Genomic DNA, 60,948 nt, shown 5'->3' with positions numbered 1-60,948 from the left:
CAGTATTTACGCTTAACTCTAGTTTAACTAATAATCAGTCATTAAATTAGATCAGGTGCTGCTGATGGAATTTAACAAATTCATGCAATGACTGAAGTTAGGCGAGAGGGCAGAAACCAAACCTGTGTTCTAATTGTATTCTTCTAACCACTAGGAACCAGAGCAATGGAGCAAGTGAAACATGTGCACCCACACTTTTATTAGAGGGGGAGTAAACCATAGATTTACACACCCAGATGCTGCACTGGGCTCAGTCAGGCACATCAACAGCGCCACTGGACTGCACATTACTGTTCCAGAGCAGCAATTTTAAAAAGCTACCATCAAAAATTATACTATTTAAAGAACACCGAACTCAGAAGGCTGGAAATTATTATGTAAAGAGGAGAACAAAGTGATGTTTATGTAAAAATATGGCTATGTGGTTGGTGAAACACAGAGCTTGGTGTCATTGTTTTTCCTCCGTGTTGGTATTAAGCTTGTTTCATTTTATAACTCATACAAAAAGTATCCTAACCTGATGTGAACTTCAGTGATACTATTTTATTTAAACTACTGTTAGTATTGAGCAAATGTGCATTGTAACTCCAGCCATACCTTAATCTATACTGAAAATTCATATTAGATAAGCACCTTCTTGCTGTTTTGAGGGCTTTATTTAGCTTCTTCTGGAGCTCTCGCTAAACTCAGTGCTGTTAACACCAAACAAATAAGTTTCCTGCTGTTGCTCCAGACAGCTAGTTAATTGGCACACTCTCATTCCTGAAATATAAATGAAGGCAAGCATCAGCATGTCAGAAATCAGTGCAACTCATCTATCTATGTACTCTTTAATTTATTGTAGGACTCCAGTATGCATGTGGACACAAATAGACTATAAGACATCTGCTTGGCACTTTGTGGCCATTTCTACAGACTCAGACTGAGCTCTAACATTTGGACTTACATTTTTCATGTAATCTAATGAACCTCCTATAAAACAAATTCTCACTTGTAATTGAGATCAGTGAAAATGCCTTATGTTATGCAGCATTATTTATTTACGCAGGAATAAGGCATGCCTCAACGCAGAGGTGAACATGCATTTAGAAGCCCATTCATACCAGACAGAGGAGAAAAATATCTCCTGTTGTCTCCCCTCTCATTTATGGTGCCAGTGTTTTGCCATAAGCATATTCTGCAAAAAATATTTGCACCTGAACTGTGAGGAATCTGCTTGTGACTCTTTTGCAAAGAGGAGAAGCAGCAGATCTTTATGGTCGGGAAATTCAACCCCACTTTACACATCACACTAATGGATAGACTATCAATATGGGCCAATTTTATCAGTCAAACCATATCCACTGGCCCCAAAATTATTCTGACGCGTTAACGATTTAACAGTCGATAAACTAGTACTGTAAAGCACATAGGCAGAAACTAGTAGTAGGTGGTATGGCCAAAAATTTCTATCACAGTATAATTTCTCTTCCTGAGAGTTACACATTTTTGTAGATAATTAGTGGCTTATTATTCTGGGATGCCTCTTCACTTTTTAAATAGAACCATTTTAAACAACCAAAATAAATCTGAAATATTTAACAAAACCAAGCAATATATAAATAAACTTATGTCAACACTGCTTTCTGGCAACAATGATTCTAATTATTGAGTCACGTCTAAATTTCTACAAAACTCAAATTTTCCATTCCACCTTAAACAGAGCAACAGTCGGGCATTCGTATAGGTGCTAGAAGGGAACTACTGTATAATTTAGGGTGGAACAGGAAATTCAAATAAGAAACCAACTTCAGCTTTATCAAATTTCTCTAGTCATTTGTCTCGTAGGTGTGTATATACTCAGATACTCTTCTATATGTGTCTCCGACTGTCTGATACTGACAGAGTTTGAAAAATATTGTAGATATTACTGCTATCAGCACCAGCTGTTCCACAGCTTGTTGCACAGACAAGGCCGAGCGGCTCCTCAGCCAGGCCTCATCATTCTGATATCCACGTTAGGCTAATTCTACCTCTAATTTCAAAAGGTTGTCAGGTCCATTATGTATGCTGCCTCAAAAACAAAAGGGCCTACTTCAGGTGCAAAAGACCACACAACTGCAAAGCTGGAGGAGAATGAGGATCTGCTGCATTTTCATTTTCATTTGAAATGTGATTCATGACTCAGCCATGTAGCTAAAGGACTAATGGTAGCATGGTTTGCACTGTTTGTATGTTGCATTATCTGCACTTATTTCTGGCATATTGGTACAATGGTTCTGTCAAAACTGTTACTTGGGGAAGACTTTTGAACCGACCACTACTAGTAGAAACGTCAAAGTCTGGGGCTCTTCTTACCATGGTGTTGGTGAGCTTGAGTCCATTGATGGAGTTATCAGCTCAGAAGTGTACAAAGGCATTTTGATTGCATATCCTGCAAAAGTCTGCATAGAAATAATGATGTAAAACACCTCAGCCTCCTTTTCAAAGTCTTTGTCAAGAAGAAAAATGGCACTATTGGAGTGGTTTAAAATAAATACCACTTGTTTTGCCATTTTGATTCTTAATGACTTTACAGTCATTCACGGTATCAGTACCAGTACCAGTAGCTATTCCATGGCTTGTTGTGCAGACAAGGTTGGCCGGCTCCTCGGCCAGGCACCATCCTTCTGGTATCCATGCTGGGCTATGGCTACCTCGAACCTCAAAAAAGGTTGGCAGTTCCATTATATATGCTGCCTTGAAAACAAAGTGGGCTACTTCAGATGCAACAGCCTGGACAGCTGGAGGCGACTGAGGATCTGCTGCGTCTTCGTTTCCATTTTTCATTCAGTGAGCAGCCTAATACACAAACAACCACACATACACATTGTGAACAAAATAATGGAAACACCATGAGAAAAAAAAAACCACATAAGTAACTAATTCCAGTAACAGCTGTGTAAGTCTGAAACACACTGTGAGGAACCTGATAAGGCTGTTTTGTGTTCATATTCAGCTACTCTGCTGATGGCACTGAGGGAAGGTCAAAGCTAGACCTGTAAAGTCTCTATAGGGGAATTAATAGCTGTAGGGTTGAAAAGGGTTGAAACATTATGGTGCTGGGGGCGTTTTATTAGGATTCCAGCTCATGTGAGGACAGAAGAGAAAGAGCTGACAGATAAGGCAGTTAAATCAGCATTAAGCAGGCAGAAGAGATTTGCAGTAGGAAGAATAGAATATTAAAATATAACAGATGAGGTGACCTGTCAGTGGCAGAGGGAACCGAAAAATGAGAGCAGAAGTAGACTTCGTTATTTGGCACTGCTTTGATTTGGAAAAACTTCATTTATTCTATGTAATGGGACTTTTTCTTCCATGTTAAGTTCCATGTTAAATCTTGGCATTAATGCTTAACAACTGATGGTGGAATCTAATACAGGTGATACATAAACTACTATCAAAGTAAAAGTACCATACTGTTGTGTTTTTTGTCTCAACACTGAGAGTTCTAGCTTGATTTACGCTAATTTTCATTTGAAGTTAATGTAATGTAATAACTTCCTTGACAGGAATATGCCATGCAGCAAGAATAATGCATAGTTTTAAGAGCAAACAGATCCCAGTTCTTAATGTTTATGGGCAGACTGTTTACAAAACATCATATTTATCAGCTGCTGTGTAGTTAGGAAAAGGATCTGAGAACACTTCATACAGCATAATTACAGCTGAGAGCACTTTATCTTCTGTCAGGATGCTCTTAAACCTTCTTTAATATGAAGTGCCAACACTTGTGCATCAAAGTGCACCTGATATCAAAATGGACCTTTTTTACTTACTTAGTTCACATTCCTGATTCTGTTTAGCATATAGTTTAAAAAACATTTATTTGTTTTTATTTTTTGTTCCATAACCTTCCATCAAAGAATCATGACATTTGCCCCACCTCTACAACGTCTTCAGTTTTTCGATTCCGTCACCGTGCAACTATTAATATCATGTTTCAGCTCCTCTTTCACCCCCAGCTATCATTGGGAGAAAATATTTAGCTGGCTCAGAGACCATCCCTGATCCCAAACACAAAATATCACAAAGGACAGAAAGAGAATACATGGGGGTTTTTGGTTCACACTAAATTTAAAGCTGCACTATGTAGGTTTGGGGGATTTGGAGACCTCTCTGGTGGGAGAGGAATTGCACGTTTTGTTCATCTTGTTAATGAAAATAACCTCTACAGGTAACAAACTTAAATACATTTTCAGGCAAATTTTCTATTTATTTGCTGTGCTTTGAAAAATCAGAAAAAATAAAGCATAGAAGGTGCAGTAACTTTTGCACAGGCCACATTTTATGATTTTTTTTATGCCCAGTGTGTTGTGCATTGCAATATGTAGAAGTGTGTTCTCTATAGAGGATGTGTTCACTGATGTGTACTTAGAAGATCAACAAAACACAATTTCACCAGGGGCGCACAAACCTTTGCATTCTACTGTTGTGATGCTGGCAGCCTAGTCGCTATTATTTAGTTCACAGTTTTCCATTCTGGAAAACTGCTATGCTTGCTTATGCAGCCTAAAGGCGCATGAGTCAAAAGTGAAGGTTCGCAAACCTTAAGCAGTAAACAGGTGAAAAACAACAACACTGGAATGGCTTTTTTTAACTCTTTGAATTCACCTCCCATTCCTGCCTATCAGTACAAAGCACGTCCACGGAATCAGGCGGTGCCCAGCATCAGGTTCATTTAGATTTTGACAGCATGGCCAAGCATTTTCATGACTTCATTTTTTAGATATGAGGTATGTTTATTAAAGATACTGCCTTGCTTTGTTATTTAGATATAGATGGTAAAGGCATGGCATTATGCTAACGTTGCCTGAGATAATATCAATATACTCAATAATGTATAATATAGAATACAGAATGACTCAGTATGCATCTCTGTGGAGCACATTGAGTGTATTTCTTTTCATAGCTGAAACATCAATTTTGCAAGATGTTAAAAACAGTGTACACCATGGATAGAGGCTAATTTGTCTTAGGGTAGTTTGCTTGTTTTCAGGGAAACTAGCTTAGAGATATAAGCATCAAGAGAGTGCTACAGCGCCCCCTGGTGGAGTACTGATTTATTCTACTTAGTAAATTATGATATCACGCCATTAAATTTCACTTATTCAGAAAGACTTTTTGTGAAATCGTGCTTATTCAAGTACTCTCCAAATACTTCTTTGTATATCAGCGGTGTTTGGCCAGAGCGAGTGTCAAACTCTCATGTCTCTTTTGTTTTGGGGGGATTGTGAAGCTTATAAACACTTACCATTCAGTACATATTGTTTTGCTGCTCAAGAATGGTCAAGAGTGTCCAGTGTTTCTTTGTAATGAACTGTAATCAGACAAACGCAGCAGCATTTAAGGTGGAATGGAAAGGTTGAAACAGGAGCCAACTTTAGCCTCACTGGTTTGGCTCTGTTACCTGCACAGGAGTTTGAAACAGTTGACTAGTATTGCACACATTTCTATGAAGGTGGTCGATCCAAAACATTACTTTATATGACAAAATTATAAACATTTATCCACTTCATTTGTTACATAAAGCTGGTCATTCTTGTCATTGTGTTTTTGCCCTGCAGTACTAGAACCTAGTGCTGCAAGTCAGTAACTGAATCCCGCCATGTTTCTGAGCCATGCAGACACAGGTAGGGGTGGAGTTATGTGGTGTAGGGGAGGGTCTTATAAAATAAGACGTCATCTTAGGCACACAATAACCTTGAAATAATACCATTGCTAAAACAAGTCATTTATTTGTACTAGTAATAAATGAAATAATTCATGCACCTTAAATTCATCACTATAGGTTATCCTGTCATTCAGAGCTGCACTTATGGATAATGTATTTTTATATGTATGTTGTACTTACATAAGTATTCATCTTTGTTTTACTGGAAGTTATTCCAGTAAACTGTCAAGTGCACCTTTATCCAGTTTCACTATATTTATCTGAACCGTTTCTTTAGCAGACTGGGTACTTGAGAAAAGTTATTTTCAGAAGGCCTGTTGAGCAAAATCAATAAGAAGGTGATGGAATACTTACCCAACCAGGATATTAAGGAAAGTGGCAGGGGCGCCATCAATACACCACTGCACCTAGACTGAAAGAAAATAAAAGAAGAAGTAAGTCATTTTGGATTGAATCAAGATCCATAGAGTTGTTCGGTTGTTCTGTACTGATGATATACTCTAATGTCTATGATATACTCAGAAAAGTGAATTGCGGTGTAATTTATCATGATAACAAGAACATATACTCAAACAGCCCACCCCTTGAGATTTACAGTCAAGAAAAAACAGCTTAAAAACAGTACAGGTTTACAAACGGGTGCTTTGCATTGTAACTGAATGCTTAGAAAAACTATGAACTGTTAAAAAAAAATGAAAATAGGTACCAGAGGCCTGTCAATCAGCACTCTAACATATAACTTTATAAAGCAACTAAAAATCCAAAACGGACCAAATGGAGGATGAGTCCAAAGTCAGAAACCAACTAAACCTCTGTAAAATGTTTAATTATGTATTGGACCAATAACATACAGCATAGATACACTGGTAATGCAAATGAATGAGATCAATCTAATTTTAAGCTTCTTATAAATATTTGGTGGTTCTTGACTTTTAAACAACCCTTGGTACAGTTGGTATCCACATTTCATATCCATCAGAAAGAAAAGAAATATTCAGTGTGTCAAAGGAAAAAGCCTTCGAAATCCTGACCATGTGCCAACTATGGACAAACTGCATTAGCAAGGAGGAACAATGGCCTCAAACTGAAGCCTAGATGTGTCATCAAGGGCAAAGTTGCTAAACACAACAAAATTACAGCCTAAAGAATGTCTACAGAATTCAGCATCTCTATGAACAAATTCCAACAAACACTGTACATGAGGATCTGCTGTTTATGATAACAGCAGTATTCATAAACCACTTTAATACTTAATAAGGACAGCAAGACACATGCCATAAAAATGACAATAAAATTATATTGGCTAAATCATTTCTCATTTTTTTATGTTTGTAAAGAGCCAAGGTGTGTGTTAACTAGGGGTGGGAATCTTTAGGCACTTCATGATTCGATTCGATTACGACTCAGAGGGCTGCGATGCGATTATAAAATGATGCATCTTTTTTTCTATACAGGATTTTTTTCGTACTGTCTGAGGACTTAGTAGTTTTAAAGCAAAGTATTTGTAATCAATTTACTTCTAATATATTTTATTAATAAATCAAATGGAAGTGATCTAGAAGGCTCTCATTCACTGCTCTTGTTTGAGACGCTGCTGCCATTAATCTGCGATAAAATGCGCTGTTTACAGTGACATAAGATCCAGTGGTAATGGAGGTCCACGCAGCACGTTACAGCCGCCCTACCCGTTTAATTCAGTGATTTTATAACTTCATTTTGGTCTCGTTGTAGAGAGTCAGGGGTCACTGTGTCAGTAAAATATCTTCGAGACTGGACACTGAATCTCGACTCCAAATTGTGCAACATAGCGTGAAAGCCCTGCAGGTCACATAGCAATGAAGTCTCGCTTAGCCAGTCGCTACAAAAAGGCAACGAGATTTAAGACGAACATTTGGAGACGAATGGACTTCGCATTTATGAGCATGTTAGTTAGTTTCCTGGAATGTTAAATCTGCTGTCAATCACTAAAAAGTTGCGAAGATCAATTCTCTTTCGAATTTCCCCGTTTCACCTTAAATGGTGCCGCATTTATATTTGGTGCCTCAGTCTTTTTAAGGTGACTGAATTTAAGGTGGAATGGAAACATTCGAACAAGAAGCTGGAGAATGAGAAGCGACTTCAGCCTCATGAAACAGCCAAACGATGAGAGGCATTTTACAATAAGCTGCTCTACTTCTGAGGGAACATTTTCTGGCGGAGACGGGAGGAAAGTGGCTATAGCTGAGCTAAAACTTAAAGCAGAGCAAAGTGAGTCTGCGTTTTCGTTCATATTTTTAGCCTATACTAGGACATCAGCACACACTGAGACATACTGGACATTAAACGTTGTGGATCCCAAGGTGGTTTGATTTTTGTTGAAACGACAAAATGTCTCTTCTGAACATCTGGGTTGTGACTCCTGATCTAACCTGGCTTTAATGCAGAGCTACATACGGTTCAAGATTACACAGTTATACAACAGCATTCCACGCAGGACTGAAGCTGTTCTGAAGGCAAAGCCTGGTGCACTTTATCAGGAATGCAACATTAACATATCCCTAGGTGTTTCCATTATTAGGTCCAATGTACTTCAACAGTGCATCTATATTTCAACACGGTCACAGAGAACAGAGCTTGAAAACACAAGGGGGTGGCGTCATAATTTGTTGTTAGCAGAAACTAGTTTTGTGACTTCAATCTATATTTAAAAGGTTACTTCTATTGACAAAAATACTTTCTGCCTTTCCAACAGAAATACTGAAAAGCTTTTTCCTCTTCTCATACATTCCCACACCTCTTAGCAATAATGCAGCATTAAAATGGATAGAAATACACTATATTACTAAATATTTTCACTCACCCCTCCAAATCATTGAATTCAGGTGTTCCAATCACTTTCATGGCCACAGGTGTATAAACCCAAGCCCCTAGGCCTGCAGACTGCTTCTACAGACATTAGTGAAAGAATGGGTCGCTCTCAGGAGCTCAGTGAATTCCAGCGTGGTACCGTCCAGTCGTGAAATTTCCTCACTACTAAATATTCCACAGTCAACGGTCAGTGGTATTATAACAAAGTGGAAGTGATTGGGAACGACAGCAACTCAGCCACAAAGTGGTCGGCCACGTAAAATGACAGAGCAGGGTCAGCGGTTGCTGAGGCGCATAGCGAGCAGAGGTCACCAACTTTCTGCAGAGTCAATCACTACAGACCTCCAAACTTCATGATTCGTGATGAATCTCGCTTCTCTGTCTGGCAATCCGATGGATGAGTCTGGGTTCGGCGGTTGCCAGGAGACAGTACTTGGCTGACTGCATTGTGCTAAGTGTAAAGTTTGGTGGAGGGGGGATTCTTGTGTGGGGTTGTTTTTCAGGAGTTGGGCTCAGCGCCTTAGTTCCAGTGAAAGGAACTCTTAATGCTTCAGCACCAAGAGATTTTGGACAGTTTCATACTCCCAACTTTGTGGGAACAGTTTGGGGACGTTCCTTTTCCTGTTCCAACATGACTGCGCACCCGTACGCAAAGCACGGTCCATAAAGACACGGATGAGTGAGTTTGGTGTGGAAGAACTTGACTGGCCTGCACAGAGTCCTTTTGGAAATATAATGCAGTTTCATAAGAGCAAGAAACAAGCAGAGATAACCAGAACCAGCGGCCCTCATTTAAAAACATTTGTATGTGCAGATCTGATCTTAAATTATTGTGATTGTTTTACCCACAGACTACAGAAACTGTGTGCTCAAGTGATTTTAGTTATCACCCATATGCACATGGTGATAACTTATCAAATTTAGAATAAAATTCAGGCATGAGCTCAGGACAGGAGAATTTGGTTTATTACATGCAGGCCCCCCAGGAATTCTGAATTGAGCTGATTCGGTTAACAGAACTGTCTGTGTACCACACAGTCATCAGGGAGACTCACTGAACAGGTTGGAACATGCCTCTTGCCTCTGAATGAAAAGAAAGGGTCTGGTAACTAGAGGATTCTCCTAGTAACCCATGGACAAAGTCAACAACAAACGACAAAAGCACCTGCCACCAGCTGAGTACACAACACAGAGCCAACAGACTTTTCTCATACCAATCCGGTATTTCTTCAACTAGGTTTTTAGATTAGCTGTTTGTAAACGAAGTATCAAAAAGTGGTCTATCATGTTCAAACTACTCAAAACAACACAGAGAGAAATGCTGACACCCAGTATTGGATCAGAAGTGCCAGTGAAACAAAAAGCTAATCACTGCCTGTGGTCCAAAGTGGAGGGTGATGGCATTTGTCATGCAAATCAGTTAAAAACTAATTGACATAACAATAAACAATATATATATATATATATATATATATATATATATATATATATATATATATATATATAAAACCCATTTCTCCTTTCTCTCAACGTCGCAAGCAACTGGCGTAAAAACTTGTGGAAACATTCCATTTTGTTTGCATCCATTATGCCGGACTTTTGGCATAAACAACCTAACAACCTAATGTGCTGGCATTTTATTTCCACATAACATATTGCAGGGTAGGCACCCAAACATAGCTGTGCTGAAAATATTTTTAGGAGTTATGCTTTCCTGTTCGCCCTTCTTTTATGAGTTACTGATAATGACTTTGACGTGGAAAAGTTTAAGTACCCCTGCTTTAGCACAGAATGTCTTATAATCCTGACACAGGACAGACAGAAATCACATTTCCAGAAATTTTGTATTTTCAACTTTTTTTTTAAAACAATCTGAGGAACCTAATAAATGACATTTATTGCACTTACAGGTGCATCTCAATAAACTTTAATAATTAAATTTTAGAGCACTTCATGCTTCCCTCTGCTGACAAGCTTTATGGGGATACGGATTTCATTTTTCAGCAGGACTTGGCACCTGCCCACACTGCCACAGTATCACTGTGCTTGATCGGCCAACAAACTCACCTGACCTAAACCCCATAGAGAATCTATGGTGTATTGTCAAGAGGAAGACGAGAGACACCAGACCCAACAATACAGACGAGCTGAAGGCCACCATCAGAGCATCCTGGGCTTCCCAACAGCTCCACAGGCTGACTGCCTCCACGCTGCACTGATGCAGTAATTCATGTAAAAAGGTGCCCCGACCAAGTGTTGAGTGCATATACTATACATACTTTTTACGTATTAAAAATAATTTTTTTAATTGGTCTAATATTCGAATTTTCTGAGATACTGACTTTTGGGTTTTCATTGACTGTATGCCATAATCAACGTTAAAAGAAATAAACGCTTGAAATAGAGCACTCTGTGTGTAATGAATATAACATACAAGTATCACTTTTTGAACTGAATTACTGAAATAAGTTAACTTTTTGATATTCTAATTCATTGAGATGCACCTGTAACTAAGCTTTTATCTATCAATACCACTGAAACTAAAAAACAGTTTGACTGACATCAAAAAATCAGTAAACCAATACAATACTCAGTATAAGGGGAAATACTCCCTTTCCAATTGGAAGTACCAAACCTCTTAAGTACTTTGATAGAGTACTGATATCAAAACCACCAGTTCCATTATAATCACAGAGGATTATGCGCTTTTATTTGTAATTAATCTAAAGTGACTGAGCAGAAGCTGAGAAATCTCATCCCACTGATGAAACTCTACTGCACAAAAACGTGATTAATTCAATACTTTATAGTGATACAGCTAAGTAACATTTTTAGTGGTACTAAATCGATTCAGACTGCCAACTTCACTCTTGCATCTTCAAAGGTCAAAACCACCTTCAGATGACCAAGAACATCCTTTCACTGGACCAAAAAAAAAAAACAAACTAGGAAAGCCAAATAAAGCCACAGATGCATGGTTAATAATAAAATAAATACATCACAATCAAAAATTTATTATCCCAGTAAATTTGGTGAACTTAAGTAATGTATTCGGAGTGAGTATCAATCTGTGAAGCACAGTGCAATGCAAAAGAGAACTTCATATGCATTTCAAAAGGATCAAATATAAAACCTTCAGTCCAAGATTTTACAAGGAACATTCATTTGGAACATAATATAAATTACTTACGGTACAAAATTCACTGCACACTTCAAAATTATATTATACTGAAAGAGTTATACAAAGAAACTTTATATTTTACATGTTAACAGATGTGATGTGACATTAACTTCTTTTTAAATAAAGATATTTTAAATGGTATTATCCAGCTCAAACGACGGGTCTCTTTAGTCTTCTGAACTATTGCAGGTTAAAGATTTTAAAGTACTGCAGCTTGCGAATAATATGTTAACACAAAAACTCAGTGTATAATGCAGTGTTTTTTTTTTTATATTTTAAATTTCTAATTGAATTATCTGTGAGGGTGGGGGGGTTGAGGAATTTGAGGTAACTGATGACATTTATTTACGCAGTCCATCAGCTCACGTAGGTCAGCACAACTGACTGAATGGGCTCTCTGCAGACAGGACACAGCTTGTTGCGGTTTTTCAGCTTTTTGGCGCAGGTGTAACAGGCCATGAGATGTCCTGTGCGGCCATGGACGATGCAGCCATTCTTGGGCCTGCTCTGGCAGATGACGCAGGGCTCCAGACAGGTGGTGGGGAGAGAGGCCTCCAGACTGTTGAAGCGCTCCAGCTCGGGGGTTTCCTCTTGGCTGTGTGCCACTTGCAAAGAGGAAGTGGAGGGCTGAGAGGAGGAAAGGCTTGAACCCTGGGAATCTGAGATGGAAGTGGCTGCAGCATTGGCAGCCGTTAATTCGTCTCTGCTCGTGGCAGGTGATCGTGAACACTTGCCATCCGGTACATCCATACCTTCATCCGGATCATGGGTGGGGCTGGAAGGCTTTGATGGCAAGGGTTTGCATTCTGAGGCAGAGCTGAGGTTTGTACTGAGACAGGTGCCATCAGCAGCTGCGCTGGTTTCGGTGTCATTGCTGGGATGCTCAAGGCTAGAGTTTATCTCTGGCAGCCAGTCTGGTCGAACTTTCCAGCAGCTTTTGCAGTGTCGAGGGAGCGGAGGGTTCAGCTTATCGCACTCAGAGCACCTCCAGTAGTCCTGAGAGGCACAGAAAACACAGATCATTATATTGTGCTTTTACAGCTAAACAGGGGACATGTCTGGTAATGTAGTCCTCTCCAAAGTAATGAACAACAACAACAACAACGAATGAATGAAAAAAAATAAAACATTAAGGTCCATGACAAACCCTTTTGGTGCTACACAAAACAATTCTAAATGGTTCTTTATACAGGTATGTACAGCAGATTCTCCAACAAAATAACTAACCTTCATAACTTTGGGCTAGTAACATAATTGGAACAGCACACACTGCAAAAAGTACAATCTTTGTCATGGTTCTATGAACTACCTTTAATATAAATTATATATATAAATTATAAATGATCCTTTAATAAAGAACTAGAAGACTTTTTTATAGTGCATAGTCACTAAAGACAAACCAAACCACAGTACAGCTTCATGTCCATCATTATTTCACAAAGACAGCGTGGACAATATTTTAATTCATTACAGGTAAACTCATTGGATCCGATGAAAAAAAAGTAACTAGCAAACATACTTCCTCAGTAATCTCAGGATCTTCATCAAAGGAGTCTTCATCTTCTGCAAAGATTGTAACCTCATATACCTATGGAAAAAATATAAGAAATACATTTGTTACAGAAATGAAGGACAAAAATAGAAAAAAAGAAAGAAGCTGATGGCAGATTCCAGAACTGTCATGGCAACAGCTGATTCGAAAAGTAAAGCCACTGCATGAAACTGCAATTCATGACCACAAGAGGGAGCAGTGTGCTTTGCTGTACCCTTTGACCAAATTAAGTAACCACATTCACAATGAAAGGTAGGAATGTTTATAACATTTAATGAGCCTATAAATTTCAGGTAGCATTTGTTGTGACCCTCTAAGCATGAGAGGCTCTGTTCCATTTTAATGGCACCATAGAATTGAGCGCTTGAGACCTCATCTTCTCCTGGTACGGAGTCGTCATCATTCTCGCTGTATGCATCTGAATCAATGGACTCCACCTCAAACTCCACACTGAAGTTATCAGAGTCAGAATTCTCTTCACTCTCATCACTGTTCTCACTATGAGAAACACCTACATCCTGTGGAGCAGAAACAGAAACTCCAGTCAGACAAGAGAAACAGCATATTTATCTCATATCACAACACACTCCAGGCTCTAAAAGCAATATAATCCCAGGGAATTAAATATGTCAAAATCCAATATAGTATTTTCTTAGAAAGCTGTGTTCATATATTGTCACTCACTGTCACAATAAGACCTTGTATCTATGTAACAGTAACCTAAATTTAAGGAATAAATGTTCTAATCTTTAAAATCAGTTAATATAACAAAATTCCAAGTGATGTTGGGCACTACTAATAAATGAAAACTGACAGTGACAATATTCTCCAAGTTCGAACAGACAAACTACCTTGATTTCAGGGCATGGCATTAAGATATATACCTTCCAAAGAGACAAGTATTTTCAGACACAGTAAACACCTTAATGCAGGAAAAAGGATCCATACGTGTGTATGTATATATAGGGAGCACTAACCGAATTGCTACATGAGTCTGAAGAGTCGCTGCTCTCTCTCTCTCTGCGCAGGCCGCCAATCACACACCATGACAGACTGTCATCAAAAGTCAGGGAGAAGCTGTCTGACTTGTGCCTCTTCCTGGGCTCGCTGCTTTCATCCTCAACTGAGAAACTTGCTGGACAAAAATGAACAATTAATATATAAGTTTGACCCCAAACTCTGTAAGGGGAGGGGGAGGTGTAGTAGACAAAGCAGCACTTCTCAGTTAATCAGATTACTTAAGCCCATAGTCAACCCCATTCAATGTGAGCAGAGGTTCAGGATATTCATATTGGACAGTGCTCACTTTGGACTTAAAAAAGCAGCGTACACTACCTAACGAGTGTAATTTTTAAAAATCTTTCCTAAACAAAATCTTTCCTAAACGCATTGCAATAACTCAACACCAAGAAAAACTGCCCCTTCTGAGTAGGAATCACTGATTTAATTTCTCATTCTTCATAAGAACCTTATCCACCATAAACATCAATAGGGAAACTACATGAACTTCAATAAGTAGCCTGTGCTACCTAATATTCTGATGTGTAAAACTGGTATGTCATAACTGCTTAAAGCAATAACACAGTTTCTAAATGGTGCCTCAACAAGATTCCTAACTGCTGCCTAATGAAACAGGCTGCTTTTGTGTGGATGCTTTCAGCTTGGAAATGAGCCACTGTAGAGAAACGGTCATCTGAGCACATTCTGCACTGCCTCCAGACCTCTGTGTCCTTTATGGCTAATGGGTGGCTGTGCACTGAGATAAAGAGAGCAGTCATTAGCTGCCACATGTTGCCCACACATGTGCTCTTCTCTGGGGTAAGGGACTTGCCACACACTGAGGGAACTGTCATACTCCAGAGCCTGGGATCACATCTGCAAACAGAAATGCTGATCTAGGATCAGGTTTTCTGTTTTCCAACGCAACAGAGGTTACTAACCTAGGTCCTCTGGGCCTCCCTAACAAGTCTGTTTATTCTACTCCAGTTCTGGACACACCTAAACCATGTAATCAGCATTTTAACAGCCCTTTAGAAAACAAAGGTACATCAGGTATATGGGAAGCTTGAGGGAAACAATGTGCCCTGTCTGTGAGGCCTGCTTGGCTGTTTTGATAACCTAGACTTCAAATCACTCCAGCACTGATGTTCTTCCCCTTTCATTTTTATAACAGCTGATGCTGCATTTTCATTAATATCAGCACAAGTTATCCTAGCCCAAACAAATGCCACTGAAAACACAATGTGTAGTAAAATGAGGTGTGTAAGATTAGGCAAGTCTCAGATTTCCACAAACTAAATCCATGTTGGACACTGCTGTGTTCAAGTGTAACATACATGCAAATATGTAAAGCTGAATAGTTCTGCCTAACAATACCACAGCCATTCAATTTATGACAGCATGCTTACTTCACTATGGAAACACCCTCTTTAGCGAACCATTCTACTGCCTCTGTATCTTTACGTGTCAATTTCTCTGGTTTAAATGCATGTATATATACACACACACTCACAAGGATCACTGCTTCGCCGTCTCCTGCGCTGTTGCTGCTGCTGCTGCTGCACTGAGGTAGAGGAGTCTGAGTTTATCCCCTTGAACAGATAAACAAGCTTTAGTCTCACCACTGAGGCCCAAAAGCAGCAGGAGCTCAATAAAACCATTCAACCTATAAGACCATCAGTGTGAAACTGCCTCAAAGAGCCAGTAGCCCTGACTGTGCTTTGGAAAGTGATGTGCAACAAAGTTGAAGCATGCATGGAACTGTAAGTCTTACAGGAATACAAATTAAAAATGTCTATATAAAGTGAATAAGGAGGAGTAATTGCTCCACATATCCAAAAGTCAGGCTAAAATCACTAAAATATCATAACAATAGCAATTGCTATTAAAATGTGAAACTTACAGGAAAAAGAAAAAAAAAACAAAAAAAGCACAAAATCACTTTCTCTTGGTAATGGGAAATGTGCTGGTTTTAAATGTGGACAGACATTGTGATTAATTTTGTTTTTAGTTAGATTATGCTGGACAGTGATTGCATATTTATTTACCTCTGGCCCTCTGTCAGGTTCAGTTCGACTCCTGGGTTCTGAAAAAGTTGACTGGGACTCTATGAAAGAATGAGAAGATGGGTCTTAGAGGACTGGAATAAGAAAGAAAAAAAAAATTCAGCACTTAGTTAAAACATTAAAATAAAATACAATGTGTTTATACCTGGGTTTTTCACTGCTATGAGGTTTTTTGAAATCATTGCAAACAAAGCTCTGAAAAGACAAAGGCCTAATAATTAACATCCTGGATAGTCTTCAGTTTCAGTTTCTGTACTGCAAATTTGCATAAACACAGAAACAACTAAAGCTGCAACAGCACTAAAGGCAGGTATTCATCAAAAATATTCACTTTATATATACAAGCCTTTTAAAATGCATTATTCCATGTTGCACATACATATTACATGTAACGTCAGGTTTTACTGTCAGATGGATTTAAAAAAAAAAAAAAAAAAAAAAAAAAAAAAAAAAAGAGAGAAGCCACCTGTGCTTTGTTAGCCCCACCCTACAATCCCAGGAGATATACCAACAGAACAGCTGTTCCTGCTCATCTCACCGTGCCAAAACTGCACAGCAGATGGGTAAGCTTTCAGAGGGCAGTGTAAGGGGAAACTCACCTTGGCTCTTTGACCGAGAAGCTGGCCACTCCGAGCACTGCACCGAGTGCATCGTTCCCGCAGTGGACGATGTGCTGCTGCTGCTTATCATATAACTCCTTACTCATGATGTACTTACCGAGGTAAAACATGACCTGAAAAGGAAAAAAATTACACAAAAAGACAATAGGGGCTGATTAGCAATACAAAGGCACATCTTGTTCTGACCCTACAAAGACAGAACAACACTGATAAGAGAAATGATGTAGTCAGTCTCCAAGCACTCTGAAATGAGAGGCCTAGTGGCAAGGACTGAACTAGCTTAACTACAGACCATGATGAAAGGGGCTAATTGTAGACTATGTTCAGGAGTTCAGGTAGACTCGATGCAAAGCCAGATCACACTACAATCATATCACATAAATATAACAAAAAGATAACTTTGAAAGTGCACACATACTTCACTGACTGAACTAATTGCAATTATAATTTATTATGTTCAATGCATAAGCAAACAGCATCTCTCATGGTTGCTGTCCATTGCTGTGGTTCATGCAGGAAGAAACTGTGGTTAACACATGGCTAATGCATTCCAATAAAGCAAGCAGACAAAACCACAGTAAATGAGTCACAGTGACACATCAGCTATTTATCTGCACAAGGATGAACGCCAATCACAAGCTGCCCCTCCATTTTTCAAACATATGCAAAGTAAAATGGAATGTTACTCTGCGCACAACATGCCAAATGATAAGATAACATTTTGACTTGGACTCAAAGAGGAAATATAAAACAGACAAAACTGAAAGCACAACAGCAAGTTAGAATTAAAAAAAAAAAAAAAAAAAAAAAAAAAAAAACAAACACTCTAAAAAGGACACACCTGCACAATTTCCAAAGATGTGTACTAGTACATGTGAACTAGTTTGAGGGACAGCAACTGAAACTTGAGGACTGATTATTTTTAACCTAGCCAAAAGACACTGACTCACGTGAAGTGTACATGCCAGAAAGAGGCAATGTTCAACAAGTACCACACCAACACTTCTTCAGTGACAACATGTGCAAAAATGACTAACATCAGCACTCATATTAACTTTGTCTTAACACTGGATGCCGCAGAACACAGAAAAGGTCAAAATTTTAGACATTAAGCTGAGTCTTAGACAACCTTAATCCATGCAATGTCTAGGCTCAGGTTTAATGTGAGGAGATGGGCAAAACGTGTCAGATACACCCCTTCCTACCTCCTTCATGGTGAAAACATCCTTGTCTGCACCTGCATCTTTTAACAGGGTTTGCAATTGCACTTTGGGTCTTACCTGAACCAGAAAAAAAGATAGAGAACATAAGTTTCACATCACAAATACAAGCAAAGCAGACAGAATTTACTGATAATCTTACTCAACATCCCAAAAAGCCAACTGATCCAAGTCAGAATACACACAGAAAATAGTCATAATAAAAATCAAAGTTCTCAAAGGTCCAGTTACTCTTACTCACCAGTTTTTCATTGTCAATCTTGTTGATCTGACAGCTGCTTAAACAACTCTCGGTAGCCATTCTGATATTCTGTAAAAATTAAAACAAGCAGAATTTAGTTAGCTTCCATTCCAACATCACAACAAAACATCTGAAAAAGTTAAGAGTGAATGACAAACTTTACCTAAATAAATAGAGGTAATGCTAATACTCTATACACTGTACATAAAGTGCTTGGGTTCAGTGAGAAATGGGAGCTTTCTGTGGGCCGGCTCTCGATTTAAATAGCCCTACAGAGGCATGTCAGGGCTAGCAAAAGATGTGTCAGGGCGGAGAGCAGCTGACATGTCGAAGCATGACTAGCGCAATAGTAGGAGGCACCTAGCGGCTGGGAAGCATCAACACACGCTTCCCTAAAGCTAGGCTACATGTCCGGACATGTTCCCCGGTTCAGCGCCTTACACACAAAGCAGTCTGCATTGTGTAACAGTCATCACAGTGAGTCGGACTGACCGGAGCTAAACACATTAAGACCTAGAGACAAGTGGACCAACGCTAACTTTCTGGATCAACCACTGGACATATAACAATGAAGATTAAATGACTTTTAAACGATACTAATAGTCTTCACCCATCAATGCCACTGTTAACGATGGAAACGTATAAACAGCTGATGCTCCAGTCGTTTATATCGTTGCGGTGCTAGCACGTATTTACCCTTAACCTACTGTACAAGCTGCTGATATGCTCCTCTTGAAAACGACTAGGTTAACTTCGTCAACTGCTTAACTTAATGCATTCATGTCCAACTTCTTAAGGGATGATTTCCAAACTTGCTTTTCTCTCTATATGCGCGAGTGAAAAGACTGAATTTAACATGATAAATGGTAAAACTTTTTTTTATTAATATGGTTTTTATCGATTTAAAAATTCAGGAATATGGACCAAAGGACACGTAAAATTTGCACTACGGACATTAATAGCTTAAATGATAATAAAGGCAACAAACCACAGTTGCATTTACATTACAGCGTGCTTTTTTGTTATAGCAATGCGCATGTTCAATACTGACAGGTAAAATAAGGTTGCTGTCCTTTTTTGAGATGATAACGTTAGCGAACTGGTTTACCAAGGCAGACATGAGTGGTCTGATATTTCAGGTATTTAATACTTCACATTTTCACTAACCAAGAAACCTCACAGCAGCTTTAAAAGCTTAATGGTAGTGAACTTGTAACGTTAATCCACAAGCACTAAAACAGCTGCAGGAAACAAGAAATAAACAAGTGCTGAGAGAGAGCGACAGCTGAAGAGTCAGCGAGATTACAGGCAAGTTTGAAAAAGCCAAGGCTAGACAGGTGCTCGGTAGCGTTATGTACAGATGAGCAGAGAGACAGACCGACCGACAGATAACCGAACTACTTTATTAATCCTGAACCAAAGCGCAGAGCTACAGCAATAAACTCAAACACAAACACAGCCACGCTGACCGCGAGTTCGCACTAACTCGGCAAAAAAACTGAAACGCTGTAGGTGCATAATGTAGCCGCTTATCATATTACACGGCTGCTCCTTCCAGTCAAGATTTCTGTCAGTTTGCACAGTTGTCCTAAAGTAGAGCTGAAAGGGTAACGCTATCTTAGCGGAGAAGCGCGGCCATTGTCGGTCGCCCTGAACGCCTCTGTTAGCAGGAAACACCGCGGCTTCACCAGGCCTCACCGCTGCACTGCTAGCCTAGCTTAGTCTAGCTCACCTGCTGAAGTTACCGACCGAACCGAGCAAGTAAAGGGTTTCGACAGGAAAGCGACGTTAACATGTTTGCAGTCTTCATATCGCCGAAAGTTATACGGTATATATACATACATATAAAAAAAACACATAAGCGCCTCTCACCGAAGCTCCCGCGGAGGATCTCCAGCGCGCGGCCGCTTCAGCGCCTCCTGCTGGACCGTTAGACAATTAAAAAAATTTGAAAAATAACGAACCATAGGCTCACGTGCAGCGCACGCGGGTAAAATGACAACAAATATGAATATAATAATATCAACAATAATAATAAGTTACAAATAATTAAAACTCAGGTCTTTAACTGCCCATCATTATTCTAATTGTTATTTTTATTATTGTTAACGTTATTAGTTTTATTTTTTCTTATTCTTGAGTAGTAGTTAATGTTATTTATTTAATATTGTCAATATTATTGTTATCGAACACTTTTAATACAACTCAAAGTGCTTCACAAAACAATAAAGTAAATAAAATATATATCTTCCACAAAACATGACATAATATTTTATTAATTTATTATATTATTATACATTAAATATAATAACAATAAATACAAGGTAAATTGAAAAGTGGAATAAAAGTTTCCAAGAAATAAGGCTTAGCCAGAATGAGAGACGCGTGTCAGTATAACTTAGGGTCTCAATTAGATTTCATAATAAAAGTCATTAAGCGACCAATCGAAAATTTCCATTTTTCAAATGGTAAAATATAAAGTGTAAAAATGAAAGTGTCCTCCTTTATGCCCTCACCTACACTCACACTGTCAAATAAAAGAACACGTGCAGATTTATTGTACTTTTTTCATGAAGCATATCACATTTACTCTCATATCTCAAATATTTTCAGTTTGCCATTGCACTGTAACTGCTGGGATAGGCTCCAGCCTAAAAGGAGTTCATTCCTTTTAATTATTAATTAGTCAATAATTCAAGTGTGGTTATCTAACCAAGTCCAGTAATCCAAAATCTATAAAGCTATGTCACTCAAACCACAATAACTTTAAAAAGCGGCTCATGTTCTGCTTTTTTGTGTTGCTAAAAGCATTCACTAAACAGTATTATCATGTTTCAGTCATATTAAAACTGATGACACTGATGAGAGCATTTGTCTGATTAAAGTATGTGTCATCCATTATGGAATCCAGAAGGTAAATGGGACTTTAATCATGGCATTGAGTTGATCAGTGAACCTCACCTTGAGTGTAAAATAAATGCCCTGCTTTTCAACAGCAACAACAACAACAACTGTTGTTGTTTACAAAACATTTATAAACAGTTGTTTACAAAAGTCATGGCACATTTTATACTGTACATTTCAGGTTTTTACCAGTGGTGGACAGTAAATAAGTAAATGTAATTCGTTACTGTACTTAAGTAGTTTTTTCTGTATCTGTACTTTACAAAAGTCTTTCCATTTTTAGCAACTTTTTACTTTCACTCCACTACATTTCAAAGTCAAATATCTTACTTTTTACTCCACTACATTATTCAAAACCTGTTGTTCACTTGTTTGTGTTTATAGTTTTTATTAGACTTAAACTTGTAACTACGCTGCAAATAAATCTTAACCTGAAACTTTGCAGAAAGTTATTTCAAAGCCATTCAGTTCTCCCTGATGGAAATTGTTTGCCTTCAGTGTTTTATGCTGATGATAATTTTAATAGACGTCAGCGTCAGACTGATTAATGACGTTCTATTAAAAGACTGGTTTAGCAAGAGAGACACTGGTGTATTTTCACCTGAAATGAGTTCATGAAGCGAGTCTTGTTATAAAAATGATAACAGGACATCAGAGTCATAATTCATCTTTACTTTCGATACTTAAGTAGATTTGAAGGTAAATACTTTTGTACTTTTACTCAAGTGGAGGTCTAAAATCAGGACTTCTACGTTTACTGGAGTAATATTTTACCTTGGACATCTCTACTTTAACTCAAATACACGGTTTGTGTACTTCGATCACAGTATGCAAAACTCAGCAAATAAAATAATGAATCAATTTTGCGACAAAATTGCCAACAGGTGAAGCGTAAAACATGGAATATAATAAATAAATAAATGACTAAATAACTAATAAATGCTCACTGAAGGAGGATTAGCCACACTGCTGGAAACATGTCCTGGGCAGGTTCTGGAGGGGCAGACGACTGTTGTTATGACTTCATAGCTAAACATTATTCATTAGAGGAAGAGAATTTTTTTCCCTCTCCTGAATCATTCATGTGGCCATGAGTGCTCAGTTTAATGACTCAGGGTTTATTTTAGAACGGCTTGTTCCTTTAAGCTCGACATGTTTGGGCTTGTAAGGCTGAAATTGTGACTCAATTCCTGGAGTAAAGATGCTGGAGACAAACCAAGGTGAAGGTTCAGACACTTCAGATTAGATCAAAAGTACTGTGTCCATTTCACAGCTGTTTGATCGAGTTTCGCCTATCTGAGCATGCCTCACATGCCTCTGGATCCTCTAAGGACTGTTGTATTTTATCTGTAATTACATTGTGCACGTTATTATAGTGCTACAACCTCAAATTGCAGTAAATTACAGTGGAACGACTATGATCAAATTACATTTCATGTCAGTTTTGGGTCTATAGCTGGGAGACAAAGAACTGCATGTTTGTGAGGTTGAGAAACATGTAAACACTCGGATGTAAATACAGACACATTTCCAGCTCCTTTAGACCAGTTTAACTCTTTTCATCTTGTCTGTGCTCTGAATGTACAATCATGTCAGGGCATAGTCTGACAGGAAAAATGGCCACTTTAAAATAGACTTTTTGTCATTTTTATATCATAATATCATTATTTCATATCATTCAGTTACCCTTTTCCTGTATATTTCTTTATTCATGCATGTATTTCTTACAGATAGTTTGTTCAATGTCTTTGACTATAATGCCATTTGAATTATACTCATTGGCCACTTGCAAATGCTACCCTGTAGGTCCAGGTGGGGTGTGTACTCATTCTAATTGGTGGCAAGTAAGCCTGCATTACTTAGTACATGTTTAGCTACATGCCAAAGGATTATTTGGAGCGAAGCCATAGAAGAACCAGTTTTGTAAATGAGATACATCAGATGTGTGTCAAGAACCTTTTGTATTTAACATTATGTACAAGTTATGTACAGCCTTCACAATAAAGGACCTTTTAAGAAGTTTTCTAAATAAAGGCAATGACACTAAGTGCAATTTGCAAGAGAACATCTTTATTTTTGCAGCTTTAATATGTAGTTACTTAATTTAATTTTACATAGACGTGTAAACTTCAATATATATCAATATATCAAAATTCATTTCTTAAATGTATTTTGCTTATGCATATAAATATATAATAATATACTAAATATATTCAAAAACAAAAGTGCCTGGATATTTATTTCTCCTCACTGTATAACCTCAGAAGAAACATGTAGGTCCACTTTCTCTGTAATCAACCATTTCACATATTGACTGAACCACATACTGAAAGGGGAACCGTCTATGATATTGCTCCAACACACTACTTTTGGCACCCTTATCTTGCTCTGTAAGCTGCCTTAGTTTCTGCAGAAGCTTTTCTAGAGCAGATTCGGAGCATGACTGGACATATATGACAATTGAAAGCAGCATTCATGTGCAAAGCTATGAGAAAGATGGCCAAAGGGCTTTGACAGAGAGAAGATAAGTTAGAAAACATTTTTTACAGATAACATGAAAGCCATTCCTTAGACAGTGAGCAGAGTCAGCCAAACACACCAGTTGGCTGCGACCTACAGCTTAAATGTGTGAATTTCAGAGATGTGTCTAGACGCAAAGAGCTCCCAGCATCTTGAACAGATTAAATAACACAGAACGGCTGCGTGATGACTTTCTGTGAAGAAAAAACATATTGCCTCAATCTTGTGTAGTCAAACAGAAGGAAAACTGAAATCATTAAAATATGTTTTATTGTAGACAACAGTATGAAAAAAAACTTGATTAAATAAAACCATCAAAATACCAAAAAAGCAATAACATTTGAACATTGACAGCATTGTTTAGACACATCCAAACGAAACAGCTTCTGTTCCGCACCGTTCACATATCTGATATGCAGTCAGTACCTATGTTGAATTCCGAGTTGAGAAAGCCACAAAATTCCAAATTCTTCCATTCCAATTCTTCCAGTGACACTGCATTTAATTCCAGTTGGACCACATTTACGTCTTGAGCAACCATGTCACGAAGCAATGACATGCTGACTGAGTGTTGAAACCTGACCAGGTCATCTAAACACAGCATACTGACATCCTGCAAACAAATACCTTCATTTTAATGGGAACACTGTAGAAAGTCTTTACAGTTATGTAGAGCAAATGAATCCGATATTTAGTTGGTGTTGTGCCATTTTCAATGGGCATGTCAATTAAAACACAACAGTAAAAGAAAACAAACAAAAAACAATACTTACAATAGACATTTTATTTTCTTACAGAATATGTTTGATACCGAACAATGCAAAAATACTGTATTTGAAACAAAAGACATTACTTTTTACTTTTTAACAGACGCTTCTTGTTCGTCAAGCAGGAGCAATGTTCATTTTGTTTGTTGGTGTGCGTGGAGTCATTTGCATTGGGCACATCAATAAAAAAAAAAGGAAATACAAAAATATGTACACTATATGTCCAAAAAGTCTTTAGACACCTGCTTGTCCAGCATTTCTTCTGAAATCAAGAGAATAACTAGGGAGTTTGTTCCCCTTTGCTGCAGTAACAGCTTCTATTCTTCCAGGAAGGCTTTACACGAGATGTTGGAACAATGCTGTGAAGATTCGTCTGCATTCAGCCACAAGAGCATTACTGAGGTCAAGTTCTGGACCACACAGTGCAGTTCATCTGCCCTCTGCAGTCTGTTGGCAATGCTTTTCTATGGAGATTATAGAAGCTGACAACTAAATGCTTGTGTCAGCAGTTGGTGCACTTTAGCAGCTGAATTAGCTCATTAGAAAGATTGTCTGGATGCTTTTGGACATACAGTGTACCATCCACGTTTACAGCAGACATTTATTTTGACACTGAACAGACTCATCCCTTGTCTTTGAACATTTACCTGGCTTGTAAACCTTAACTTCCTAACTCCAGCAGCTAAACTGTCCCAATGTTTGGGTTATGGTCCATTATATTGTCTCTGACGTCCTTCAGGCACTGCTGGAACTCTTAAACGGCACTTGATTAGTGTGGCGGATGGCTTACGGGCGCTGAGCCAACCTGCTCTTGCCCTCCTCCTGCTCGGCCAATTTGAAGTGTGTGTACGCGAGGATGCCGCTGAGCGTGCAGAGGATGCCCAGGCCCTGGTGCAGAGAGAGCGGGTCGTGGAACAGCACATATCCCCCCAGCAAAGTGATGCAGAACTTAAAGTGTCCAAACATGTTGTAGCTGAGAAGTTTTAAGGTTAAAGAACAATTACACAACCTCATTAGACATGTACACACATCACCTAGACTCAGCGGCCAGACAAAAGCTTCAATTACAAGCGTAAATGAAGGCGAAGTCACTATAACCTACAGTAGGTATATATCACAAAGTTGAAATCGTTTTAGGACACGTCAGGGATGATTAACTTGTTTGCAAAAACTAAACACTTAATGTCTGTAAAACATACTCAACATGAACATGCCAGCCGTGCACAACCTTCCCTAAATATAGATCAGTAATGTTTAATCCATCAATCGAGTGTGATTTATTCGTTTTAGTGGCATTTCTCATCAAATTTCTACCACAAGCACAATAATTTCTATTAGCCCGTCAATGGGAATGCCCACGCAACATTAGCATCAAGCTAATAATTATGTTAGTTCTTCTTTAACATGTGCTAAGCAATAGAAACCCGAAGCAGACACTTAAGAATTTCTTAATTTGCTTGTTAGTTTTACAGCTTCACTGGAATCTTTTGAATATGGTATTTATGATATTTCATGATAGATTAAATATTAAGAATTGTTTATAATAAATCTCTGATTCCAGAAGTTAAAAATTCCTTTAATTGTATCCATAAACATTTTGCAAAATCATATCAGGACCATTCAACCTAACTGAAACAACTGTGAGATACACCATGACATAAAAATGAAATTGTGGCAAAATTCTTTTTGAAAATGTTGGAATGAACTACATATTCCACAAAACACCGTCTGCTTTCAACCAATCTCTTTCACTCCTATTTCTGCCAACCTTTGGAATCGTGCATTTTCTCTCTGGTGCTTTTTGTGTATATTACTATTTTTAATCATTGTATATTATAGCTCTATGCACATATAATGCTTGCATTTTAACATTCTAGTTGCCCCCACACAAACTACATTTCACTAGTAGGCCGGACTCCGGACCCCTCTCAACTGTCTTCTTCTTATCCCTAAATAAACAAATCATACCTGACAGAAAGTGCTTTACTTCGTGCTTTCTGGTGTCAAATCACACTGTTCATGGTAACAGCAGCACCTCTGATTGGTGGAGCTTGCTTTAGAATGTATGGGGAATGTATTTATTTCCAAAGGAATGAAGAAATAAAATGCAATATTTCAAAAACAAAGGTGAAATCAGGCTGACCTGTGGCTTTAACTGAAGTACTTATATCATCACTTCACAATCTCATAGCTCATAATAAGTGTATGTTGGCTGGATAACGAATGGGATTTTATTAACATTATTTTTTGCCATGCACTCTTTCACTATTTATTACTATTATTATTATTATTATTATTATTATTATTATTATTATTATTGTTGTTACCTTGGGTAGTAATGTTTCTTTTACATGAGCAGATTTAAAGGAAGCTATCTAGTCAGATACAGCAGGCCACTGTGGCCAGCCCGTGTTCTCTGAAATCATGTGTAAGCAGGATACCCTCTACTGGTGACACTGGGAAAAATTCTGAGGACAGGAAAGTGACCGCTTTAGTTTGAAAAAACGCTGAAGGAAGGGGTTACAGACAGACCCCTGTGAACCAGAACAAATAGGCAGTGACAAAAAGATACATTTAAGTTAGCAAGAATGCTATTTCTTGTGTTCATCTGCAGGTTATTATAGTAGTACTTTCATTATGAAACAATCTAAAAAGGCATCAAGAACAAATGGAGTTTATCACGTTTACAAATCTCTAACATGCTTTTAAGAGGTGCGGTAACTATTGCACTATTTGATGATACTTCTGGGTCAAAGCAACATAGAAATTGCAGTACACTGTAAAGTTCAAATCTCTCGGGTAACTTGGAGTTAGACTACTATGAATACATTACCTGTGTTCTTAAGCTCTATCTTACTGTCACCAACTGTGCTGGTTTGAATAATTCAATAGTCCATATGTTATTTGCAGCCTGAACACATATTAGGGGTGGGGCTTTTCAGTCATAAGGCATATTCACATCTAGTTTGAAAACGAACACATGCATTTAAACGCTCTCTCATATCAAGTCTGTAACTTGCACACAGCAACGGTTTTAAGGATGAGTTTTAAGGATGCATTAAAAAAACAACAGGCTGACTGATCAGGGGTCTGTTAGTATTATAATGTCAAGCTTGTAACAACAGAAGAACCTTTTTTGCGCCATATAGAGCCATTCTATAAAAAACATACAGCACATTTTCCATCAATCTGAAGAACAATGTTGCTTTGCACGTTCAGGATTCTATATAGAACCTTATTCACCAACTGAATATTCTTAAGAAAAAAAATTCTTAGGCAGCTTTCAAGAGGATTTTGACATTCATCAGTGTTTTCTTGTTTGGGATTTTACCACACTGTGGATGTGACTAACTTACCACAGCACATGGCCTACAAACAAGATCAGTCTGATACTTCAGAAAGAAAGGATACGTGACCGGAGAGGTGTTCCCGATGATCCAGTATATGGACAAGTTCACGAGGAACGCAATAACCCCAGACAGAAAAACCATCATCTAGAAAAAAGGTACACAAGAAACAAGGTGTTCAAACATCCAAGCCCAATTTAACCCCCCCCCCCCTCATTCTCTCCTCACATTCCCTTCATGAAACACATGGGGTTTAACTACTAGGGAGCTAACTGCTAATGTGAAAACTTTTTTTCACCCGGTCCCTAAAGGTTTAGGTGGCCAACAATAAAAAAACAATCGCCCCTTTGTGGTTATAAAGCTGGTGTAGCAGGCTTACTGTTAGCCACTTAGTTTCCCAGCGAGTTTTTTTCCCCTACCTAGTGCCAGAGGGGTAAGAGAAAAGTTTTTTTGTTTTGTTTTGAGCAATCTTTAACACAATATATTAAACTGCATGTCAAATTTGTGTTTCCATGATAAGCAGCCTTTGAATCAAGCATGAAACACAGATTTAAGAGTGAAAGTAATGCTTCTCAAAATAGCGCACATGAATAAACTGCTTTCTGACGCGCCTGCTAACATAGGCTCCTCTGTTACGACTGGGTGTGCAAGTGCCTTCAGGAATTTCCTGTGGCCAAGCCAGTAGAGGTGTGTCTGCCCAGTCAAACAGAGACACTCTCACACTCACTCATTCACCTACTCACCAAAGCCTGTATGGACCAGGGGCCGAAGATGCCCCCCTCTCCAGTGAGTGGCTCGAAGAAGGGGACGATCACGAGGAGGAAAGCCGAGGACATGGGGGCTTGGTAATACAGCAACTGCATGGAGTTTACCTGCAACTCATGCTGCTTCGCACCCACCCACTAAAACGGGGACAGAGGAGAAAACTAGCTTACACAGACCACAGTTACTTTTCACAGCGGGGCACTGATTTGACCTACCCATGTTTAAATTTTGCACCACAGCTTTACAGAAAGATGCTTGAATGTGACCTTTCACATTCATACTCAATAAGTACCATATGATGTTCAAGGGAAAATCCACCAGTTTCTCAAAGTTTACAAAATTCCTATGTAATTCAGTGGTTGGGATGTAAACAAAGTCCTTCAGAGTGGTTTGATGTGAAATGGGTCACTGTAGAGAAACATATTGACAGTTCTTTAAAGTGGTCATGATAGGAACCTGGGGTCAAGATGTCTACAATACAAGTACAGGCATTTAATAATAGAATATAGTAGGTTCATTAGCTGCATTTCCATCAAAGTACTCTGAATGACTTAATATTAACCATTTAATTACACAGAAAAGATGAAAAAGTCTCTTGTAATAACACAAGGACTTTTTAGGGGGGTAACTTTCTAGAATTTTAGAGGGGCTTGCCAGTGTTATGTACCTTCCAACAACTGTTATGAAAGAACATGTTTTTTGAGGCAGAACACAGATTGTTCAAACTCTCAAATGGCTGGGACCTGCTTGTGGCTCCACGCTTTTGTTACACACATCTAACATCAAAAGGAAGTCAATGAATTTTTCAACATTTATGCATAATTGAATCACTGAGACAAACATAGGTCATTCAGACTGTTTTGATGTGAAATGTTTCATGGTAATTTAGTTTGTGATTCTACAGCACAAATTAATTAAGATGGATTTAAAAAACGTGTTTTAGGCCAAAACCTTCTAAAAACATTTGTAAAACAATTTCTCAGATATCATTGTTTATTCATAACCATTTCAAGTTATGGTTTTCTGTGAAGGTGCTTTAGATCTCTTCATGGATGGCAGCTCACCACCTGAAGCTCAATCCTAGCAAGACTGAACTGCTGCTCATCCCTGCAACTACAGATCCTCATCATGATCTTGCCATCTCATTCGAGAACCCTCTGATTGTTCCGTCTGTAGAGGCAAGAAGTCTTGGTGTGATTCTGGATGGCCAGCTATCGTTCTTGACTCACATCGCGAACCTAACTCAGTCATGCAGACATCTCTTGTACAACATCCGGACCTTCTCACTCGAGAGGCTGCCCAGGTGCTAGTGCAGTCTCTTGTCATCTCAAGGCTTGACTACTGCAACTCGCTCTTGGCTGGTCTTCCCATGCAGACCATCAAGTCTCTGCAACTCATCCAGAATGTGGCAGCACGGCTCGTCTTCCATCTGCCCAAGTTCAGCCACGTCACCCCACTGCTGCGCTCCCTTCACTGGCTTCCTGTAGCTGCGCGCATCAGATTTAAACCCTAATGCTTGCCTACAAAGCCAAAAATGGACCAGCCCCTACCTACTTGATGGCAACGGTAAAATCTCGAACTGTACCACAAGCCCTTCGAGCTTCGAGTACAGCTCGGCTTGACCCTCCATCCTTCAAGGCGTGTGGAAGACAAGCATCGAGACTGTTCTCTGGCGCCCAGGTGGTGGAACGAACTTCCATTGGCTGTCTGTATAGCGGAGTCTGGTGCTGTCTTCAGTACTGATTGTAATGTATTGTACTGCACTTATGTACTGTATTGTAGTGTAGTGTAGTGTATTGTATTGTGTTGTATTGTATTGTAGCGTAGTGTATTGTATTGTAGTATAGTATAGTATATTGTAGTGTAGTGTATTGTAGTGTAGTATAGTGTATTGTATTGTATTGTAGTGTAGTATAGTATAGTGTATTGTATTGTAGTGTAGTATAGTGTATTGTAGTGTAGTATAGTGTAGTATAGTATAGTGTATTGTATTGTAGTGTAGTATAGTATAGTGTATTGTAGTGTAGTGTATTGTAGTATAGTGTATTGTATTGTAGTGTAGTGTAGTGTAGTGTAGTGTAGTATAGTATAGTGTATTGTAGTGTAGTATAGTATAGTGTATTGTAGTGTAGTATAGTGTATTGTATTGTAGTGTAGTATAGTGTAGTGTAGTATAGTATAGTATAGTGTATTGTAGTGTAGTATAGTATAGTGTATTGTAGTGTAGTATAGTATAGTGTATTGTATTGTAGTGTAGTATAGTGTATTGTAGTGTAGTATAGCATAGTGTATTGTATTGTAGTGTAGTATAGTGTATTGTAGTGTAGTGTAGTATAGTGTATTGTATTGTAGTATAGTATAGTGTATTGTAGTGTATTGTAGTGTAGTATAGTGTATTGTATTGTATTGTAGTGTAGTGTAGTATAGTATAGTGTATTGTATTGTAGTATAGCATAGTGTATTGTAGTGTAGTATAGTGTAGTATAGTATAGTATAGTATAGTGTATTGTATTGTAGTATAGTATAGTGTATTGTAGTGTAGTGTATTGTAGTGTAGTATAGTGTATTGTAGTGTAGTATAGTGTAGTGTAGTGTAGTATAGTATAGTGTATTGTAGTGTAGTATAGTATAGTGTATTGTAGTGTAGTATAGTGTATTGTATTGTAGTGTAGTATAGTGTAGTGTAGTGTAGTATAGTATAGTGTATTGTAGTGTAGTATAGTATAGTGTATTGTAGTGTAGTATAGTATAGTGTATTGTATTGTAGTGTAGTATAGTGTATTGTAGTGTAGTATAGCATAGTGTATTGTATTGTAGTGTAGTATAGTGTATTGTAGTGTAGTATAGTGTATTGTATTGTAGTATAGTATAGTGTATTGTAGTGTATTGTAGTGTAGTATAGTGTATTGTATTGTATTGTAGTGTAGTATAGTATAGTGTATTGTATTGTAGTATAGCATAGTGTATTGTAGTGTAGTATAGTGTATTGTAGTGTAGTGTAGTATAGTGTGTTGTATTGTAGTATAGTATAGTGTATTGTAGTGTAGTATAGTGTATTGTATTGTAGTGTAGTATAGTATAGTGTATTGTATTGTAGTGTATTGTAGTGTAGTATAGTATATTGTATTGTATTGTAGTGTAGTATAGTATATTGTATTGTAGTGTAGTATAGTGTATTGTATTGTATTGTAGTGTAGTATAGTGTATTGTATTGTATTGTAGTGTAGTATAGTGTATTGTATTGTATTGTATTGTAGTGTATTGTATTGTATTGTATTGTATTGTATTGTATTGTAGTGTAGTGTAGTGTATTTTATTGTATTGCACTTTACTGTGTTCAACTCTGATCCTTTTTTCTGAGTATCTACAGTGACTTTTGTTTCTAGCAGTATCTGAGCTCAGGACTGGCTTTTTCTCTAACCTATTGGTAACTAGCAAATACAAATACTTTCTCTAGATAGACAAAGCACTTATTGTAAGTCGCTCTGGATAAGAGCGTCTGCTAAATGCTGTAAATGTAAATATTTGGTTTCTATCACCACCACTGTGAACAATTCTGACTCTAAGTTTCTCTAAAAAGGAGCATTTCACACCAAACCTCTCTGAATGACACTGTTTACATTTAAATTATTTAGTTATGCAGAACTTCTGAAAAATTGATGGAATTTCCCTTGAAGAATAACTCGGTCGTTTTACATTGTTGCCCATATAGTAACTGGGAGTTTAGTATATTAACTTCAAGATGCAATAAACTAGGGACTTTAAAGGTTTAAGGTGTTGCTGTACAATGGATAAAATGACACTGGATAAAACTCTACACCCTAGAGGCCTATTCACAATGACACTTGCTGGCTAACTCCCCTGCTGTGTCAGGAATGAAGGCGAGATTGAAACCATGAGAAATAAAATGAGATACAGTATAACCCCTTCCTGACAGCAGTGGGAAATGCAATTCACTAGCAAGTAACGATTTTTACACTGATGACAGTGACAGAGTGACCGGAGTGCACAATCCTTGTTAACCAGTAACATGTATTACTTAAAATGCTACAAGTCATATTTGGTCAGTCACTCAATTGCAAACATACAACTTACCACTTGGTACAGCGATGTGACAAAAACTCCCAGTGTTGCAAAAACAATCCCCAGCATATTAAACTTCACGTCATAATAGGAGTTCAGTATGACCCCCAGAGTGATTGGCACCTGTTAAAGGACAACAGCATATTAATCCAACCACACTGGCCACTTTATTAGAAACACCTACCTTATACTTCCACTCACTGGCCACTTTATTAGAAACACCTACCTTATACTTTCTCTTACTCGTCACCTTATTAGATACTCCTATCTATGGCTGGGTAATAAGACACCATATTTTAATATCTTGAAAAATTATTTCACAATACAATATGCTTTCCTGAACATATCATGGGTATCGTCAGTACTTGTAGAAACCTGACCAACTGCTTGTTTAATTACAAAGAGAGCAAAATTAGTTTTTTAAAAAATAATTTAGTGCAAAATGTTGAATAAACAACATTGTATTCAGTTTTTGATCACTTTTTAAGTAGCACTGCTGGGTCTTTTTCTCTGTCGCAAGTGATCAGATGTCTGAAAAAATAAATACAGTGACACCGTCCACCTCTAGTCCTCCACTCACTGGCTACCTAAGGAGGTCCACCTACCTTATAGTTCCCGCCTAAGTGTAGAAACACAGGCTGTGGTTCATCTGCTCTACACTGGCCAGTTACTGACCACAGGCCTGCTGCTGTCCAGGTATCATTTGGGTGGTGGATCATTCTCAGCACAGCCGTGACTCTGCCATGGCAGTGTCTATGTGTTGTAGTCACGAGCGTGTCAGACACAGCTGTGCCACTGCTGCGTTGAGAGTGGACCACGACCCAAAAGCAGCTCGTAGCCGCGTACCAATCCTGAGCAAAAGTGAACCCCACTGGTCAGCGTGGGGCGGAGGGAGCTGTCAGGGAGCTTCACACAGACGTACACACTGATTCACGTCCAGCTACTCACCAAAGTCAGTTTAATCTTCAGGGAAAAGGTTTTTCTGTAGTGGAGAGTCTGAATGGCGATAATAACCGGAGTGGTCATGGCTTTGACCAGCTGGTATGTGCCTATGGTGTTGTTTTGGAGGGACAGGTTAGTGAAAGCGACGAATCCACAGAAGCTGAGAGCCAGCAGAATGATTTTGGTGGGTCTGAGATTTTTCGGAGAGAAAATGTCCATCTTGTGACACACAAACAGACCGAGCCAGGTCACCACGAAGTGAACCAGAGTCAGGGTCACGTTGGGGAAGCCATAGTGGACGTAGATCCATTTGTTCAGAAAGACGATGCAGATGGAGGAGAGCAAGTTCACCAGCAGCCCGGCGGCGATGCGGCTGTTCTCGAACAGTCGAGCAGGCATGGCGCAAACTCGCCTGCAGCAAACTTTCAGAGGCGATTCTGGACCGATGTGCTTCGAAGGAGCCGTCTGTGAAGGGCATTAGCGGCTTCCAGATGACCGGTCCACACGGAGCTGAGCTGCACGCTGATGGACGACTTTCAGCTGGGCGTCATGAAAGCGACGCTTCTGAGGAGGACGCCGGCGCCTCGCTGCCACGTCACTGCGCTCCGCCGCCACCGAGTGGCACAAATGAGCGGAGACCGAGCCGGTTGTGCCGAATTCGGCACCCCTGCCGCCAGATGCACCCCTCACGGAAGCGCATGCGCGCAAGGACTATGCAGCAAAACTTGGACGTTGCTATTTCCATCCATCCATCCATTATCTAAGCTGCTTCTCCGTCAGGGTCGCGGGGGGATGCTGGAGCCTATCCCAGCAGTCTTCGGGCGGAAGGCAGGATACACCCTGGACAGGTCGCCAGTCCATCGCAGGGCAGACGTTGCTATTTGTATATACAAAATATACATGTGAACTGTGGTGGACAGAAATCAAGTACATGTAATTCGTTACCGTACTTAAGTAGTTTTTCGTGTATCTGTACTTTACTGAATTTTTTCCATTTTGGGTGACTTTACTTTCACGCCACTTCATTTCAAAGTGAAATATCTTCCTATTTCCTCCGCTACATTCTGAGAAATCTGTCATTCATTTTGGTTTCTGTGTGCATAAAAACGTAACATGTCAAAACAAAAGAAGCGCAAAGCAAGACCAACAGTCGGGGCACAGCGGTCACTTTGTTTAGAGCTGGTTTTGACCTGTAAAATTTCGGGAGAGTCTGTTCAACATAAATGATGAACTAACCTAACTTTTTGTAAATAGAGCACAATACAGAAATATGTCCACATGCAGTCGTGACTGACGTGTCTTTTTTCTAAACTTATAGAAACACCATTTCATTCTATAGTGAATTTGGTTTAGTATCATAATGGTAAAAATAATGTAGCCGGGTTTTAGAAGGGGTGCATTCCCTGGCAGGTGGACTGGCTTAAAAGGCGCCCCCTGTAACTTTCTTTCTGTTGACACAACTATAAATGTTTTTAATCACACAGTTGTCACCATGTGAAACCTATACAAGCATCATAGATGATCTCGCGGCAGGGGTGCAGAATTCGGCACAACACCGGTTTGAGGAGAGCGAGCACAGGTCCTATTTCTCCTGTTACATCAGAGACAGGACTGCCAAACAAGAGAACACCCGCGAACTAATTCTAAACGAATGGGGGTGAATGGAGCCAAACAACTGAGATTTACGTAAAATAGTTTCTAATCACTAAAAAAAACTCACATCTGTATTTCATCTTAGCATTACTGCTACTGAGTAACGACTGGTCGGTTAGCATTACTGCTACTGAGTAACGACTGGTCGGTTAGCATTACTGCTACTGAGTAACGACTGGTCGGTTAGCATTACTGCTACTGAGTAACGACTGGTCGGTTAGCATTACTGCTACTGAGTAACGACTGGTCGGTTAGCAGTACTGCCACTGAGTAACGACTGGTCGGTTAGCAGTACTGCCACTGAGTAACGACTGGTCGGTTAGCATTACTGCCACTGAGTAACGACTGGTCGGTTAGCATTACTGCCACTGAGTAACGACTGGTCGATTAGCAGTACTGCCACTGAGTAACGACTGGTCGGTTAGCAGTACTGCCACTGAGTAACGACTGGTCGGTTAGCATTACTGCTACTGAGTAACGACTGGTCGGTTAGCATTACTGCTACTGAGTAACGACTGGTCGGTTAGCATTACTGCTACTGAGTAACGACTGGTCGGTTAGCAGTACTGCTACTGAGTAACGACTGGTCGGTTAGCATTACTGCTACTGAGTAACGACTGGTCGGTTAGCAGTACTGCTACTGAGTAACGACTGGTCGGTTAGCATTACTGCTACTGAGTAACGACTGGTCGGTTAGCATTACTGCTACTGAGTAACGACTGGTCGGTTAGCATTACTGCCACTGAGTAACGACTGGTCGGTTAGCAGTACTGCCACTGAGTAACGACTGGTCGGTTAGCATTACTGCCACTGAGTAACGACTGGTCGGTTAGCAGTACTGCCACTGAGTAACGACTGGTCGATTAGCAGTACTGCTACTGAGTAACGACCGGTCGGTTAGCATTACTGCTACTGAGTAACGACCGGTCGGTTAGCAGTACTGCTACTGAGTAACGACTGGTCGGTTAGCAGTACTGCTACTGAGTAACGATTGGTCGGGTAGCAGTACTGCTACTGAGTAACGACTGGTCAGTTAGCAGTACTGCTACTGAGTAACGATTGGTCGGTTAGCAGTACTGCTACTGAGTAACGATTGGTCGGGTAGCAGTACTGCTACTGAGTAACGACTGGTCGGGTAGCAGTACTGCTACTGAGTAACGACTGGTCGGTTAGCATTACTGCTACTGAGTAACGACCGGTCGGTTAGCAGTACTGCTACTGAGTAACGATTGGTCGGTTAGCAGTACTGCTACTGAGTAACGACTGGTCAGTTAGCAGTACTGCTACTGAGTAACGATTGGTCGGTTAGCAGTACTGCTACTGAGTAACGATTGGTTGGCTGTTTGATACACGTGTTATTACACCTCTATTACAAACTAAGAGGAAATAACCATTTGTGGTGCTTCTCTTTCTAGCGCACTATGGTACCCTGCTTAAGCTCAAGTTTCAATCCTTAAACTATTCCTGACAAAAACTGTCACATACATAAACACCATGGACATCACACAGGCCAGAACAGAAGATGTTGAGCAGCAATGCAACAACACTTGCGTCAAAACGGCAAGCTTGTAGCACGCTCCGTTTTCTGTCTGCTTCTACGAAAAGGCATCCAGAAAGCACAGAAACGATTAACAAATCTTTATTGAAATACAAAATAAACAAGATGTCAAATTCTTTTAAACATTAGAAACATTAGGAGAAAGAAGTGGTGTTCAGGATTGAAGCTCATAGCCAAGAGGATCCAATCCTTTATCTAACAGCAGCAGAGACGACTCCCTCATCTTCTGAAGAAATTTCTGCAGCTCGTCCTTCGAGAAGACCTATTCAATAAATAAATAAATAAATAAATAACCAACCCACCCACACACTTGGATTAAATCTTTAGTGATAAACAGATTTACTTATGTGTTTTTCCGACACTGTATGCCATACTGTTACGTATAAGCCTGGGCGAAATTGCAGACATAATTCAAGCTTCAACATGTCTGCTGTTAGTGTTTTTGGCAAGGCCTCTGTAGAGCCGGTAGAAAGCATCCTGCAGATAATATACGTCTCAAACTACCGGCCCATGAGACGGCTTCATACGGCATGCAACATATTTACACTTCATACTTGAACTTGTTGCCTAAATCATGTGTCATTTCTCTACAGCCAAATATTTACATCTGAAGTGTATGTGTGCTTACCACCAGATACTGTGGTTGGTTACCTCACATAAGTTGTAGAAAGTGTACTAAATCAGCTTAGGCTAATGCTTACAGTACTAAAAGCATAAACTGCACTCAAGAAGAACTCAAACGACAGGCTGACACAGTGAAAGCTGCGCACTGAGCAGGCTTGACTGTAATTCAGCCATAAGTAACTTTAGTACTATACTAAATTAGACTAGTAATTAGTTAAACCTGCCTTTGTAGATTAATTCATGACAGAGCAGTAGATACGGCAGGTCTGAATTAATAAATGAATGGAATTATCAAACAATTCGACAGCGAACACAGAGTAACTACTCGTTTTGCTAACACTTCATTCACGTTCGGCAGGTCCGATAACGCTATCACAGTAAAAGGCCTACTACTAAGTCTACCGGCTTCAAGTCTACTGGATTTAACACTAAAATATTGATATACTTAACACTTTACATATATTTATGTATATGTAATGCTTTATGTATTGGTACTTTTAACAACAACAACAACAACAACAACAACAACAACAACAAAAAATAATTTTTGTAACGGCACAATAATTGCTAATGCCAGTTGCTTTTTCTTATAAATGTTAAATGTTTTTAATCATCTTGTCAGGGACAACCAAGCAACATATAGAAGTTGTGCTCACACACAAGCATATAACCACTACTGTGAACAGGTAAAACATAGAGAGGTTAGAGTTAACAGGCCAGTATGTAGAAGACAGGTGAGCAAGGGAGAAGAGGACATGAGGAAAAGAGAGAAAAGAAAGTAGAGACTGACCTCATACAGCCTGTGCTGGTCAGAGGCGATGATGTCAGCGAGGTGGAGGCTCTCCTGGTGTCGCTCCGTCCGCTGCAGAACAGTCAGCAGCAGAAACGTCATCATTGGTAAACACAAACGCCGCAGAAGAGCCATCTGGATAGAGCGCTCAGAGTCTTCTTCAGCATCCTGAGAGTAAACACATGCAAACAATGTGATGTGGACTTTTACCAGGTTTCTGAAAACATCTGATCCACAATAGTACAGTTGTACTAGATAGTTTGATTAATAAACTAAACATTACACTTACTTCAGCTTCTCTTACTTTGCCACTCTCACGCAGCAGTTTCTTTTCCACGGTGCAACAAAACAATGGAAACCTCTGCATTTTTTTGTTCTTGTATTACAGTTTGTTGAAATGACTGCGTGGTTTACCAAAAAGGTTCTGCTATTGTTATGAAGTCAAGCTTCTAACAGTAGAAAAACCTTTTATGGTACTATACAGAACCACTTTCAAAAAGGTTCTACATAGAACCATATACAACACATTCTCCATCAATCTGAAGAACTATTTCATCATGAAAAGAACCATTTAAGCATAAACTCGTGGCTTTAAACAGAACCATTTCTTTTACAAAAAAAAAAAAAAAAAAAAAAAAAAAAACTGAATGCAAAATGATGCCCAGTTTCAGATTCTATTACAGAGCACATAGCAACAACAGCAGCCATATCACCCCCTACACTTCCTCTAGGGTATTACAATCTGTCAGAATGACTGTGGATCATATGAACATTAAAGAGTTTCTCTCACATCTCTGACGTCCACCATCCAGCCTCCATCCACAAACAACAGAACGTTGTAGATCCTTTCTTTCACCTCCTCTGTCAGAGCATCCAGCCGACCTTTCCAGTTTTCGTACTCCAACTGTATACACATACATAATGGGGGTGCAGAAGAAACAGAACAATAAAAAATGTTTGATAGCACTTAATTGCATGCAAATGTTTTTATTTTGCTTTGTCCAAACATTATTTAATACATTTTTCTATCAATTTAATATAAAGACACAAACATATTTACTTATGCAAACATATTTTAAACATGGTAAAATTCTCAAATGTTGGGGAAAACAAGATTAGCTCCATTACAAACCAGTAACAGCATGTTATTGAACATTAAATGCAAAGTGTGCCTTAAAATGACACAGTATTTCTAGTTAATGATCTATTTTACATTGACTAATTTGGGACAGTCTATACTGGAGTAGGGCTGCACTATAAAGTGTATTTTATGCTTAAAAAAAGTAGATTAAAAGTGCCAAAGTAACGTAATTACACTAGTGGGAAGTTGTTTTGGAAGCCCCACAAGTGCTTCCTTGTGGTTGGCTTAAACCTTGTTCTCCCACATGGAGAGCAAGTAACTAAACTTTTCAGCTAAACTGCCCGTTATAAAACCCACACACAGGCAGCTCAAAAATACCCTGAACTACTAACCTGATGACTATTGTCATTCTTAGTGTTATCAGATGAGCGCTGCATCAGTGACACTGTGTCCTTGTTCAGCCTTACAATGCATGAAAAGGTGCTTGCAGTTCTGACGTAAGCAGCTATTAGTATTTCACTACTGTAATTTTGTATTGAATTGTGCTTTTTTTCTGACAAAAGTGCACACTATGTAGGATGAATGTGATGATGGTGGATACTGCTGACCTTGTACTCTTTCTCCTTCATCTCGAAGGCCACCTTCTCAGTGAATTTGGCTTGCGCAGGCATGGTGGGCTGTATGGGAGGAGAGTTCATGTGCCTGAACCACTCATTAAAGGCCTCATGAGCCTCCTGATAAAATACACACAAACATAAGATGCATCATACAAGCAGTTTGAAGGCCTTACTTAAACTCCAGAAGACTAGAAGAAACAAACATTTTTTACAATATAAATTTAAATACAGAATTCACTGTAGGGCTTCAACTAAAAATTAAAAATAAATCGACATATTATTTTATTAAGTAACTAAATAGACCATTATGCCTTACAACAAGCAATGTTGTGCATTGTTTGTGCAACAAACCAAGATGAGCTAAAGTAACCATAGTGTATTACACTCTGTCAGAATATTTGTGTAGATCATATGAACATTACAGGGTATTATAAAGTCCTTTTAAATTAAACAATAGAAGCCATATCACCCCTACACTTCCTTTAGTGTCTTACAATCTCTCAATGCCCATATGGATCACAGGAACACTATGAAATATTGTAGATCATTTTTGTTTCAAGTAACTTTTTTTCTTTAAACAACACTGATGACAACATATAGATTTTGATGATCACTGCATCTCTTGATTTGTCACACTGAGCAACAAATCAGTATAGAGGGGGAGCAACGGCTTCTCACCAGGTATGCCCGGATACAGAGGTGTTCACGAATGGCGTTCTCCTCCTCAGGAGGAGCTGCTGTGTTCATTCTTTGCTCCTCCCATTGACGATAGATTTCCCTAATGGAATCTTCTGGAACTTTGGCAAAGACCAGCTTAGCAGCCTCATGTTTCTTAGAGGCTGAAAAGGAGAGATTGGACACGAGATCAGAAACAGTGCTGCAATGAAAGTGAAACAATTCAACACAAAAAGATGTTTAAATTGAAAAACTTTAAATTTTTTTCCTGATAAACAATGAAGGACAGACTGGAAACATAACAAGTTGAAAGAAAGTCTTGTGTTAAATATCTGTGTTTAGAGAGCATGTAGTATGGCTGCAAAGCAAGAAAAGACAGAATGAACACACAAAAAGAATGAACGCATCAATTTACGCGAAAGAACCTATCAATTTACATGGCATTGAGGACAGCCAGTCTGAGTGGCACACCCCATCATAGCTTTGTTCTTGGTTATTCACTAGAAGAACATGACTGACTTGTATTCATGCTGCTCTTCCCAAAATAGAAGAGCCGACTCCATATCTAGTTTTGTTAATGCTTTGTACAATAAAACTACAGAACAGATATGTACTACAGAAACTAGAGTAGATTTAAAGTGCAGCTATTAGTCTATAAATAACAGTTTAGGTCTAGAATATATTTCTGATATGATTAAAGAATATATAGCATAGACCTCCAAGTCAGTACCTAGGATCCATGGATCCATAAGCATCAGGACAGAGATGGAGGTTATAGAGGTTTTTCATGTTTGGATCCTATCTGAATATACAGTACAATAATGATAATAATAATAATAATAATAATAATAATAATAATAATAATAAAAAGCGGTCAAGAAAATTATGAAAGCTATAATTAAGGCAAAGAAAGGACACAAACTGGGGGGGGGGGGGGGGGGGGGGGGTGTTGTCAGGATTTTATACTATTTTATACATTGTTGAAGCTTCTATGTAATTTCCCGTTTTATGTTTTCCACTTTTTGTATGACGCTTAAAACTGAATAATATGAATTTTAGGATGCAGTTTGTTGTTTTACATTCTGGTTTTCATAATTTGCAGTTTTGTCTTGTTGCTGTTCTGTTTCCTAGATGCAGTGATAATACTGTATATTTACAACAGTCTAAAATGAACAGCGTGCTCTCAAATAAAGAACATAATTGCAATCCGGTCTCCGTACTCGCTCTTTGTTGGCACAAAAATTTCCACAACAGCAGTCTCCGACTTACACGCAGTACTGCACTTCGGCTGGATTCCATATACACTTTTCAATAAAATACTGGAGTGGACACAAAAGTAGTCCCCTCTACTGGTATGATCAGTACACTAAATAATGCAACATGTGCAAGGAGACGGAAGAAAAAAAAACCTTAGATGTTAGGCTGCAACAATATACGGTTCCTGTCCAACCTGGCTTCTACCACATACTTAAAACTATACCACATGTCACAACACTGATAGTCATGTGCGCAGATGTCAAAGGTGTGGGTTGATATATATTTCATTTTTTAGGCAGTGCTGAAGCTCCACCCACCCAAGAATTTCCTCATGATGGCATTACTCTGCTTCAAAGCCTCAGCACGCTGGGCAGGGTCAAACACCAGCCAATCAATGACATCAATTTTCTGCTGATCTTCCTGCAAAGTGAAAAAGGGGGAACAAAATAAAAGAAATAGGCTTAGAATTTATACACTTGTTCATATTTATTTACACAGAGAGCTGCATTTATAACTTCAAATCCTAACCTTCAACTCTAACTTCAAATCTAAAACTTTTTTTTATTAAATGCATACACTCTGGTCAAAAGCATCTCATGAAAACCATGCTGCAGATCTTGTTTTTTTCAGCCCTAGTGAACTTAAGGCAATAATGAAATTTGGTATCACTTTATTTTTTACAGTCCTTCCTTTTAATTAACTACCTGGTGAATTTCACTTTTGGTGTTAGGATTAGAAAGTGGATTAGCTTCAAGTATAGACCCTGCATCTCACATTTTGATCAGCATTAGGACTAAGCGATATAACCGTAATAAGAAATACCATGATACATCAAAAATAATGACATGCCCAATTTCTAATCCACATCTGAACAGCCAAGTAAACACATTCTACCAATGTATATTTTAGAGGGGGTTAGGGATTGGTGGTGTCCAACCTTGGGATCCGATAGGTGGTGCTAACAGAAAGAGGGAGAAATCTTTTTTTTTTTTTAAAGAGCCATGAAAATAGAAAAAAAAAAAAAAACAACAAAGCATTGCAATAGTGGATAATGTATAAAGTTAGTGAGTAAAAAGTAAAGATACAGTGATTATAATATAATACTGATGCTGTAGGTTTCTGAGTATGGTTATATGGGTATAGTATGATTTCAGCTGACCTCAAAATGAATCCATTAATCAGAATCTTTCCTCTTGATGAGGGACTCTTTCTATTTAGGATGAAGGTGCCTAACTAATAAAATATGCTTGATTTAAAAGAGTTGAAATAAATTACTTATAATAGGATAAATATTGTATTAACCGATATACACTGTGCCTCTTTGTTTTATCCCTTGTATGAGTCCCAGCTCTCTGTGTGTGTGAATGTGTTGTACCGCTGAAGTCCCTGTGTCCAGCGCAGGCGTGAGGTCATGGTGAGAAAATTCTTCACTGTCTCTGTCTCTGATGGCCTCTACCACCGTCTTAGTGACCGCTGCCACATCCAGACCTGAAAAGCACACACACGCATGCAAAAAACAAATACATTTATATCTCTCTCTCTCATGTTGATTCCCTCAGTCAGGAGCTTCACAGTAACTGATGGGAGTTAATACGCTGTCTTAATTGGCTATGCCTACGGCTGAACTACTCGATCAAAACTGTGACTATGATTTAAATTGTGAATATTTTCTTGAGGCCTGTTTATTGGTTAGTAGTAAAGTAGCATTTCCGCTTTTTCTGGCGTAAGGCTTGAATGCTAAACGTAATGCACCACACTGCCAGTCAACTGTCTGTGTGTTGTCATGTGCATAAGATATGGCTGTTTGCTTCTGGCTGTTCACAGTCATTAGTCATTAGGTAAAAAAATCCTACTTAAAACATATTACAGCATAAACTAGGCTATAATAAAAATGGTAGAGCTAGCAGAATCAGAATGACTGCAGGCTCAGCTTACACACAAAAGACAACTGTAAATACCTTCCATAAAGTACAGAAAACATGGAGAGGCTTCTTTCGGTTATTTATACTTCTAAACTGTGGAACTAAGCTTAATTAGGCAGTCAAGTTCAGTGCACACTTCAGTGCACTCCTTAACTGTCTATGTCTCTTTCTTATTTATCTTTTAATTTGATCTGTAGTGGATGAATGAAGGAGGTGTTTTCTCTCACCGGCTTGGCTGGCGAACTCCAGGCAGCGTTTTCGCTGCTCTGTCTCGATCACTTCCTCGAGGAATCGAGCGTACTGAGTAACAGCTATGTCTGCCGGCAGGTTACTGACATAAAATGCGATCAGCTCCACTTGTTTCTCCTTCACTAACAGAGAGATGTATGCCTTCAACACATCCACACATACCTCCTCCTGAAAGGTGGAGGGAGAGTGAGAAGGGGGAAAAAAAGAGAAACCCTTAAAAATGCAATATAATCCAGAGCTCTATCTACATATTCTAAAACCTAAAGTCTTTTTTTTTTTTAAATAAAGATGTTTAGGGTTTATTGTTACACCCAGTGCAAAGTGGAGTAAAACCACTGTAGCACATGACCTCAAGGGCAATATCACTTTCTTACATAACTCTGGCGGCACAACTGTATTAGTTAAGAAATGTTTTACTTGTGCTTTTTTGTTTTTAATGGCTTATTTGATATTAACAGCATTTTTCTTTCCACAAAGACAGTATTAATCCGCTGAGCACAGGCTGCCAAGTAATGATTCATTTTATGCTGCAGCTGTTACTATGTTCCCACTCTACCACACACACAGAAATTGAAAATGGATGCATTAGATAACCTCTAGAACTCTAGATCTGACCTGCAGCCCATTTAGTCAGATTCTGAAGAAGAGAGTGGTCCAACAAGACATTTACCTTATCAAACACAGAGAAAATGATTTTGCTGTGCGCTTACAAGCTCTCTGCTGAATGGCTCCACCTAGAGGCCACACGAGAGGCTAACGTCAATGCTGAATTTCTTCTGGGTACTGAGACAGCTCTTGGACTGACAGCTGAAAGTATTCTGTGGTGTAGTGCTAGCTAAGGAATACTGGCCCACTATGTGAATAGATTATTCTTCTGCAATTGCCTTCATGTGTATACTGGTGTGAGTGGGGAGAGAGCTGAACAGCAAAGGGTCGTGAATACCTCCAAAAAAAATAATAAGTCGCATTGTAAAAAAGGTTCATAAAAGGTTTCTTCTTGAGTCGTCTACAACTTATTCTTGTCTTGTAAAATTAATGTGTGCACCTTCAGTTGCATGCCCAGACTGCGGTAGAACAACACAAGGTGTGTCATGAAGCGCAGCAGATGTGCCGGCAACGGCGGACTCCTCCCCAACCAGTCACTGAACTCCTCCAGAAGCCCTACAGCAAAACACAAACATATTCAAAACTCACAAAACATACCTTAACACTGCACTGTAAACACAGACTCCACCATTCTTACAACATTACCATCCAAATCTCCGAGGATGACAAACTTCTGGATGATGTGGTAGTGCTCTTTGGTTGCCTCCAGAACCCTCTGTCAAACACACAAACAAATGTGATCAAAGCTAAATTACTGACAGCTCGACTATGAAGTAGGACTGCAGATACTAAACATTTGTAAAATATTCTACAAATATTACCTCAAATATTGAATTTTTTAAGAAAAGCCCAATTGAAGTGATTCATATGAATGAATTTATTTTTTATCCCTGGATCACTGGAGGTTTGGATGCTGAAAAAAATAGCTATACTGGGATTCCTGGTTCCCATCACCACCACTGTAAAGAGACCACTCTGAAAAACTATGGAAGGCCTCTTTAAGACTTACAACTTAGTGGTCAATGGACAACATTTGTTGTAATCCTATTACGACACAACTGCAGGATAAATACCATCCATCACACCAACCTTTGACTCAGTAGCTTGTAGCTCCTCAAATACTTTCTCCATCGTCCAACTGAAAAACAATACAATGAGAAAGAATCAAGCCCTATACAGTGTACCTTTAACTCGCTCAAACAGAAACAGTAATTACAGAGTGCTTTCCACCTCTCATCTCGAGGCAGAAGCTAATGAGACCTATAGCACTGGAAAATTTGTGGCTCAAGTACAGTCAGCTGAAATACTGGGTTTGGTAGGCTTACATATGAACACGTTGCAGAGCCGGAAAAAAAACCCTTTAAGACTGAATTTTGTCTGTACTTTTGTATTTTATTTTCTGCCACTTATGTGTACAGTGTCAAAAACCACACAAGCAGCGACAACCACATAAGTCAATTTAAGATTACTTAACAATTCGACATGGTTTGAGGTGGGTGTGTGATGATTTAGGCAGTTAGCACCATGCTAACTAATGACTTTAAGCTTATCATACTTGTTAGCTTCATTAGCCTGGTAGCTCCAGTGCAAACTTAAGACAACTGGACAAATTAGATTTTTTTTTAATGAATTCAATAAATGATCCTTTCACAACATTTCAGTTTAGCAAAGTCCAATAAGCTATAGCTCATTTAAATCGGTTTTATCTAAGGAAAAACATCCAATCTCATGATTGGATGCTGTCGGCAGGTCCTTACCTGGCCTCCAGGTATTCTCTGGGCAGCTCCTCTAGGTCCTCGTGACTCATTCCTGAGGAACGGAGCTCCTGCTCTAACAAAGAGTCCACCAGAACACGGAAATATGCCCAAACAGTGTCCTCCCATGTCTCACACACAGGCAGCAGCTATGAGGGGACAGAAACAAAGTAGTTCCATTTACTCAAGTACATGTACTTGATCACAGTTATGATGGATTTGAACTTTGTTAAGTATTTTCTAATGATACTTTTACTTCTTCTCAAGTATATTAGTAAGTAAATCAATCTACTTTTTACTCAGTTACCGTTCATCATGATCATTAACATACAGTTACTAATTGTTTTCTTGTGTTAAATTTCATTGTTATTTTAGACAAAAAGGATCCAAAAAGAGAAGAAACGAGTTTAACAAACATCATTTAATAGATGCTGTATGTAATAAGAATTTCCACTGCAGTTCTAGAAGTTACACAAATACTTAGGTAGTGTTTTGAGTTGCTGCTTTTGTAGCAACTTTCTTTATCTGAAAGGTACTGACTGTACCTGACTGTGGTCATTATTTCACTGCACTAACAATATTTTTCCTAGAGTTTGGCTGTAGGCTATTCTTCACACTGCTGGACAAAATAAAAGGGACGCACAATGATCTCGGAATCATACGCAGATGTTTCCAAGAAAAAACAGCTTTGGAAAGATGTTTGCACTTGATCAATATAGAGCTATTATATCGACATTTGTGGTAAAACATCTACATTTTATTAACGGCTCTTGTAGTCCTGCAGAAATAAATGCTGTTTTTCTCTGTAATGCTAATCCACATAGATGGATTGGTACCAATTTCTACCTTTTACAAAATGTTTATGCATCATCAGCAAGAGTGAAAGAAAGAAATAAACAAACAAAACAATTTGTTCATAAAGTCCCATATAGTGAGAGAAGAACGGGTGTTTTTCATTAGTTACCTGTCGAAGGTTTCCGCTCAGCACAGCATAGATGGCTCTTTCATACCTGTTAAACTGCTCCTGCACAGAAAAATCAAATGCAAAGAAGATTTCAATCCACATATTTATGTAAATTTTGACATACTGAAAGGAAAAAAAATGACTGGATGGACACATAAATATACAACTAATTTCAGAATTTGTTTGTACACTTAAGGTGGAAAAATGTGATGAAATGTGGCACATGGTGAAAAAAACAGGAACAAAAATCTTTGACAGACAGACAGACAGATAGAAAAAAATCTTTTACACACTCTTATGATGTAAAATATCCATACAATAAAACAAAACTACAAAAAAAACAACAAAAAAACAATCAATTTACTAATCAACTTTAACTTCTATGGCTCCTCTATGGAATATCTGACAATTATTTTTAGCTTTTCTATAATTCTTTTTAGTTATTTTGAATAGAAGGGTTAGTGTGTTTGAAAGAACCTCACAAGACTGAACTATTTATTGCTGAAACTGAGAGAAGTGATTAGTGTTTGAATCTTACCTCCTCTGCCATCCTCCAACAGCACACTTTCCACACACACCTCTGAGGATTCCCTTCCACTGGCTGCAACTCTGCACCACCTGCGAAAGCACAAACAAACAGGCATTAAACACAGGATGACTGAGAAAAAAATATATAAAAAAGGAACTCAATTCCTAACAGAGCAGTACTCAATATTACCCAATATTAACTGCCCAACCTTGCATCCCGCAGGCAAAGGGCTTATAATGATTAACTAAGATCACCTTTAATAGTCAACAATACAGTCTTTCAATTGCATTTTGAAAGTTTGTATCAGTTTGTGCTTGTAAATTTGTGTTTTCATGACATTTATATTCATGTCATACACAACTCTCTCCCTATTCTGGAGTCTCTCAAAGCATTTAAAAGCACAGAAGCCTACGGCTCTTCACGTCAGGCTGGGTAAAGGATCCCATGGTGTTGCATAACGAGGATAAAAACTCTCATCATAGGAAGGGTAAGGCTACATCAGCTAATTAACACAGATGTGGACAATAATGTAATACGTTTATATAACTTTCGCTAATGTTATCAGCCAAAAGATAAAGAGTGTGTCCCCCTAAGGGAGCTGCAAACAGCTGGGCACAACTTTACTTCTGTTTCTGGCAACTTAAATTATGTTTGAATGGCAAAACATACAGGTAAAATAAAAGACTGAATATCGCTACTGTCAGAAGAAAACCTCGTATCTCCAAAATGGTAACTTTACAGGGGAAGGAAAAAAAACTACTTAATTTTTAATGTAAGTCAGTGGAACCAGACTCTAACTCGCTTAGTTTCTTTTGGACCATACATCATGAATTTACATGGGTAAAGAATATTTTCAAATTATGTCAAAATCTGAAAAACTACACTGTGTATCAAACAGAGGTAATTTAAGTTTGCTAGTGCAGAATTTACCAGTTTCAGTACTGCAACCACTGCACTGCATTTAAGATCTGTGTAGTCTCTCGTCATTCAAGGCTACTGTTGCATCTTGCAGATGAATCATTCACAAATCACAGCAAATCAAAGGCACTACACAACGCAGTCAGTCCCTGGTTCAGTCCTCAATGTGGTAGTGACTATACAGTGTGATGTCAGATGAAATTTTAAAAAGAGTTAGCCCAAATAATCTGGAATCTGAAATGTACATTTTTTTTTTAGGCTATTTGTTTGGAAACATCAAATATTCAAAGCCTGTAAAATACTGGCTTGTGCCAAAAGTTACAGTGCAAAATAAATCTTCTCCTTGTGGCCTGCTGCTTTTATTTAACCCTCTCCAGTTCAGGCTACTACAGCTAACTTTTCTCTACCTAAGGTGGAGACTTAGAGGACCCTGCATGTTTAGGGTTCCATAATGTAATTTTATTTCATGTATTAATGAATCCTGCCAAGACATATGCAATTCATCACAATTAACTACACAAAATAATGTGATTAATCACTATTGACTGATTATTCAAAGTGTTTGCCAGGCCAAATAGGCAAGATTAACATTTGTGTAAATTTGTGTTTGTTCTCACCTCCATTGATGTTGGGGTCATGGTAAAGCTTCCACCCTTCCAAAGTGGCAGCACGCCAAGCCTGACCACAGCGCTTACATAACCTCTGAGCCTAAGTGCAAAATAAAAAATTAAGAATGTGAGAGCAAAAAATGACTGATTCCTAAAAGTAAATTCTAGACCCACGTCTTCTATAAAGACTCACATCATCAGTCATTCCTGCACGAATAAGTGTGAAGAGAAATCTGAGCAGTCGAGCGTCGTCCTCTCGGTCCAAATCAGCCAAAGGCCTTTTCTGCCTGATGGGGGCATCAGGGTCCAGCTCCGTCACCAGTGGCCTGCTGAAACCTGCACTGGACTGATCTCGCCTCAGCTTCAGAGTGTGCAGGGTGTTCTCCCTACACACAACAACAAAGGCACACAAGTCTACTGACTGACATGTCTTACTGACAAATATTAGAAGTCAAATCACCAGTTAACTGTCCGATGATGCAAATGTGAGCATAGTGTCTATTCTCTACAGGCACCCTTTGACAACAGGACCTTTTTTTAGTTACTTATTACTGCTATGAATACTTGTCCAGAACTAATAGCACTTCACTGACAGGATTTCACTTCTGGGTTCTCACAAGTCACCTCCCACCTTTAACAAATTTTACCATGTATTTCCCCCATTTTTAGCTTTTCTCCTAAATTGACCTTCCTCCCTTACATTACCTTAAAAGTACTTTTAACTTGGAATGCTGGAGTCACACATTAATGTCACTGCTGGCATTAAGCATTGAGAAACAGCAAACATATTAAGAGGGAAGACAGTTTAGTGCAGCTAAAGAGCTGTTTGACTGTATAGAAATGTTTGTTATATTCTATATTTTTTTATTAATCCATCACTAAATGGAAATTTAACCAGCGGCATCATTAGAAATATTACACTTTGACCCAAACCAGCCCGTTATCACCCAGTTTTAGAAAGAATTTGGCTGGTCTCTGGTCAGTCTCAACCTTGATATCCTGAACATCCCTGACTGCTTAAATGAAAGGTTCACAGAACCCTCATGTCCAACATTTTTAAAACCCACAGGAATAAGTTGTTCCCTACTGAGGTGTCAGAACTCTTCAGTTCCTCAGGAGATTCCAGAATTCTTCAGTTCCTCAAAAGACTCCAGAACTCTTCAGTTCCTAAAGAGGTCCCAGAACGCTACTGTTTCTCCTGAGCTTCCGGAACTCATTAGTTCCTCAAGAGGTTCTGGAACTCTCTATATCCTCAAGATGAGGGATGTCCATTCAAGGCCCTGGAGAGGAACCATCCTGCAGTGTTTTGCTCCAACACATTTGATCCATAAAATGATGTTTTTCAGGGGCATCTGAATATTAGGGCTGTGTGTGTTAGATCTTAGGTCTCCATTACTATGACTGAGCACCACTGCTGTACAATTTTGAGCAACAGAAGAGTTTCAGAACAAAGGAGTTCCAATGAAAAAGCGCCTTATGGTCTCTGTGGTCTTCATATATTAATCAAAAACCATAGTCAATAACGAACACTCTCTGATCACTACATAAGAAGAAATGTACACTCACCAGTACACAGACTTGGCATAGTACTCAATATTATCAGAGAAATCACCAATGTCGTCTTTGGCAATACTCTCCAGCCAGTCCACTACCAGCTGCAGGGGAAACCCAAACAAATAAATAAACAGAGGAGTTAGTCTGATAAGGCTTAATCCTGCCTCTACTTCTAAAATTGTGTGTGTGTGTGTATACCTGGCTCTGTCGGACCATGCTGTCCCTCTGAAAGAACTGCTCCATTATTGCCTTCTCACTTTCACTGGGTGCCTGATACAAACCATTATAACACAATTTAGGACCATTATAGCACCATTAAAGACCATTATAACATCATTATAGTCTCTCTCATTCACACACCTCTCCTTTTCTTCTTAGATCATTCAGTGCCCACCACAAGGTCAGAGAGAAACACAGAGCATGCATGAACACACACCAACACAAACAAATGTCACAGTCTTCCATTAGAATTCACTTACAGTTATATCCATCATCAGCCCATCCTCCATAGCTGTCTGGATCCTGTCCCTGAGAGAGAGAGAGAAATAAATAAGTAAAAATGGACAAGAAAGAAAGGCAGAATGGGAAACAAGTGGAAAGAAAGAAAGGCAGAAAGGGAAATAAGTGGAAAGAAAGAAAAAGAAAGAAATGGAAAGAAAGAGAAAGAAATGGAAAGAGAGAAAGAAAGAAAGGCAGAAAGGGAAATAAGTGGAAAGAAAGAAATGGAAAGAAAGAGAAATGGAAAGAAAGAAAGGCAGAAAGGGAAATAAGTGGAAAGAAATAAAGAAAGAAATAAGACAAAAGACGAACGAAAAGAGAGGAGGCAGAAATACACAGAGAGTAAAAATGAGCAACAGAATGAAAGAAACAGAAAGAAAGAAAAAGTTTAGATGCAGAGAGGACAGTGTTACGTTGTTATCTGATGAGGAGTGGATCTGCGTAGGAAAGGTAATAAAAATAAGATGCCGATACCGGTCAGTGTGTGTGTGTACCTGTAAAGAGAGGTGATGAGCCTCCAGGTGACCATCTCCTGCTGCAGTAGCCAGGTGATGCTGGCAGTTTTAGAGGATTTCTGCTGACTGGAGGATGAGCGCAGAACCAACTTCTGCAGTGTGTTCACCTACACAACACGACACCATCAGGACCAGGTGGACTTACTGATAGTTCAATGGTAGTCATCATCATCACGGTTATACTCAACCTTAATAGTTTTTATTTTGCACCCCCCCCTTAACATGTTTTTTTTGGGGGGAGGGGCATGCTCACTTAAGATTGCTTTGCTCAGCATTACTAAGCTTAATTGATGGATGAACAATCACAGCAGTAGTGGGCCATTTTTGAGTGATAGAGTTTTGGTGTTATCATTACTGTCACTGCACCCAAACAGGAGTTGAAAGTCATCATTTATGGAGATAAAAGGCTTTGTTGTGGCAGCAGCAACATGAAGATCTATGATGACTGACAGCAGGAAGAGAGCTGTGTGCGTGTTTATACCTTATCCTGACAGATAGTCTCATAGTCCTCCAACAGGTCAAACACAGCGCTGGATGAGTGACGCAAGTAGGAGTGCAGAAACTCCGGAAACAGGCTCACAGAAGCTGAAAGAGAAAAAGAGTGTATTAAATAGCGCAGAGGTCACTAATAGGTGGACCACGGTCCCCAGACGTTGCCCTATCCAAACTCTGGCCTATAACTGATAAACTATTGAGAATTACTCAATTCAATTCAACTTTACTGTCCTTATACAATACAGGGTAGTACAGTATAAAGAAACACTATCAGGCTACTTTTCCAGTGCAGTAATAAAAGATAAATAGCAACAGTGCAAAGACAAAAGACAGTAAAAAACAGACAAAATGTGCATAGTCAAGTACAAGTATCAAACGTAGAGAAAATGTGCATAGGCATAGGTTATAACAGGTATATTGGATGTATAGACAGTTAGTGCATAGTCAGATATTCAAGTGTATCAGATACAAAGACAGAAATGTGCTGGTGAACTGCAGTACAGTACAGTAAAGGCAGAAGTACTATTGGTAAAAAAAAAAAAAAGATGTAAACAGTGATCTGTATATAAAGTGTACAGTGCAACTGTAACAGATACAAGAGGCAAAGAAAGAGAAAAGGTGTCGAAGCTGTTCAGCTGTTAGGATGTGAGATTTTTTATTATAAACTGGTTCATACTGTTAAGAAACTGCGAAACTGAGTTAACCAAAACGATGAAAAAGTGCAACTCAAACCAGACTTCCTATTTACTTTTTCTAAAATTAAGCCCTTTAAGCTGCACATTTTAAAAAAAGCTTTGTTTTTTTTTCTTTTTTCTAAATGCAGCCCTTGTTTTTACTTGAAGTGAGAAAAGAAGAATATATATTTGGAGTATTTGTTATTGTTCCAGTTCAGTGTGAAAAGTGACACATATTGTTGAAATATTATTAAACTGTACTTTATCTGACTTGATATTCAGTTGCTAACTGCTGACTTGCTGCTAATATAACTACTAGGCTACTTCAGTATACGTTTTATCCCACTGAATCATAGTTATGAAGAAATTCTTTAATTGTACCTTTTTGAATTTTAATTAATTACCCCTGAAATAGTGTATTAAATATCTATTTTACTAACATCTATTGGAACGACCCGTACGTGGTCTTTTCAGTGTTTGACTTGCGCTGACTTCTGCTGTAGTCCTTCATCAGCAGTTTGAACAAGACTGTTATTATTATATAGCAAATTATAGAGGATAATTTGTTCCAGAATTATTAACAGACTTGAATACCGCATTGCAGATTCATACTAAAGTAAAATCACAGATCTCATTGCTAATCACTCAAATTATTGCACCTCCCCACGTAAAACTAATCCAGCTTGAGTAGGGTTGTAGATAATGTACTTCAAAAACATTTATATTACTATTTGAAGAGAAGAGAATATTTTATACCAACAAATAAAGAAACGAACAAATAAAGTCATATTTTATAAATATGCAGAAACGTGAGCATGTACCAGCCTCTCCAGGGTCCTCCTCCTTCAGCATCACAGCGCTCATGTTCATCTCATCAGTGAAGCTGGCGTCCCCCAGCATAGAGTGCGGAGAGGGATACAGACTGTTCGTCCAGTCACTGTCGTCCAGGTTCTGATGTGTAGAACACAAAGCAGAGAGAGATTTTAGTTAATCTGTATGGGTTTAACAATTCACAGAATTAATTTTTCAATTCAGAATGATATAGTGGTACCTTTATTCAATAAATGTTTTGATATATATTTGATGTATTATGTAAACACTGTTAAATTTTCAAAATATAATGTTCATTCCCCAATCCATCTATGTAAACTAAGCTTCAAAAACAGCCAGTTTTGAATTCATTGTTTATGATGTCAGCCAACAGATTTATATATACCCACCTATTCAGACAACAACAGTTTAGCCCCACCCACTCACTAACGTTATAAGGACCCTTTCAGCCTGGAATACTTTTTTTTTTTTTTTTAAACAATCAGAACAATGTTTCCAAAAGGTTCCATTTTCAGTTTATCAGAGCATGCAATACTACAAAAGTGAAATAGTTGAAACAAAGTTTCTCAAACCCAAATACATATTAAAAAGAACTTTCAATGGTGATTGAGCATTGGCACTGCAATTTAACCCATGACTAGGCTTAATCCAAGTCTGGGAAAGCAGTCCACAGTGTGTGAATCTCACCTTTACCTTTATGAGATTGAATCAGTGATAAAATAAAAGAGATTTTAATAAAATGAGGAAATAAAATGCATCAATGCCTTTTCACACCCTTACTGCATGAACCGAACTGAGGTGAAATGCAAGATTTCATTAACCATATGAATAGTTTTAAAAAAAAAGGTAATGGAATCGTAATGAGGGCAGAGTTATATATCCCACCACTATAAGCTGTTAAATGATGACCTGGTGTGACTCACCATGCTGAAACTGCCTTTGGGGCGCGGTGTGTTCACAAAGCGGGATGGCCTGCTCCCTGTGCCTAAAATAGCAGACACATCTGGGTTCTTCAGAGCACTTCTGGGGGTGACTATGTAAGAGAGTGAAACCAACAAACACCATACAATATTCAACAGAAAAAGAGGGACATAGACAAAAAAAGAAAGAAAAAAAAAAACACTTTTAAAGCACTCATCAGGGAAAATCAATATGCATTATGTAACTATGTAACATTTCATACACTCCCCAGTTCATACATTACATATATGTTAACTAAGCTACAAAACAACCTAGTTTGAATACCTTCATTTTGTGATATTACTTTAAAAAACACTTTACATATCTGCCAATATAGCCTACAGCTGTTTAGCCCTGCTGATTCACAATGAAGTTATAAGAAGTGTTTCAAAGACAGCTTTTTGAATGAGGTGCTGCAATCAGAGCAGCAGTCACTGACATACCTCCTTCAGCAGTCACTGGCTGCCTAACAAGAATAACCCACTCTAAATGAACTACCCTTCATTGTGGAAGGAGGGGAACTTTCAGCTGCCCATCACTGTAAATTACTGTATTTTCCTAAAAGTGTACATTTGCCATATAACAATTAATATCATAATGTAGCAGTGCTCAATCCATAAAATTTCACCTTATTAGTAGTTATGCTCACCAAATTACCACCGCAACGATAAGTAATCTCTGCTAGCATCTCAATTTTCCGTTAAGAGAGCATCTCACTACGTAAGAATATAACACTATTGACAGCACAAATTTTTTTGTGACTGAAGCAATAAACATTGGTGCTTTGATGATCACAGATATGTGCATTTAGAACTATATTATGATAAACGCTTTAACAACTATATAATAAATAAAATGTACTTAAGCCTTTGTGTACTGCAAAATATCACAGTCCTGTAACAATATGTGGTATCAAGTTTTTCCCTAGCCTAGAAATGAATGTGTTATGTGAGAAATCTTACAGGACTGTTTGATGAGTGACCCAGGCGTGTGCCGTAGCAGAGCTCGTGCAGGAGTGGCTGTGGAGGCTGAAGGAGACTCATCTTGTGCGAGTGGAACTGGATAAACAATTAAGGATCAGACATAATGCAATACATGGCTAAAATACAATTACAATATTAGTCTCAATATAATCATGTACACAGTGCAGCTTGACTGTCATGGTCCAACTAAGCTTGTAATGTAATTACAAGAGACAGACTCCGAGGTAAACAACCTCTCCATTCACTCTCACACAGAATTGCTGTGACATTTTGAAGGATTTTCTGTAGTACCATATGTGATGACTGCTTTATAATACCTAAAGAGAACACTGCCTTTAGCTTTTCACCACCGAACTCACAAACAAGCACTCGTCTCAGGGGTTTATTCACTGCAGCTCTACAATATCTCTCTCTAAGTGGTTGTAGACAAAGAGCAGCTCTTCTGTTTTTCCTTACCTACACAGTGCAAGTGTCACACTCACTGAATGTGCACCTTCGACTACAATTTCTAACCCAATTTACTGTCTTTCCCTAAGATCTAAATGCAGATGTCTTTTTAGTCACTGTTCCTCTTGAATCACTAACCAGTTTAGTAGTCTTTGTGACTGAAGCCTCAGCCATCCCTGCCCTAATAATGAAGCTCTTTTAAAGTCACTTACGATGTTAATTTCTCAACTCTATTTTTGATGACCTGGCTTCAGCCATCAAAAAGGTGGATAAAATCACAGCATGGCTTCTTACAGGTTGCTGTTGAGGTTGTGATACTAATACAGTTGGAACTGCTCCTCTTTTAAGTTAAGTGATACTTTTTTGATCCCACAACCGGGGAAATTCCACCTCTGCATTTAACCCATCCGTGAAGTGAAACACCACATACACACCAGTGAACACACACACTAGGGGGCAGTGAGCACACTTGCCCGGAGCGGTGGACAGCCCTATCCACGGCGCCCGGGGAGCAGTTGGCGGTTAGGTGTCTTGCTCAAGGATACCTCAGTCATGGACTGTCGGCCCTTGGGATGGAACTGGCAACCTTCCGGTCACAGGGCCAGATCAAACACTGAGCAAAGGCTGCTTGATGCTGTCTACAATTTCAGAAACTGGAGTGAAATGGGCAGAGCAAAACTAACAACTTTGAAGTGAAGGTGTCCAGAATCCTGTTAAAGACGTGGGAGATGAAGTTGACTCCCTATTTGCCAGCTTGTTTTGCGAATTTCACAATAAATGATGCCACAGTTACATTCAGGTGCCTGTACAAGCTGTAGCAGACCATTCAGTTAAAAAAGCTGGCAAATAGGAAGCCTCGTGTAAGGATGAACATCAACCATACATGCTGAAAGTTTGCTTCAGTGTGATTAGATTAGCTCAGCTTAAGTGACCCTTATTAGTCCCACAACAGAGAAATTTCACCTCCGGATTTGACCCATCCATGCAGTGAAACACCACATACACACTAGTGAGCACACACACTAGTGGGGCAGTGAGCACACTTGCTCAGAGCGGTGGGCAGCCCAATCTGCAGCGCCCTGGTAGCAGTTGGGGGTTGGGTGGCTTGCTCAAGGGCACTTCGGTCACATACTGTCGGCTCAGAGGATCGAACCGGCCATAGGGTTGTTTCCCTAACCTCCAGCCCACGACTGCCCCAAGATGAAGGATGTGAAAAGAGCCAACATCTCCTCCACTGGTTGGAACGGCACGATTTCTGCAAGTAGTCCGCCATTTCCACTGCTATTGCTGTGATGCCATTGTTTCCTGCTGGGCCAGAACATGGTCTGGTGTATGTAAATTCTGGGAGCATCAATAGTCTTAACTATAACGTAACAGGGTTTTGGAATTGGTCTGTTTTACCACCCTCTCTTGCAAATGTGGGATGTGGGATCCCTAGCAAATGTGAATTTGAAGCTGGAGACAATAGTGTTTATGGTTCCCATGTAACAAACTCTCCTTATTCAACTATGCCACTGTCAATACAGTATTTCCATTCTATGGCACCTTTACAAACTCCAAGCTATTATGTACACACATATATAACTGATGTAATTAGTGACAGTTAAAAATTGTTTTGATGGATTTATTAAAACACATCACTCTCTACATCAATAAGACTAGACCTGGCAAGGCTTGGTAAGGATACATGCCACCTTTTTGTGAGAGCTTTTCCTTCGTGCGGCTCGGGTCACCTCCGAGTCGCGAACAACAGGGCTCAACCAGTTCTGGCTCCTACAACAAAACAAATATACAGTGGTGTGGGAAACACTACAATGATGACTTACAACCTAAATCAGGAGTAAAGACCTCAAACCTTTAAAAGCCTATTCTTTCGTTTCTCCTTCATCAAACCTCACAGCTGAACACAACCACAAAATGATCGTCCTCTGTTTTCCAAAATGTGGCCTGCAGCTGTTTACAGTAACATAATGCACTAAACTACTTCCACAAATCTAACCGACGAACACTAAAGAATGACACATAACAGACAGAGAACAATGAATCCATTAAACGAATGAAGTAAAACTTAAAAAAAGATGGTTCTTCAAGGGTTTCTTTCATATACGACCTACATAGGATTATTTCACACTTAAAGGCTCTTTACAAGGTGGAATGGTTCTCCAGATTTATAGAGGATGTATTGCATATGGTTCTAAACAACTTCTTAACTAGAAAACTGGTCGAAATGGCAACAAAGCGGGTTCTTCTGTTGTGACGAACTCAACGGAAGCATCTTTTTGGTGCTATGACTACAGAACCATTTACCACACTCGGCACACGAACTTGAAGAACCATATTACCATTGCCAAAGAAAGCGTACAGAAATACTATAACCCACAGAACTAAACAGCATCATTGCCGTCACAGAAGAGCCACCACTAACGGTTTAAATGACTGAGGTTTATTAATTTTCCACCGTTTTCATGTTTTCTATAATACCACACTGACAGCAGCCACAACGCTGTTACAGCGACAAGAAGGCAGTTTTCTAAGAAGAGCACACGAGAGAATTGCTGTTGTTTTACAGGCAATAAACAGACAAAAATACAAGCGAAACCCAAAATAACTGAAGTCTCTAAACCGAACGTCACGGTCGGTTAGCTTAGCCTCGCTGCTAACTACTTCACACCACACCGTGTAACGGCTTATTTCGCGTTAGCTCGCTGAGTTGAGTCCCCGTGTAAATGTACAGAAAAATATCATCTCTCGCTGTTAATATTAACGCGTCTAATGATCCCTAATCGATTAAAGTTACCAGTCCATCTCGAACTCGTGCCGCTGGATTTGCGCCTTCGCCGTTTGCGCTCCTTCTCCGCTTTAGGCGAAGCTGTTCCTGCTCACTGCTGCCCCCGGCGGCCAAAGAAAGAAACAACCACGCCGGGTAGCGGGGAAACGGAGAACGACACAAGCGGAGAACTGTTAGTTTTCATTCACACAGTCTTTATAAAAACAGCGTGAGAAACACGCAGCAGATAACACCTAAAACAGCTAATAAACTGACCCACGCTTACCTGAAAAAAGAACCTTCTTCGTTGCAGGTTTTACAGTGTGGAAAATATTTAGTAACGCAGAGCTCCCACTCAAGGACGCTAGAGGGCGCCCGGGTGTCCTAAATGAAAGGAGCTGTGGAGCTGCGTGCTTTTTCATTGCAACGACTTTCAGTTCCCACAGTATGGCACATGACAGAGAGAGTAACTGTGGATAACAGGAATACATTCCATAATACATTAACATATCTAAAATGAACAAAGCAAAAAGAAAAAAAAAAAAATAAGGCGTTCATGAAATATGATCATGAACTCTAACAGGTCTAAAACATTTCTTGTTGTTTACCCACCTGAATGTCTTTAATAGTGAACTAACGCCCATTAAGAGGAAATCAAACCTGGGAACTGTTGGGAACATTTTGCACTTGGGTATATGGTATTTATTGACTCATTAAAATCACAATATTTACCATGCGCTCCACATCTGGGTCTGTTTATGACAAGCAGCATATCACATCACTCAACTCTTAGTTTAAGGCAGTATTTGTTTTTCTTTGCAAAGAAAATTGAGAAATCCAAGCCAAAATAGAAACAACAGGATAGTCAAGAAGAACTGAGGCACAGACTCGCATTTCACTCAAGAGAAGGGGAAGCTAAAGTGGCTGTTGGACTTACGCTATTACCCCATTTGTAGGGTAAGTAATGTGAATGGTCTTCAAACACACTTCTCTACCTTTACTCAAGAATTTCTTATGAACAACAGAAAAGCTGTGTTACATTCATAAATGTTATTTGCATATAGTATAGTAGCAATAACACGTGTCCTACAGTCCAAAGCCTGTATAGCACAGAAAAGCAGAGAAATGCCAGTGAGTTTTCTTAGATTTTCGGTGTAATAGAAGGTAATTAACATGTTTAGCCACGTAGCTCTGTTCAGTCTCATCCATTGGGGAATCCTTCATGCATGCCCTATAGCATTTAGCAGTCATGTACTTGGTATAATGAAGCCGTGATCCCCAAAACTGGCTCTAGATACAAGAATTCCTCCAGCTCAGGCCCTGTTCACCTGTGCTGTACACCTTCCCTGACTCATTCAGCTGCAGAAGGATCATTAGCTAATCTAATGATGTCATTCAGCTGCAAGGCAACGGGAATTTGGACTAGAAGACTGGAGCTGAGAAACTCTATGCTACATTAAATCAACACATAACATGCTGTGGTTTGTTTTCTTAAACCTGAGTCACACCTTTAGCTACAAAAAAGCTCTTCTGGAGCTCAATCAGGTGCGTGAATCAGGTTAGATTTTTTGCTCAGTTCCTCAAACACAGTTTGGGAAACAGCACACAATCTCCAAAAAACACCTTCTGATATTTCTGAAATTGTAACTTTAAAGGGGAATCCCACCAACGTT

General features: G+C 38.9%; 3 protein-coding genes across 6 annotated transcripts; all 3 read right to left on the bottom strand.

Annotated features, from left to right (window-relative positions):
* Nucleotides 1-11,216: 11,216 nt before the first annotated feature.
* On the bottom strand, nucleotides 11,217-20,379 carry mdm2 (MDM2 proto-oncogene). 4 transcript variants are annotated; one of them, XM_017707602.2, is made up of 11 exons: nucleotides 20,291-20,379; nucleotides 18,419-18,487; nucleotides 18,163-18,237; nucleotides 16,937-17,070; nucleotides 16,483-16,532; nucleotides 16,320-16,378; nucleotides 15,785-15,863; nucleotides 14,250-14,407; nucleotides 13,644-13,790; nucleotides 13,240-13,308; nucleotides 11,217-12,716 (listed from the first exon to the last, which is right to left on the bottom strand). In XM_017707602.2, exons 2-11 carry the CDS (start codon nucleotides 18,476-18,478, stop codon nucleotides 12,078-12,080), a joined length of 1,470 nt encoding a protein of 489 aa, XP_017563091.1. In that variant the 5' UTR covers nucleotides 18,479-18,487; nucleotides 20,291-20,379; the 3' UTR covers nucleotides 11,217-12,077. The 4 variants fall into 4 exon arrangements, with proteins under 4 accessions (XP_017563091.1, XP_017563093.1, XP_017563092.1 ...); XM_017707604.2 differs by lacking the exon at nucleotides 20,291-20,379 and adding an exon at nucleotides 20,151-20,263; XM_017707603.2 differs by lacking the exon at nucleotides 20,291-20,379 and adding an exon at nucleotides 18,582-18,689.
* Nucleotides 20,380-24,095: 3,716 nt separating this feature from the next.
* Nucleotides 24,096-34,314, bottom strand: slc35e3 (solute carrier family 35 member E3). The gene is made up of 5 exons (XM_017707601.2): nucleotides 33,753-34,314; nucleotides 32,817-32,927; nucleotides 28,700-28,858; nucleotides 28,021-28,103; nucleotides 24,096-25,582 (listed from the first exon to the last, which is right to left on the bottom strand). Exons 1-5 carry the CDS (start codon nucleotides 34,143-34,145, stop codon nucleotides 25,396-25,398), a joined length of 933 nt encoding a protein of 310 aa, XP_017563090.1. The 5' UTR covers nucleotides 34,146-34,314; the 3' UTR covers nucleotides 24,096-25,395.
* Nucleotides 34,315-37,022: 2,708 nt separating this feature from the next.
* Nucleotides 37,023-59,404, bottom strand: nup107 (nucleoporin 107). The gene is made up of 26 exons (XM_037540309.1): nucleotides 59,306-59,404; nucleotides 58,196-58,281; nucleotides 56,041-56,136; nucleotides 55,042-55,151; nucleotides 54,109-54,238; nucleotides 52,600-52,703; nucleotides 52,098-52,225; nucleotides 51,585-51,633; nucleotides 51,304-51,375; nucleotides 51,118-51,206; nucleotides 49,745-49,937; nucleotides 49,561-49,651; nucleotides 48,035-48,114; nucleotides 47,497-47,556; nucleotides 46,536-46,681; nucleotides 45,868-45,916; nucleotides 45,424-45,493; nucleotides 45,218-45,333; nucleotides 44,151-44,340; nucleotides 43,377-43,489; nucleotides 42,319-42,421; nucleotides 40,748-40,908; nucleotides 40,061-40,186; nucleotides 39,162-39,275; nucleotides 38,372-38,539; nucleotides 37,023-37,219 (listed from the first exon to the last, which is right to left on the bottom strand). Exons 1-26 carry the CDS (start codon nucleotides 59,311-59,313, stop codon nucleotides 37,112-37,114), a joined length of 2,760 nt encoding a protein of 919 aa, XP_037396206.1. The 5' UTR covers nucleotides 59,314-59,404; the 3' UTR covers nucleotides 37,023-37,111.
* Nucleotides 59,405-60,948: the final 1,544 nt, after the last annotated feature.

This window comes from Pygocentrus nattereri, chromosome 1 (assembly GCF_015220715.1).
Source record: "Pygocentrus nattereri isolate fPygNat1 chromosome 1, fPygNat1.pri, whole genome shotgun sequence".
Lineage (NCBI taxonomy): Eukaryota > Metazoa > Chordata > Actinopteri > Characiformes > Serrasalmidae > Pygocentrus > Pygocentrus nattereri.
The sequence above is the reverse complement of the archived record's forward strand: the minus strand, read 5'-3'. Positions and strand labels throughout refer to the sequence as shown.

Coding starts and splice junctions, on each gene's coding strand:
- mdm2 (XM_017707602.2), bottom strand. CDS start 18,478: ATGGCTACCGAGAGTTGTTTAAGCAGCTGTCAGATCAACAAGATTGAC. Junction 14,408..15,784: donor ACGGCGAAGCAGTGATCCTT/GTGAGTGTGTGT, acceptor ATTTTTGTCCAG/CAAGTTTCTCAGTTGAGGAT. Junction 13,309..13,643: donor CCGTACCAGGAGAAGATGAG/GTCTCAAGCGCT, acceptor TTTTTTCCATAG/GTATATGAGGTTACAATCTT.
- nup107 (XM_037540309.1), bottom strand. Junction 49,652..49,744: donor GTGCAGGAATGACTGATGAT/GTGAGTCTTTAT, acceptor TTTTGCACTTAG/GCTCAGAGGTTATGTAAGCG. Junction 45,494..45,867: donor TACAAGCTACTGAGTCAAAG/GTTGGTGTGATG, acceptor TGTGTTTGACAG/AGGGTTCTGGAGGCAACCAA.
- slc35e3 (XM_017707601.2), bottom strand. CDS start 34,145: ATGCCTGCTCGACTGTTCGAGAACAGCCGCATCGCCGCCGGGCTGCTG. Junction 28,859..32,816: donor TCACATCGCTGTACCAAGTG/GTAAGTTGTATG, acceptor TCCCCGTTTTAG/TGGGTGGGTGCGAAGCAGCA. Junction 25,583..28,020: donor GGGAACACCTCTCCGGTCAC/GTATCCTTTCTT, acceptor AAAACTTCTCAG/CTACAACATGTTTGGACACT.